The 72,089-nt window shown below is 37.1% G+C and overlaps 1 protein-coding gene across 1 annotated transcript; it reads left to right on the forward strand.

Annotated features, from left to right (window-relative positions):
• Nucleotides 1-3,227: 3,227 nt before the first annotated feature.
• On the forward strand, nucleotides 3,228-29,260 carry SLC6A15 (solute carrier family 6 member 15; the record flags this gene model as incomplete). The annotated part of the gene is made up of 11 exons (XM_084276655.1): nucleotides 3,228-3,516; nucleotides 12,551-12,708; nucleotides 13,167-13,293; nucleotides 15,465-15,646; nucleotides 17,087-17,197; nucleotides 20,715-20,956; nucleotides 21,054-21,246; nucleotides 22,321-22,513; nucleotides 24,657-24,816; nucleotides 27,459-27,621; nucleotides 28,889-29,260. 11 exons carry the CDS (start codon nucleotides 3,228-3,230, stop codon nucleotides 29,258-29,260), a joined length of 2,190 nt encoding a protein of 729 aa, XP_084132781.1.
• Between the last annotated feature and the right edge of the window lie 42,829 nt (nucleotides 29,261-72,089).

A 72,089-nucleotide genomic window follows, 5' to 3' on the forward strand; every position in this document is an offset into this window, starting at 1 on the left:
CAAAGCCCTAAAACCCACCAACCCCCAGACCAACATCTTTTAATAAGGCTGTTATATTTTAGACATTTCACTTTTAATCTGGAGTACTCGTAATAATATAGCAAGAGTTAGTATAAAATGATCCCGGTAATGGCTGAGTCTGTGTTACTAGATTCTGCAGTTCATTAGTAAATGCAATGAGTCGTTTGTTACTCCGCTTGGGCGGAGTGGTTTGGTGTCTGCCTTCTGTGCGGGTGTGATTTGGATCAAGGAGAGAGGCTTCTGTGTGTGCCCTCAAGCATGTTCGGGGAGTGCCAAGCGCAGGACGGCGGGGTCCTTGCGCAAGCTGGTTGGGACCACGTTTTGAACGCTTGTGCCAGATGGTGGTGTCTGGTGAGGTAGGACTCCTCCTCGCTTGGTTCAGTGCTGACCCCCTTAGTATGGAGGACAAGTTGTTAAATCTGACATTCGGACATTACCTGTGGGTTTGTGATGTATTCTGAAGGACTATCCTGCATCCTTGAAGCAGCCTGGCCAATGATACACACTCAGTGAGAAAACCAGTGCTATTAGACCAAGCACCAGTCTGCTGAGTGTGCCTCCCACGTTTTCTCAAGCCCTGCAAATACTGCAAGCCTAAAGAGTGATAGCACTACTGATAGCATCCTACTTAATGGAAAGTTATTGAAAGGGAAAATAATAGGATACTGTGCTAGGAATAAAAGCATCAGGCCCAGTTTATTCTGAAATGTAGTAATGTGATGGTTAATGCGTGACGGGACAGAATGATGCAATTTCTGTTGGAATTGACTCATCTGTGAGAGATCCATATAAATCATATTGCTGCCCTGCAAGTTACTTTATCTATAGATAGGACCTTTTTAAACATTTTACTAAATACTGATAGATAGTTTGTGCCTTTTTGACTGTAGATATCTTCTGTTTATTACAGTTAGAGAAGGATTTCAGACCTACAGACAAATACTGATGAAGTTTCGCTTGTGCAGCTGTTGTATTAAATACAGAGAGACAATTGTTTCATTTTAACATACTCCCTAAACTTAGTACTAATTACTGTAACTGAGAAGTTGCTCTAATTTGCATCAGTGGAGAAAAAGAAATGTTTGAAATGTGACTGAAAGTAGTGGTTGAAGTACCAGACACTTTGTTTATAGACAACAGAGCTCTATTAGGAGTGCTTAAATCCTTCCACTTAATGTATTTTTGGTGTTTGCATTCTGGTTCTACCTAGATATCTCACTCCAAGAGCTACTGAACCATACATTGAGTAGAAGAGGAAGTCCTTCGAAGAGTTTACAACCTAAAAGACAAAAGAGATAAAAGGAGGCCTGAGAAGACTTTAATTTAGTGCATATACAAGATATACAGTAAAGGGTTTTCTCTGTTGTCTGAACAACTCGCATTACACTGTTCTGTGTGTAGCTCATAAACGTAATTTTTTGTAAGACCTGGTATCAGACAAACCAAAGCCTGATACTAGTTCTACCACATGCCAGAAGGAGGGTTTACAGGACCCTGCATCCTTCCAGTGTCAGCGGTGAGCATGAAGCAGATCACAAGCCAGTAGGCTCTACTGCACTTAAAAAACTTGGGCTAGATGCCAAGCTTGAGCTGAGAGGAGGCAGGAACAGGAGGGAGAGGAAAAAGTGAGAAAGGCAGTGATGGGAGTCTAGGGAATGAATGAGAAGAGGTTAGAATGGAGTTCAGTAGGCAAATGGAGTGAAGTTTTACTTCCACATCCTTGGAAACTTGAAAAAGGTAACTGTTCTGTGGGCCACAAGGCTGGTGGTAGTACTTGAAGTTTTAGTTCTGTTGTTGTGAAGTCTCATCTTGAGAAGATGTGGAAAGGGTTCGAGTGGGTTACTGTCTTCCCTTCTGCTTTGTGACGGAAGCAGCATTGAGGTGCTTGATCTCTCAATTATTGATAGTCTGGTAATACCTTCCAGTTCCAGCACACATGCGAGTTTATCAGAACATGGTACAGCATTTATCCTATGGACCAGATGTTGCAGCAAGTCCACAAATAAAAGCTGAATGGTCAAGTGTATCCGGGAGTAATTTCTGATTCTCATCAGTTAGCAGTTCTTGATTATCGACTCCTTGTGTATTCCCTTTTTTAGGGTTTTCATGAAGCTTAACACATAATCTAAATCCTTTTAAGACTCTTAATTGGGCAGATGGCTTTGCACATGCTAGTTTTGTCCCATGTGATTAGTGAAGAATTTCTCAACAAAAATTCCTCCCCAAAATCTTACAGTTACCTTCAATAAGGCAGCTGCAAGCAAGTCAGTGTGTCTTTTTAAATGATTCATTGTCGTAAAAGAAAAACACGTATTCAAAGGGAGGCATTTTGTGTCTGCACATACACGTTTGAAACAGCAGGCTTTTTAAATGGATTTGGTTACGGCTTTTCAGATGTTTCAGATCTCTTTAATTATTTCCTAATTCCAAGAAACTACCTAAACCATCAATGCTCCTAAGAGATGAGCATCTCTCCTTCAAAAATATGGTTGCTGTTATATATTCGTTGATGAAGAATACAGGAAAATAAGACACCTCTTTGCTTTTGAAGCACTAGGTGCATCCTATATATCAAAACTTTAGCTCCCGGGTGGCTTTCTGAAATGTTTTGAAGACCTTATTCTACTTAGTTTAAAACATATTTTTAGTATGCTGTTTTGTCAGGAAGCAATGGAATTGGGCTCCTGAATTTTATGTGAAGTGCATATCCCATTATGCCTGATAAGGAGAATCTTGTATTGCTCTCAAAATAGGAGCAATTAGCCTATCAGTCTTTAGGAAGTAAACCAAAACAAAACCCTCAGCAAGTGAACGAAATGTATTCTACATAAATATTTAAGATCAAACAGTGGGCTTAATTCCTACAATTTGGAAGTGGCTTAATATCCCCTTCTTCTCTTTTTCTTCTCTTGTCAAATCATGGGGATAAGCAGAAATGGGTGAACCAAAGCATATGATTTCTAAATTAAGTTTCTTCTGCATAATAGTATAATTTCCCTTTTTATTTTCTTCACAGATACTTTCAGTAGAAAAAACATTCAGAAACAGAAGTCCTTACTCTTGATTCACTGGTATCAGACTCTTCAGGCATCATCTTCAGTCTATTTCTTCAGTATTTTTGGCCAAGCAGAGGGAGAGCTTTCTTCAGCACTTGCCCACCTGTGTCAGCTGAACTTTATTTCCTTACTGTTTTTCTAACATTACAAATGCCTAAGAACAGCAAGGTAGTGAAAAGAGAACTAGATGATGAGGTCATTGAGTCAGTTAAGGACCTTCTCTCTAATGAAGACTCTTCGGATGATGCCTTTAAGAAGAGTGAACTTATGGTTGATGATCAGGAAGAAAAAGATGTAGATGTCGAAGAAGGCTCAGATGTAGAAGATGAAAGACCTGCTTGGAACAGCAAACTCCAATATATACTGGCACAAGTTGGATTTTCTGTGGGATTGGGGAATGTGTGGCGATTCCCATATCTGTGTCAGAAAAATGGTGGAGGTAAGTCTTGTGATAGCTGGTTGTGGCTAAATAATGAAGCTAACCTTTCAGACTTCAAGGTTAGCAGAGATATCCACAGTAAAACCTGTTCCAGCGTGTCAGGTTTTTCTTTTAATTTCTGCCAGTGCCTGTGAGGAAAATCCCATATCCTCTTTATTCAGAGAGACATAGCTGTTAATATAAGTAGCAGATTATTCTAAGATTCCATTTCCTCATTTTAGGGGAGAAAGTTCTTTATATGACCTTAACTAGTGGTCAGAGTAATGGGCTGAGCAAAACATGTGTTTATGGAGTGGTTGCATTATTTAGAACCTGGCTACTGTGCTAAAGTGTTCTTCATAGTACTTGGACAATAAATCAAGGCATTAACTCTACATCCACTTTGAAGACCGAAGCAGTATTTGGTCTCCAGGATTTAGTGGTATTAAGCTTCACACCTTTACTTTTTAATTTCTTTTAGATCCTAGGCCATTTGATTACAATTTACTTTCTGCAAAAACAAGAAGGTATGGTGGGAGTGAAAAGGATTTTTTCACTCGCCTTGAATAATTTAAATCATTACATCCATTTTGTTCCCTCATATAATTAAGTATTTTCCTAAAAAACAAGTTACCTTTCACTTATGACAATGACATCAAGCTGTTTGTTATCTGTCCATCTATGGTCTTGAATATGGTATGAAATACGAGGCTGGAGACATTCCTTCTGCGAACGCAGCATTAGTGTTTTATCCTATTCTGTACCATATCCTACCATATTACATTAATGCACATCCTATTGTATCTAATTGCTTAGCTGAATTCAAAACAAATCTGTCACTTCATATGATACAAAAAGTCAATCTGTAGTAGAGAATAAAGTACATCATTTTATTCATGCTGGATCTTAAAAGTTGAATGACAAATCTGATGAATATAGAAATGAGCCTATAGAATATAATCAGAGTGAAATTTTGTAACTCATTTGTTTTCTTTCAGTTCAAACAATAAAAATGGAGCTTATACTTTCAAATATTTCATCTCCAGGATAAAGTCTAAATTCTTTTATATCTAGTTACTGTCAGATTTTTTTTTTCATTGTCATTTAACTTGCTTTTTTTCTCCTTTATTCTGGAAAGCCATTAAATGGTTGGTTTAATGATTTGTGGGTAATCTAAAATTTTCTTCATCTGTAACTTAAGTATTAAACTAAGAAAACACATTGAATGTAGTTTCTCAAAGATCACAGCTTTTCAGTGGGTATAAATCTCATCTAGTCATCTAGACACGATATTGAATGAATCACCTATCACTAGTTGTTGAAAAAATTGTTAAAAATTAAAAAACCCACAATTATTTAAAAAGTGTAGCTATTAAAATGTTTATATTCTGTATCATTTCATTGGCATCAAGGTGTAGTCTCAAGGGTAATGCAGTACCACAGCTTGTTATGTGTAGTTGTGTCCCTTTTGAGAGTCTGCGTTTAATGTAGTTGTTTAATGATTTTGCAAGTCCATTGGATTCTCATTCAAACCACCAGAAATGATCTGATGGTACACTCCTTGGGCTCTTGGTTTCACAGAATCATTAAGGTTGGAAAAGACCTTCAAGATCATGTAGCCCAACTATCCCCCCCACCACTTATATTACTAACTAAACCATGTCCCAAAGTACTTCATCCAACATTTCCTTTAACACCCTGAGGGAGAGTAACTCTACCACCTCCTTGGGCAACCCATTCCAATGCCTAATCACTCTTTCTGAGAAGAAATCTCTCCTAATTTCTAACCTGAACCTCCCCTGGTGCAACTTGCAGCCACTCCCTCTTGTCCTGTTGCTACTTATCTCTGAGAAGAGGCTGACCCCCAACTCATCACAGCCTCCTTTCAGGTAGTTGTAGAGAGCAATAAGGTCTCCCCTGAGCTTTCTCTTCTCCAGACTAAACAGTCCCAGTTCTCTCAGCCGCTCCTCATCAGACTTGTGTTTCATAGTATCAGGCACTTTTAAAGTTACTCTGCCAGTGAGTGTAAATTTAATTCAGATCAAATAGAAATGTATTTCATTAATAATTTCTCATTTAGGAAAAAAACCCAAAACAACCCACATCCAACCTTCAGGGATTATGGTGCTTCATTGATCAAACTTGACAAAATAAATATGGAGTTATTCCATGTTGAAATGTTTTCTGCCATGCTGTGATTGCAGCAACTTGGATGTCTAACGTAGCCTGCGTAGACATAATGCTTTCTGCACATGGCTGAGACAAGCATGTATGTTGCTTTTAACAATAATTTTGCATGATTTTAACTAATTGCAACCTTCAGAACAACAAAGAAAATCAAGTGTTCATCGGAGCTAAAGCTTTCTTGGTTTTCAGGTTAACCATAACGCAAGATGGAGAAGGTGACAAAAAACAGAGATGTGTGAACTACATTGGTGCCTGTGCATACCCCTGTGCAGATCAACAGATAACTTTCACAAGTGTGTAAAAGAATAGGGGGATGGGAGGAAAAAGGATAGGGGGATGGGAGGAAAGTTCAAATACATGGTAAAAAAAACCCTACACACGTTTTGTATGAGGTTCTAGTTTCCTGCTACAAATATTACTTTAGGTAAAATTAGAGTGGTTTTATGCAACCCATTCTAAATATCAGTGTCAGAACTATTCTATAGTGTTTTGTTGAAAAACCTTCACTCCGAATACCTGTCGAAGTCTCTGAGTACAAGGTAAACAGCATTTCTGTGGGCTTTTGTTAGAACTGTTCCAGTGAAGTGTATGGCTGGGTCTCCACCTTCAACTTTGTCCAAACATTTTTCATCTTCTTCCCTGCATTTAAAAATTTTGTATCTGGCAATTACTGTCAGATGAGGGGAATATATTGAAAAGTGCCAAACCAATAAATATACTTAAAATTTAAACCAAAAAGGGGTAAAAAACATAGTTACTCATTAGGGTTTTTTCACAGGTTTCTTCTGATGTTAGACATTCCAAAGCCACAAGTAAAAACAAAAAAAGGGCACATTCTAACCACATAATCTTTAATTTTGCCTTTAAAAAAAAAAAAACCAAACAACTGTGATGAGAACAACAAAGCTAACAAAATAAATACAGGAAAGACAAGGAGAAGTTAGCCCACATAGATGTATATTACTGGAGGATTTTGTGGAGGAAAAATATTGGGTGTTTACTGCCCAGTTTTCTAGACAGATTGGGTTTGTTTATGGCTGTGGCATGTGGTCTACCAACAGTCCTGACTTTAGAGCTCTGTACTGCTTCAGTGAGGTGTCTGATACCATCTTTAAAGGTAATGTGTAGAGTTACACTGCTTGGACGCCCATAGGTATCTTTCTGATCTCTGTTTCTTGCTCTGGTCTATACTACTGAAACAACTTCACTTTATTTCTTGTGATCCCTTGAACATTTTTTTCTGTTGCTTCAATTCATATAAATTTACAAGTATTTAGAGTAATATCTGCTATTTTTTTAATGCTCAACTGTGTTAAAGCTAGACTGGGTGACACTTGGCTGGCCTTTATACTTGGCTCTTTCCCAGAAAGAGTTTGTCATGAGAAGTGAGAGAAGAAGCTAGTACGCAGCTGGGGTGAACCTTGATCCACACTGGGGATGTTGCTGTAATGCAGGAAGCATCAAGAGAAAAAAGAGGCAGAGAGGAGATGGAGAGTACTCCAGAGTGGTCATTTTCTTGACTTGGGATGAGAGGGATGGTCCAGAGGAGTTTTAGGCTCTGTGAACAAGGAGATGAAGGTGTTACGTAAAGTTTTGAGGAACTGACTGTAGATATCTCTGCCTCATTCACCTTTGTCCTCACCGCTGGTCCTCTTTACCCCAGTAGGCAATGTCCATTCCCTACTAAGTGCTCATCTGGTACTGAAAGCACCTCTTGTACTTTTATCAGCCTAACTGATAAAAAACCTGTTTCTTCCTTGATGCTTCACAAGGGTGATTTCTGTTTGAGCTGGGTGAGCTCTTTTTAGCTTTAGAGGTTTCTTATATTTATCATTTTTACACTATATAGTTTATTTATTACTCCTTTACTATAGGAAGACGAATATATATGTTTGTTCAGATGGGCACAGTTCCTATATAAGAATTTCATAACCTATGTTAGCACAGCTTCCTATGATTGATAGCCTTAAAAATAAACCACTCTCGTCTACCCAGTCTTGCTGGGAGTCTCATCAGCAGTGTCAAATGACTTTTATTTTCCTGCTGCTCATTGCTATCATCTGGTAAATAGCTTGCACAGCTTTCACTTTTTACACACAAAGGAAATATTTAAAGTTTGTTCTGTTTGTTTTTTCTTTTCCTTTAGGATTAGCAAAAGTCAAAAAGTAATTTCACATATTCCAAGTAACTAAAAGCAAACTAAATTAGCTGTTTTTCTAGAACAAGTGATATGTGAGTGTTGCTATGAAAACAGGTGAACTCATCTAAGAGATACTTCTAGTGTTGTAGGTGGTTTTGGGAGTCTATAAAAGTACTGCACATTCAAAGATATTTTTTGTTGCATTTTCATGAGCATTAACTTATTACTATTTTTCAAGGCCATCTTTTTAATATCTTTGTGATGTAAAAATTCAAGAGAACCAGTAAACCGCAATAAACAGATAAAAGCTGTGAGCAGCACAGGGAAATCTGTAGTAGATTATTTTATGTTTTGAAAAGATTTACATGGGTAGAGTCACATAATGAGTTTTTTACAGTTAAATAGTCTGGATTTTATAGTGATACACCAGCAAATTGAATAGTTAAATTCTGTGGTCTTATAAAAAGCACAGCAGCTATTTCTGAGAACTGCTGAAGAAACAATGTGAGACTGAATAGTCATTAGAAGCTGCAGTCTGATTGTCTAATACAAGCAGAAGGGGAGCAAGGCAAGTATTCCCTTGTATTCCAATGCTGAGTATGGATTAATTGGCTTCATTATTTAGTTTTTGATCAATAATATATAATCAGTGCCTTGAATTTACTGATGATTTCAAGATTATTTTGTGAGTTCTGATTTAAAGTGTTTTATCGGACTCAAAAATTTGTTGTACTTCAGTATGCTAAAAATGTCTTTGTTTTTATTTTGGAAGTGTAATTCCTCATTAAAGCTTACTGTCTTAAGGGGATTTTTACCCTTTAAATGCAGTTTTGGGAACAGGCATACCCAAACACACTTAAACTGTGAAAGACTAGTGACACTATGCTATCAGTACGATAGATTGCAAACCTACAGATAAAACATAAAAACTTAAATCAGTGTTTTCCTGATTAAAAATGGTATATATTTTGTAATGGTAAATCAATTCACTTATAGAAGCTTAGTAGATTGTAAGCCTATGGTGTTTTGTTGACCATTTGTCATAATTTAGAAAGTACTAACTTTTGATATTGAAAATAAGTTGATCTTCATCTGAGTATCAGGTTGTCGCTACCTTTCTATTTAGTAAGTGACCAGTAAGTAATAAGAACTGGGATGTCTCCTCAAGGCAGGGGTAAAGCTCCCCGTTGTTGAATAAGAATTAAATGAAGGACCAGACACTTAATTAAAACCTAGCAAAGCAGCATTTGAAACAAATCTGGAAAGTTATTAGATTTTTCAGGTTACATCAAAAATAACTAGGAGAAGAAAAGTTCTGCAATATCAAGATGGTAATAGTTATGTCATTTTGTATTATTGCTTCTGAAATTATTTTCCAACTCTTCAATCACTATGTATCATGTAATTTTGGGGTTTTTTTTCCCCTTGAGAATTTATAAGAACTTAAATCAAAGCCAATGTTAATATATTCCATTTATATCACTAATGTTGCCAAATGTAGTACATATTGTAATACCAAGAGAGAGAATTTACCAGTCATCCCATTATGGTGCTTGGTTAAATTAAAAAAAAAAAAAATAGATCAGGAATTAAAGCAATGCTGTGCACAGTATTCAGTTCCTGAAATCCTTTGTATCTTTGTTATTCATTCTGGTGAAGAATATTTTTTCAGGGGTTTTTTTTCCATATGAAGTTGAGTTTTTTTAATATGAAAGCCAGAGTTTAAGGCCAAAATATGCAAGCCAGTGACTCTACAGTAGAATTATTTTGAAAATGTGGAAAGGAGACCTGGGGATCCCAAACCACATAGAATTGTAATATACAGAAGGCTGCTTAGCTGGCAGATCTAGCAGACAACATAACTAATTGTAGGATGCTGTTCAAGGCCAGCATGTATAGTTTATTGTTCAAATAAAAATGATCCTTATTCAATATTGTTAACTCCAAGGAGACATGTTTTTTCACACACTGGCAAATAAGAGACATGCTGAGCTGTTTCCATAGTGATTCTGATTTACGATGAAGATGACTTACAGTTCTTTAAAATATGTCTAGCTTCAAGGGAAGGCTGAAACAAAATACTTTTCAAAGATACTATGGTTTCATGTTGACTTTAGGGCACAGAAGCCTTTTGCAAGTGTGACCTACAGTTGTATAATCCAGCTCTGTCCAAACTATATTGCACTGAAACTCATGTGTGCACTGTTTCCATGATGTCCTTCTTTTGGGGAGGTGAACAGGATGGGAAAGGATCTCAACAGGTTTAAGCAATCAGGGGACCAGTGCTTCGGGTGCTCTCCATGAGCCCTGCAGTGTAGAGGTGAATTCTGCTGGCTGCCCACACTGAATTACAGGGTTGTGTCATGTGTAATGTGATGTGGATTTAACACCACATTTAACTCATTTAGTTGAATCTAACTGATAAATCTTGCAACTTACATTGATACTGCACCGTAAAACACCCACGTCAGCCCAGTCTTTAAACATGTGCTTAACTTTGCAGCCTTGTGATTAAGGTTGTGGACTGGGACACTGAAGAGCTGGGTTCAGTTCCTGCTCTAATAGAGTCATCCAGTGGGATACAGGGTAAGTCACTTAGGCCCCAATTTTTTTGAGCTGTTTAGGCTTGTCTCTGCTCAGCTATGCAACATCTGTCTAATTAAGACCTCAGGTATGATTTACAGTAGTGTTACTTATTTAAAAAACTGTGCACTGTTGGCTCTCAATTGACTATATGACAAAATTTTTAAGGATAGTGATGCCAAAGCTTCTCATTTGCAGTGTGAATTTACAGTATGTTTCTGTCTCACAGATCTTTTGAGAGAATGCTGATGATAAATCAAGGGTATTTAATAGTATTACTCTTAAGACATATAATTCCCCTCATTTTTGAATGTGGTCGTTACTCTGTTCCTCAGTTTACCTCATGTTTCTTTTCCCCTGTCTCTGTTGTCTCTTCTCATAGTAGAAAGCAAGTCCCTTGCATTCTTTACTGAATGGGAATGTCGCTGCTACCTCAGTGGAAATAATACTTATGTAGACAGTCTATACTGTGCTGACATTGGTAGACAGACCATGATGTTAGCTCCATGAGGGAGTACTGTAACCTCAAACCCAGTACCTTGTTCAGCTCCTTGCATAGGTTTTGACCAAATGCTGCTTGAGCAGTATCATTATGTATCATATTATCATGCCATGGAAATACAATGCAATGCAAGTCTTTTTTCCCTACTTTTCTTAGACTCAGGACTATAGTTACTCTGCGCTTAGGATCTTTGTAAGATCTTTATAGTGGAAGGTGATGTCCAATATATGTGTATTTAATGAAGTGCGAAATAGCTAGTGAACCTAAACAGAAGTGGATGATACCAGAAAACGAGTGGCCTCCTGCACCGTTTAACTTTTCTAAAATAAATTATATTACATGAGGTAGGCTAGCTACTAAGGATATGACAATCAATTATGATAAACTCCTAGAAAAGCCCTAGAAGGTTGATGCTGGATGAAGAAAGTTAAAGTAGGACTTAGCTGGAGCTGAGGATAAATTCCAAATTGCTTTCTGAACTTTGCCTAGCTTCTCTCTCATCATAGAGATGAATGGACTGATTATACAACTTAATAGCTCTGAGTCTAAGCCTCTGAAGTTTTTAGATCTTTGCTTTGTAGCTTGCTCCAACACGCCACAGTTTGCATCCCTCAAGTGATTTTCTTTAGCATTACAGCAGTTGCAATCAAAAGCCAGGTGGCCAGCGCAGTACTCTCCATTGCAGCCTAAGAGCCATGGATTTGAAAATTAGGTGCCACATTGCTAATTGCTGATGCCTAAATGTTTTGTTAGCTTTATTCCTAAATACTTGGCAAGAGCATGGAGGAAGTTTGGCTCTGAACTTGTCAGTGCAGTTAGGTATGGATATATTTGCTTGCAATTAGTTTTACTGATGCAAATGGGGATGCATCCTCAAGTTACAATTTTATGTGACCATTTCCAGGGAATAAGACCTTGAAAAAAGTAATTGTTTTAACATCATGTGTGTCAAACAGCGAAGTAACAGTTACATTTTAAAATGTCTACAGTGTGTGAGTATTGCAAGAGCTGGATCAGCGATACTCCATTTCATATCCACCTCATGTCTCTAGTCTCTGTCTGGAGCCTGGTAGAAATGGACTGATTGAGTTTTCTTGCTTAGCTGGATAGAAACATTATTCTGCACATTGTGAAATCACCTTTCTGAGCATCTGAGGTGCACATGGAGAAATCAACAAGACTGTCTCCTGAAACTGCTAAAGATAGATGAAATTCAGAATGTTGTATGCACAGTATGTTCTGTATTTTCTTTATAAATTCAGTCTTGCTGCTCCGTTACAAGTCAAGATGCAGAGGGGTTTTTTAAAAGAAATCTTCAGCATGTGATTGCATCACTGTATCTCTAAAAAAAGTTGAATCAAATGCCCAAAACTTCACACAAGCAAACAGCTAGATTAGATAACAACTCACTTTCAGTAAGATTTGCCTCAAAATGTTGCAGTGCTTTAGAGAGTCAATGTCTGGCTTTTCTTATAAGACTATGGCCAAGGTTCAGGTAAAATTAGTCTTTGCATGTGACCAAAAAAGCAATGCAGAGAGCGACACTAATTAGAACTTGAAGCTATTAGATGGTTTCACATCTGTTGTGTCACGTTCTGACTCTTCTTCCTCTCTCTCTGATTTATACTTTGCTCCTTTCATAGGTGCCTATCTTGTGCCATACTTAATACTGCTACTGATAATAGGGATTCCGCTATTTTTCTTGGAGCTTGCTGTGGGGCAGAGGATCCGACGAGGGAGTATCGGTGTGTGGAATTACATCAGCCCCAAACTTGGAGGAATTGGATTTGCAAGCTGTGTGGTAAGTTTTTAACATCAATAGTGTGGTTTGTTTTCAGTCTGTATAATTCAGCCTTGCTGTCCTGCTGCAGGAAGGGGCCGCTGATTTGTAGCTGTGCTTCAAGGTCTGTATATCTGTAAAATGTAGATATGTCTGTAAAAAGAGTCAACTGTTTTTTGTGATTCTTTTGACATTAGGAACTAGGTAACAAAGTGATCTTCTGGAGGAAAAAAAGCAGGTAGAAATATAGGTGTTACAGGATAAGTACACAGTAAAGTGATAATTTAGAAAATGTTAGGTACTTTAATGGGGCAAGCAATTCAGTTCTTATTCTGAGTTATTTTTGTTAAAATTAGGTTCAGTGGCTGATGTGCAGAAATATACTGTAGGGTGGTTTTTTGTTTGGTTTTTTTTGGGGGATTGCTTTTTTTTTTAAAGTTAACAAATGTAACTTTTTGGCTGTGTCTCTTTTCTTATAGGTATGTTTCTTTGTGGCCCTCTACTACAATGTTATTATTGGATGGAGCCTGTTTTACTTCTCCCAGTCGTTTCAGCATCCATTACCGTGGGACCAGTGTCCCTTAGTTAAAAATACATCTCATACCTGTAAGTTTATATTAATGCTATTAAAAATCATATGAAATATGCAGATGTTGAGATTTTCAAGCAAAAAGAAGAAAAAAATGCAATTTAGTGCTATTTGCAGGAAAAAATGTTGTGTGCAGAGCTGGTTTTGCATCTTAATAAGATGTCACATTATAATAAAAAAATACAACAGACAAACCTAAGATAAATATACTGTATTTGGAAAGAAACATCACTGTCAACAACATTTTGAAAGAGAGTGCTATTTAGTGTGATGAAGAAAAAAAAATCTTTTTTTTTCTTTTAATTTTGAAACTTTAATGATTTCTTGAAGAAAAACAAAGGTGTAAGAAGGATATTTCTACATTTCAATTAGTAGGATACTTCCTGGCAACAAAGCAAGAAGTGTTGCATTACTAACAAGGCAGAAAATGGAAAGTTGTAAACATCAATGAAATCCATGTGATAAAAGCATTGTTGGTTTTGTAACCAGTAGAAGTTAGATAATTGGTTAAGGGTTTGTTGCTGTACTGAGATGGTCTCAAACTGATGAATTATACAACAGCATGGTTATCTCATAATAATTACATACTTCAGATTATTCTTGCTCTTGAAATGTGAAATATTTCTTTTCATTACTTATTATTTCAGATCTTAGATTTTCTTTGATTACCTTTGATGTTTTGTGGTTTTTTTACCCCCTTAGTGAAGGACATAACCAGAGACATTTGACAAATCATACAACATTATTATAGTGTCTTTGCCAGGGTTGCTGGCTTTAGTTGTTTGAGATACTCAGTATATGTGAATGTTGGCGCACACTCAAATTGACTGCGTTTCACAAGCTATTGTCCATTGGTTGAGCCACAGTGTTTGTCTGTTTATGTACTTTTACCATGCCTTAATATTAAGATAAAGTGTGTCAGCCTAACTTAAGCAGAGGTCATTTGAACTCAGAAACGTATTGTATTAGATAACATCTAAATTTTTTTGCAGTTTATTTCAGTGAAGATCTGACACCTGTGTTAGGTTTCCTAGAACTAGCATACTTTTTAACTTTTCCTTAATTAAGCTTGACTTTGGACCTAGGTAAGAGGTATGGTTGGTTATCAGATACAAATTTTATAACAATATTCATATTTTCTTTGAATAATTATTTCTGTTTATACTTGTTATATGTATTGCCAGGCAGAATTTCTTCTACAGAAACTGTTCAGTAATGTGAGTGAAGCAGAATTATACTATTATAATAAAAAAATCACTTCTGGAATATATATGACTTACATTTAAAATAGATATTTAGGAGCCATTCTTTTTCTTTTTTTCATCAATTTAGTATCATTATGTTATTATCATTTATAATAGTAATTGTCTGTTGATTGGAGTGTCATATCAAAGCAGACAGAATTGAGAACTTCCATACATTTTCAAAATTAATTCAAGTCACTCTTTAATTTCAGAGAGATACTTTTCATACTATGTAAGTCACAATATCATATGTAGATAATCTAATCATAGATTAGAATGGTTTGGGTTGAAAGGGACCTCAAAGGCCATCTAGTTCCAAACCCCCTGCCATGGGCAGGGACACCCTTCACTCGAATAGGTTTCCCAGGGCCCCATTCAGCCTGGCCTTGAACACTGCCAGGGAGGGGGTGTCCACAGCTTCTCTGGGCAGCCTGTGCCACTGTCTCACCACCCTCACAGCAAACAAGTTATTCCTGAAATCTAATCTAAATCTGCCCTCTTTCAGTTTAAAGCCATTACCCCTTGTCCTATCGCTCCATGCCCTTGTAAATAGTCCCTCTGCAGATTTCTCATCGGCTGCTTCAGGTACTAGAAGGCTGCAACAAGGTGTCCCCTGCAGCCCAGGACACAGTAATTGTGCTTGGGATTGCCTTGACCCATATGCAAGACCTTGCATTTGGCTTTATTGAACTGATTGTACGTGTGATAACTGTGTGATAAATGGAATGCATGTCTTCATCTAGGCCTGTCTACTAATCAAGCCTCAGTGAAAAGTAAGTTTTTGTCTTTCAGATAATGATTTAAAACTCTTTGCGAGTTTAGTTCCTCAGTAAATGATGACGGCAGAATTGTAGATTTTAAGAATTTATAGAATATTGTTATGAAATGTTGTGATAATACTTATGTCCTGAAACCGTTCTTTGCTTGCTAACATATCTTGACAGTTGTGGAGCCAGAGTGTGAAAAAAGTTCTGCAACCACGTATTACTGGTACAGAGAGGCGCTGAACATTTCCAGCTCTCTGTCAGAGAGTGGGGGTTTGAATTGGAAGATGACTATCTGCTTGCTGGCTGCCTGGGTCATGGTATGCCTAGCCATGATCAAAGGCATTCAGTCTTCAGGCAAAGTGAGTATACTGTTTACCTAAGTGGCAGTGTTTTACTTTGAAACATTTAATGACATTTTTGTTCACCACACCCTCTGTTTCTCATGAAATCTGTAGGAGCAGGTTAAAAGCAGTGACTCACCCCAGTATTTGTATAGTCTCAACTAGAGGAATGTTAGCAGTTAAGCATTAAAATTGTAGCAATTTAAGTGGGAATTGTAGTAATTTCATGGGAATTGAGATCTGAAGAAGAAGCATTTCTGTTCTCATCAGTGTAACTGTTGCAAGTAACTGTACCTTTACTGAATTGTTAGTGCATTGTAACTGTGTGGTTTTAATGTCTAGAGGATTAGGTTTCCATGTATACTCACAGCATGATTGCAGTGCACCGAGGTCCCCAAAGGTCCTTGGCATTTTACTTTTTGTCATTACTGTCATTGGTATCTATGCTTCTGTCATTCACACAGCTGCTTTTCAGGATTCTGGATTGTTTCTTTTGATTAGTGACTAATCATCCCTTTGCATCTGAGTACCATCACCTCCGTCTTCTTTACTCTCCTTTCCATGCAGCTAGCCAGATTGTCTGGTGAATGGTTTGCTCGCTCTTTTCATCTCAGTGGGACTTCCAGATAAAAACCAATCTGTTCTAACAGCAAAATTCTTTGCTATTAGAACGTTTGGCACTGAGGTGGAAATTCCTGTGACCTCTTTAGTGTATTAAAGAAACAGCTAGCAAGTTTAGTGAGAGAATAATTTCACTAAACTTTAAAGTGCAGAATAGATTTGTTTTCATTTAGGTTGGAGAATGAAAGTTTGTATTTGACTACTAATTTTCTGTCTAGTCTTTGTAGCTACATGAGTCAATCAGAGTGTCAGAAAGGTATTCTGTTACGTAAGTGTTTAAGGGATAGAGAAGTGTTGGTCCAGTAGTCAGTGGAAAAGTATTTTCTAGTTTTTATGACTCAAACCTGCTAGATCTTAAAATAATTTCTGTAGATCGGGGAATATCCCCATCTTTTCTTCTGTTTTGTCAGAAAGAATTACTTAGTGGTTACATACTTTCCACTGACTCTTATTTTCTTTCCCTCTGAAGACAGGATGATTCTCTGTTGATGCTGCATGTCTTTACCATGCCATGTACTTGAAGCACAGTGTTTCTAAACCAGTCTACTTCTGGCTTTCTTGATGTCATCTCATCAAATGCATAATGAATATCCCCGGAAGCTCAGCAGTTTATCATTAGTCAACGCAATGACAACTGTATTCTTTTAATACAGTACAGAATTTATTTTACAATCATGTGATTTTGCTTTTTTCTGCAGAAACAGTGGGAATGGGAAACATTCTGTGTATTTCTTAGAGTGTATGCTTATCGATTCAGGTTTATACTGAGTAACAAATGAAGCTTTTGAAAATAAAGTCCATGAGTGTAATTTTTAATTCCTTTTTAATGTTTTTCAGATCATGTATTTTAGTTCCCTTTTTCCTTATGTGGTACTTTTGTGCTTTCTGATCAGAGGACTGCTCCTTAATGGCTCAGTGGATGGAATTCGTCACATGTTCACACCTAAGGTATGTGCTTAATTTCTGTTAGCAGTGTATTAAAGTTTCAGTGGCAATTCGACCATTTATTAATTTAAGCTTAAGTTTTCATAGAACATTTGACATTTCCCCATTTGCTTAAATTGCAAATTTTTGCTGACCTCAGTGGCAACAATATCAAGCCCTGTGGTCCAAAATTTAAGTGTTCCATGGGTCTTTGTAGAGTTACCTCCCTTAGCTGATGAGTTCCCAGAGTTAGATGCCATTAGAAAGCTAAGAAACTGGAGCTATTTCCAGGATTTAGGATGTTTAGAGAGCTTCAAATACTGAAAAGAGAAGTAAATCTTAAGTCTTGCTATTCTCTAGGGTTGAAATGCCTAGTTCTGGGACATCACAGTGAAATGTCTTACTTTGAATGCTGTCACAGATACACATAATTAACTTGTCCTGTTCGAAAGGGGGCAAACTTGTCTTTTTTTAGAAATAAATTTGTGCTGCTTGCGTAGTACCCTAAAAGCACAGGAGACCTGTCTTTAATGCTCTGCCCATCTTGTAAAAGTAGTGTAGTCACCACTTGGCTTTCCTTACCGTGTCCTGTATGGCTGTCATGCCAAGACAGCAGCAGGTCTAAACATAACACTTTTTTAACTGGGAATATGTATTACAGAATTTGAGATTTTGTAACTGTGGAGGTGAGAAGGGATGTTACGAATCACTGTATATAGCCTGAAGGTCTGAATTCTACTCACACCCATCTCAAATGCTTGTAACTGTATCTATGCTACAGAAACAGTATCATGTTGGGGATAATGTGCTTCACTGTATTATGAAATGGACTTTTCAACAGGTGTGTTTCATAATACAGTTCAGCAGAACGGGACTGATGTTTCAAAAATGAAGGCTAAATAGTAAGATCATTAAAATCAATGCACAGAGTGGCTAGTGCCAGATGAGAAGAGGTGGTGTCAGTTGATTTGATTTCCAGGTGGTTTGAGTCTGTGGAGAGCTGTCATTCTATAAAAATGGCCTTTGTTAGCTACCACACTGTTATTTCTTCCACCGAGATACGCAGTCGTGCTCTGCTTCAGTCGCTGCCAGTGCTCGATTCGTGGTTGTGCGGGAGGGAACCTGCAGTCCTCTTGGGGAAAATTTCGTCAGTTTGAGGAACAGAAATGCAGTGCTCACTGAGGAAGGGGAAGTCTATTGCAGACACAGAATACAGACTTGTTGAAGTTATAATTCAGTTTTTCAACCCCAGCATTAATCCTTCAACTGTACAAGTACCACTAGATATTGAGGGAAAGTAAACACTGAAACTCCCCTGGAATACCAGAACCTCTTCACTATTTCATCTCTCATGAGGTAGACCTAAAATAAATTGCAGCTGATGCTTACTTTATAGTTACGTTAGACCTTAATCAGTTGTTTCAGGTGTTCAAATTAACAATCTTGAAAGAAAAAAATGTTTTTAATTTTTTCTGCTGGTTTCCAGTTCCATATCTCAAAATCTAAGTTGTAGCTTAAATTTGGGGTTAGGAGGCCTATATGTCACATACACTATATATGAATACAAACCTTCAAAGGTATTTTCATTCTAAGTTCTGGTTGTTTCTGTACTTGAGCACTAATGTGGGCTGTAGGTTTGTATGAAGCTATCTGAAGGAGTTCAGATTCTCCCACCTGTTCTTCCTGTTCGCTCCACTGTGCTATCAGTTTGTTTGGACAGGCAGATATCAAAAAGAATTGCTACACTGATACAGGTTGAAAATAGTCCAAATAGATTGGCAGGAGCAGGGGAAGAAGAAACATCTTTTCAGTCTTGATTAATTCAGCAAACGGCCACATTTTGACCACAATCACAAGACAGAAGGGTTGTGTGAGCATGGCAGAGGAGCAGCACATGTTGGCCCTGTTGTGAGGCCACAGCGCTAACAGAGAAGGGGAGAATTTCTCTCATTGCCTTGGTTGATGAACAAAGCAGAAATTCTAAACAACCTTAATGAAAACCCAAAAGAAGGGTATATGAAAAGGCGCTGAAGTCACTTACTGCAGTGCAGCCGTAGGACTGTGTGTAGCTTAAATACCGAGCCCCCACAATTTCAGAAAATGCAGCCCTGTACTAGCTACCGTGAAGAAAATTAACCCAATCCCAGCCAAAACCACCTCAAACAGCACATCAGTTACAAGTTGATTTTGGAATGCTAGGCAATGTGTATGTGAGAACACACTACCTTGGATGATGCCCTATGATAGATTGCAAGGAGTGAGAAGCGTTCTGATAGCTAAACCATTAGCATTTGGTAAAATTAAAATTGTTCCTCGAGCTCCCTCTAGTGGAATATTTCCAGCATGACATGCAGGCAGGTTGAACTACGTGCAGTAGCTACTTGTGCATTGTAACAAAATTATAACAAAAATTAGAAGAGAGGAACAAGTTAATTATCAGCACCCTTTTTCTTTAAAATATGTTGGATTTTAGCGATATGTAAAATAATAAAGGAAGTATCTGATACCTATCTATAATAAATGTTACACCTTTATGGGAAACTGAGAAATTTAAAAAAAATGGTACCTAACAGTAGAAGACAATATTTCTCCCCTCAGAATAGGACAATCTGATTCAGGCATCATTCTGATGCTTTTTAGTTTTACTCTTTTCAGTAAGCTTAGGATAAGCCCAAACTCACCAGAAACCCCCAACGTGTTCACAGAAGTAAGGTCTTTCACTGTAAAATGAACAGAGGCCCTGAATCAACTTGAGAAAATCCAGCTTTTAAATTTCACATATACATCTATTTTATGATTTGGTATCTAGAAGGATCTGTGACAGATGATGACTCATAAATTTTAACAACTATTTTTTGAAGTGTGGTCCCCTGAAAGATCAGTGCAGTTCACTGTGTTGATAAAAGGCCTAGTTGTACCTTGAATACATGACCCATTTAATTTAGGGTAAGTTTGAGGTATCTAGTTTAAGGAAGGTTTGACATATAGGCTATAGAGATTGGGGTAGCTGGTGTTTATTCCATAAGTTGTATTTTGCTTTGCATATTTGCATGTAATAAAATTTCATATAAGAATGTTTATCTCATAGTCACTCTTTAAGTAACAACAACTTTCAAGATTGGTGATCATTCAAAAAAAATTCAAAAAAGTCTTTAAAAAAAAAGTAAATACTTTAAACTCTTACCCCCCCAAATAAAAAAAAAAAAAGAAAAAAGAAGGATGTTCTGTCTTACTTCACAGTTTAACTAGCTGCTAGTTCAGTAATGATAGTGCTCCAGAAGTGTCTCATGTTAAGAACATACTCTGTTTCTCCTTAAGGATTATTTAAAATAAAAATTAAAAAAAATATTCTGGATTATATATTTGCTCAATTTTAGGTGTCACATTCGGCTTTCATTGTATCATAAAGAAAATGCAGTTGTAGTGGAGTATTAGTAGCATTTTGTGATATAGGTTGTCTTCCTGTTTTTTTTTCTGTTGTCTTTTCATATAATAGAAATGCATTTTATAGCTGACATATATTATATCTAATTTCAAACAGCTTGAAATAATGCTGGAGCCCAAGGTCTGGAGAGAAGCTGCTACTCAGGTGTTCTTTGCCTTAGGGCTTGGATTTGGTGGAGTCATTGCCTTTTCAAGCTACAACAAGAGAGACAACAACTGCCATTTTGATGCTGTACTGGTGTCCTTCATCAATTTTTTCACTTCTGTGCTGGCAACTTTGGTGGTGTTTGCAGTTCTGGGCTTCAAAGCCAATATCATAAATGAAAAATGTGTTATCCAGTATGAATATCCATTTCTTTTTAATTTTTTTTTATGGTATATTTCATTTCTGAATTAACACAGATCATTGATTTCCATGTTTTATTGTGTTTTACAGAAACTCAGAGAAGATTTTAAAACTTTTGAAAGTAGGCAATCTGAGCCAGGATATGATCCCACATCATATCAATTTCTCAAGCATTACAGCAGACGATTACAATTTAGTTTATGACATTATTCAGAAAGTTAAAGAAGAAGAGTTCGATTCTCTCGGTCTGAAATCTTGTCAGATTGAAGATGAGCTTAACAAGGTGAGAGTAATAAGTCGCTCTTAGATTCAGAGGTTATGAATAGATGAATATTTGTAAGCCTGAAATAAACTGAAGCATACTTACAGAGAGTATTGATGCAGTGTACCTATCAGCAGCACAGCTATAGAGTTACACATAAAAACACGGTTCTGTGCAGGGGCACATTCCAGCTCACCTGAAGACTTGGGCCTGCTGTCTTGTTATAGTCTTCACTGTCTTGTGATTTTCGGATCATTATATTGTTCTCCTCAAGAGGTTTTAAAGTTCTGTGGGCTTTTAGAATGTTTATTATGTTTCTTAAACTCCTCTGATATTTCCAAATACTAAGCAGAAGTGTATGTATTCAACATACATGCCTGTGCGAGCATATTTACATGTGTGACCTGTTTTAGGGAACCTGCTTTGGCAGGGGGGTTGGACTTGATGATCTTTGGAGGTCCCTTCCAACCTCTACAGTTCTGTGAATCTCAAACCGATAACTTCTAATGTTAAGATACAGTTATTAAATACTACTTCACTAGAAAGCAAAAATACTATTGTTATAGGATTGCTTAATGAATATCATCCTGATTTGAAATCTTTACAGTAACCCCAGGTTTGTAAAAGAAAGATTTTTCTAGGTTTTTCAGAGGGACCTCCAGTTTTAGACATCGACCTCTAGGTAGTTGCACCAGTATCTGAAGCTAAAATGTCAAATCTGTGACTTAGACATTTAAAGTTCCTGCCATTTAAATTTGAAACAAATAGGTATAGAAATGAAATCCTTTATTTACTGGAGTGAACAGAGTGGTTTTTGTAGCAGTCTTGTTTCATATCTGTCATGCAGAACTATCAGTGAAGGAGAGGATGAAGCGAGTTGTTAATATCAATGAACTTGCACATTCTCAACCAAATCCAACACTCCAGTAAATGGTATTAATTAAGTTTACAGGTTTGGAAGAATCTCCTATTAGATAGCAGCTTCCTGCTCTAACTTCAAGATTTAATCAGTGACACTGCATGAACATAAAGTCAGACTGTTAAAGTAAAAAAAAATACTGTCCATGACTATAATGTGGATTTTTCTTCTCACAGGCAGTTCAAGGAACTGGTTTAGCTTTTATCGCCTTTACAGAAGCAATGACCCACTTCCCTGCTTCTCCATTCTGGTCAGTGATGTTCTTCCTCATGTTAGTAAATTTGGGGCTTGGAAGTATGTTTGGAACCATTGAAGGCATCATCACACCTATTGTTGATACCTTCAAAATCAGGAAAGAAATTCTTACTGGTGAGTTGCACAAACTTTCTTTTCTCACTACGGTAGAAAACGAAATTTTTTTTTTGAGAGTATGAAGTCCCATTTTCAATGCTGACATTTTAGGGAGCAGTAAATCACTGTATTCCAGACCATACTTCCATGCACAGGCACATCTGTATCTGCAGGTTAAATCTTTTCATGAATGCTACAAGAGAAGGAACATCCTTCTCCCATTAATCTCCCATTAATCCTTAATCCCATTAAATTTTAATGGAGGATTTCTATTACAGGTTCCTGTATTATCAGTCCTTTTGAGCTCTTGTAGAATACTTTCTATTCAAGCCTGTGTCAAAGATCAGAGAAACTAATGAGAAGGAAAGAATGGGAATACATTACAAATGACTAAAAAACATTCTTAAGTAGGCTAAATGAAATCTTAATGTATGATAAGATGTTTAGTGTGTTAAAAATCAGTACAGTTACTTTCTAGAGGAATGTGTTTTTCCCTGTTGAATGTGGAAAGGGTCTTAAATAAGTTGTCTAGGTGTGGTGTTTTTATTTAAATGACCAAAGGTATTTGAGGTGTAGCCTGTTCGTGTAGCTCTGATGATCTCGTAGCAGTTTCTCTTTTTGAGATAGAACATAAGCATAAAAGGTGAAAGTTAGGTTTCTGAAAGCGTTCAGGACAGCTGCAAGGGACTTGATGTATTGTGCACAAATTTGGGTTTTGTTTCAATCCTGTGACAGGCATAGGGAAAAAAAAAGCTGATTTAACATTACATAACTCTATGAAGGAAGTATTAATCCTTTTTATAAGAGTTAACCCCTGATGCAGCAGAGTACTGCTTTTTCCTGACTGTACTCCTTACCCCAATTAGGTAATAAGTAATATTTAAAAGAAAACGTTTTTATTTACTTTGTTAGGTCTAAGAATAAAAGTATTCATAAAGAAAATTATTTTTTCAGAAGTTCTTACCTATCAAGCACTTTTTAAAAAATTATTATTCAGCTCTAAAATTCATAGTGAATAACCAGTGAGACATTTAGAGATGAGCTGCTTCTCCTAAGTATATATAGTCATTACTCTGGAGTAGTGGAGCATTTTACAAGTAATTCCTTGTTACTGTGTTTGACAAAAAACCTATTAAGATAAAGGAATATGCAGGAACTGCCTTTCTCTGGTAGTTTTTTGAGTGGTATGCATGCATGATTTTTTGCTAAACTCAGTTGTACTCAAAGTGTGGTGCTTTTATAATTAACTTGTAAAATTGAAATACTTGGGTTATGCTTCATGCAGTATCGGTGGGATTTAGCAAGGATTATGCCTGCACTACACTTTGTGCTTAAAACCTACAAATCTTCAACTTCTGCAGAAGTGTGAGAACATTTGCAACTTTTTGCACTGTAGTTCCAGCTCAGCCCCTCTTTAGTTCAGGGAAACCAGCTCATATGTGTAAAGTTATTTTGTGTTCAAGTATTTCCAAGTCAGAGTATGCATGTGTATGTGCCAAGTTATGAGGAGTATACCTACCAGAGCCTTCACTGACACCTAGGGATGAGTATTTTTGGGGTGTGATATGTTAAGATGCAATGAAACAACGTCCGAATGAGAAAGATTTCTAAATGCACATGCACACGGTTCTGATGTCTTATTCTGTTCCTCAGGGCCAGAAACAAAACTCAGTGTAAAAAATGAGACTGGGGTGGAGGAGATTTTATCTGTTCTTTTAGTTTTGTTATCTTGCATTAGGAGCCTTTTTATTTTTTAGAATCATAGTCTGAAACTTTGGTCTTTTTCAGTTCTAAATTCCCAAAAGCGATCTAGTGAACAAATAACTTGACATATGATAATTTGACACCAATTCAGTTTATTTTAGCCTTGCATTCACATTCAGTTAAATGTTTAATGAAAAATAGTCACCTGACTATTAATCACTCAGGACTGCTCTAATGGGGCAATTCCAGTAACTACTAATTTCTTAACTTTTCTTTATGCAAGATATAGGTAGGATTTCTTCTGCTCTTAAGATTGAGACCCCAGAGAAAGAAAAATGTTACCAACTTTGACTGTATGGAATCAAGTGTCTCTTTGCTTCTGTGAACTCCCTTTATTTCCTTTCTGTCTATGGAACTTTGTTGTAATTACAGCTCTCTTTTCTACCTTTTATTCCAGTGATCTGCTGCTTGGTAGCGTTTTTTATTGGCCTGATCTTTGTGCAGCGTTCTGGAAATTATTTTGTGACGATGTTTGATGACTACTCAGCTACTCTGCCCCTGCTTATTGTGGTCATTTTAGAGAACATTGCAGTCACCCGAATTTATGGAATAGACAAGTAAGTGAAGGAAATGTATTTTCCTGTCCATATTAACAGTAATACTCACAATAATTAGTAATACTTGAATTATATTACACAAAGTATTTGTGATGTACACATAAATACAAGTAAGTAGAAAATGAGGGTTAATCTGGGTATAAATATAGTCTGCTTTTAAGAACAGGTTTGGAGCAAGATAGACTACGTCCAGACTGTGTAGTGAAACCCAAAGAGCAATTGTAACAGATCCAAAGAAAGGAGAATGTAGTAAAATAGGCAAAGTTGGAGAGTAAGGAAGGAGGCTGGATATGCAAGCATGAGGAAATTATATAGAAATAAGACAGCAAGAGGAAGATTTTCAACCATGGTCTAAGCATCAAATAAAGATGAGTATTCTGAACAGATCAGTATTTCAGGCAGCCTTAGAGTATGAACTCTAAACAACAGTTACAGTAAGAAACATTCCATTTATGACTATTTTTAATTTGTGTTGTTGTAGCAGTTAATTGTTTTATGTATTAATCATGAGAGAGGAAATAATAACATAGAATAGGGTCAAAACTAACTTGCAAGCAGCACAGTTGACAATGAAGTTGTGACATTCTGTCAGTGATGGCTCAAGAGAAAAGACCATCAAGACCCTCTAATTGATTTCTGTTTCAAGACATTAAAAACCCAAAATGTTTTTTTAAGGAATAGAAGAACTTGTATGAAAAAATAACTCATGCCATCCACAGATAAAACCGAGTATGCTATGCTGGCATGTTGAAGTATTTAAACATCTGTGATTCCTTTGCATGTACAAAGGGTGACATAAAATGGTTGGGTTTTCATTTGACTTTTCACTTGTTCAATCTTGACTAATCAGCCAGTCCCTCTCCATAATGAAGTAAAACTATAATAGGAAAATTTAATTTTATGGTTTCCAGACATTGTTTCTGGTCTACGCAAGTACTGCTTCATCTACTTACTCACTAAGGAGGAATTCCCACTTGGACCACATGTATAATCCTATAATTGATCACATAGACATGAAAAAACCCCCAAGGAGATGATTTTACACATGCAAATAAAAGATGAAATGTATGACCTGGTATCAGGTTGCTAATGTCCTATCAGGGAGAGTTCCACTGTGAAGGGAGGTAAACATGCCAAAAGTCAGCAAATTACCTGTGAGGAAGTTTAGGAACAGCTAAAATATGGTAATATTTTGCTTCTGAATCAGAGTAAAGTTGGTTCATGTTTTCAGAAGGGGTTTAGGCAGAGTATAGTGAAAGTTAACAGCCAAATTTCTCATTCATAATGCCACCTGAACCTCCTCTGGAAGATACCTCATAATTCTTCTGACGTATATTTCTCCCAAATATTCTTCTTCGGGAACCTGTTGTTCTTGTTAGCAAAAACTGCCAGAATCAACAACCTTAGGTAGTCATTGGCTGTGATAGCACGTAGGGGGCATACTCAGGGATGAAGATCCATGTAGATGTCTTATTAGCTATATTGTCTTCTATCAGATAGATGTTTTGGGGTGGTTTTTTTTTTTTTTTTTTTGGTTGTTTGGGGTTTTTTTTGAAAGGGATCACAGCGAAAGGATAGAAAAAAGGCAACATAGGAGTTCCTGTAGTCAAGATGGAAAACCTGCTATGCTGGAATCAGTGCTAAAGGAGCTTGGTAGCTTTTAAAAGAGGATAAATAGGATGGAAATGATGAGACTTTAAAGGAAAAAGAATAGATTTATTTCTAACTGGAAGAACTAGAGATCACAGAAAAAGAAAAAAGATGTCTATAGAGGGCACAAATACTTTGTAAATCAAGCTTCTTTTTTAAGAGAGTCATTTCATTGCATTGTAAACAAAGGATAGAAAACCCCAAACTGCACAGTTGGAAAAAACTTTTGAGAGTTTGTATGACACTAGCTTCACATGTGTAAATGCTTTGAAAATGTATTTATTGCTATAAGTGCTTTTTTGAGACGCACATTTCAAAAGGAATTGGGAACACAAGGGAGTTAAAACAGAATCCGTTCCTGTGCACACTCCAAAAGAATTAACTCTAAAAATACTCTTTCTCTTTCTACTGGGTCTGGAACCACATACTCCTCCATCAACAATACAAAAATAGGAGTTTTGTTAATATCATAACTTGCAATTCTGAGACACGAGGAGGCAGATTTAAAACTTCACAAAGTTTTATTTCAGCAACTTCTCTGATCCAAACCATAGCTTATGTGTAAAGTTTAATCTTTACACTGCAGCACACATGTGGGTTTGAAATAAATCTTGCAGAATCTCCAAGATGTGCTGGTTTTATATGCTTTCAAAACTAATGGCACATGCCTCAGTAAACAACCCAGTAGACAATATAAAAAGATGTAAAAAAAAAATGTTAGAAAAGAGAGGTGAGTTCAAATATCTTTCCAGCATGGTCCAGCAAGCAGTTTTCTAAGTCACTGCACTGCGTAGTGATTCCTTCTGTTCATCTATTCCGAACTGTTAACATAAGCTCTATTTTTCAGCCCATCAGGTAACCTAAATTGTAGCTGTATATATGTATGTGCATTTTTCAGTGTGTGTGTTCCCTCAAATTAGGTGCTCTGTATCGATTATAGTACTTGAAATCTCAGTGTATGTGCTAACAATAACCTTTTCTTCCCTTCACAGATTTATGGAGGATCTGAAGGATATGCTTGGTTTTTCTCCAAGTCAGTATTATTACTACATGTGGAAGTATGTTTCACCTTTAGTATTGTTATGTTTGCTGGTTGCTAGCATTGTCCAAATGGGATTGAGTCCTCCTGGCTACAATGCTTGGATTGAAGATACGGTATGTATATCACAGGTGCCATCACCATCGTAATGATCATTCCTGAAATATTTCAGAAGTAGTGAAAAGACAAAGAAATTGCAATTAGAAATTAAAAATCAGTATAGATAATGGCAAGGTTTTTTTTATCTCAAGTGTTGTTAATGTAAACCCAACCAATCTTTAGAGTAGTTCTGCTTTACAATATAACAGCTTGACATGAACACTTATGCTTTTTGTGACTTTTAGTTTGTTGAAGTTAAGAAGAAATTCTGAAGGGTGGCAGAGGTTATTCCCTTGCATTAAGGTTTATTTCACTGCAGAAAATAGTCGTATGATAACGCTGAATGAATAATTTCAGACATCACTTCAATTTTTTATGTGGAATTAAATGTTGAGATTAGCTATGTCATGGATTTTCCTTTCTGGGAACACATACCACACTGTACGTAACAGCTACATTAAAAGCTTTCTCTGATAAGAATGTTTGATTTGTAAAAAGCTTCGTGTAGCTCCAAAAAGAGAGTCGGTGAAGGTGACTCCTCTAAGAGTTTGGCTAGCTTGTAGGCTTGTCAGCACTCAGCCGTTTCTACAGGCTTGTCATACAAAATACAGGGAGAGTAAAAGGTCAGAGAAATGAATCTCAGGGACCCTTCTGAATGGATAATTGTCCAAATTAGCCAGTTTTACAATAGGTTGACACCTGCCTCTAACCAGACAACCAGTGCTGCTTTCTTGGGATTTTTTGAAAAGCGCGCTTCTTAAATTGGATTCCCACCTTCAAAAGTTAGAAAGAGAAATATTTTGGAATAACAAACATGCTGTTCCTTTCTGTTTATAACATTAAATGTTAATTGAGCTAATGTTAGCTGGTGATTTATGGATGCAGTAGAGGTATGGGGTGCAGTCACTGCTCCAGAAAATGTTATCATTTACATGAAGTTTGTGCAAAGTGGAGCAGTTCTCTGTCTAGACCAGCTATTTTACCACACAACAGCTACAGACAAACATAGCAGAAAGCCTAAGGTGAAAATCTTGATCTGGGTTCTGCTAGAGTGCTCTGAGCACCTCAGAAATTGGGGGACAATGTTGTGGTCCTACTTACTGGCAGTAAGATAGCAATCCTACATCTCCATGACTGAGATATCTGTAGTGGTGCTCACATTGTAGGTGCACAGTCACAGAAAGATGAAGACGTTTTTGAAAACTGCAAGCCTGGGTGAGGATTGCAGCTTTGCTCTTTTTTGAAGTAAAGATGTATTAACAGTTTTTCTCTTGGCTTGCCTAGGCTATGGAAGAATTTCACAGCTATCCAACATGGGGAATGATTGTCTGTATATCTCTGATGGTGTTGGCCATACTGCCAGTCCCCATAGTCTTCATGGTGCGCCGTTGCAACCTTATCGATGACAGCTCTGGTAGTTTGGCATCTGTGTCCTACAAAAGAGGCCGGATAATAAAGGAACCTGTTAATCTGGAAGGAGATAATACGAGTCTGATTCATGGGAAGAGTCCAAGTGAAGTGCCATCTCCAAATTTTGGCAAAAACATATATCGAAAACAGACTGGATCACCGACTCTGGACACTGCTCCTAATGGACGTTATGGGATTGGGTACCTGATGGCAGATATGCCGGATATGCCGGAGTCTGACTTGTAACTGCAGAAAAATAATACACTCATTGTTTCTCCTTTCTCACTGATCATGTCTCTCCTACAAGAAGTGGTCAGCTTCATTCCTAGGGTGCAATCTCAGGTGCTCCATAGTGACAGTCCTTAAAATGTCATGACTGTACGTACAGGTTAGAGAAAACTCCCTTTGGATTAGTTCTGTGGGTTTGCGTTTGCACTGATGGGAACACACTCAAAATGAATGGCAGCCTACATCTGCCAGCATAGCCAAGCATTTGATTTTCCAAATTAATTTCCAAATTTAAAGCTTTCTATCTCTGACGACCAGGTCTCACTCAAATGATAAGAGTATTTCTGAGGTAATGTCACAGAAAATCCAGTTTTTCTGCTTTCAGGTTAACTCCCCAGTATTCAAAGTGAGCTCAGAAGTAGCTCACCAAACCTGTGTTTGTGAAAACATTTGTATATACCTTATGTAGATATGCTGTACTTATTTTGTTAGCACTGATAATTACTTAGGCTATTATCTGAGTAAAAAACAAACCTGCAAACTATTTTCTTATATAATAGTTGTATAGAGCAATAGTATTAGAAAATCAAGGAGTAGACTTACGGGAAGGCGAGGAAAGATTCCCTGTTCACTGGGGACTGCATAAACTGTGGTTGTATATTTTGTGTAAAATATTTGCTTTTTTCAGTGTGAAAACAATGTAAGAGTGAGTCACTCCAAGGATCTTAAGGATTGTGCAGATTCTGCATTTTTTTCTATGCTGTGTGCCTAAAAAAAGACCTTGATATTTATTGTGGTTACAAGATTACATATATATTATATTTATATAATATACTTGTAATGTAAATATGTATATTATTCTGTATGTAATCGTTTCAAAAGTTGAAGCAAGATGGCTTTTTTTAATTAGTCTCCTTCAGTTTTGCTTCTGTTTTATGCAGATAATTTTTTTCAGTCAGTAATTGTTAAGAACTGTATGTCATTACATTTTAACCTATGAATAAAGAGATTGACAAGGTATTTCAGTGTGATTTCCTAGTACGCTTACCATAACTGTGCATTTATAGTAACTTGTTTTTTATAAAATGAGTTTTCTCACTTTTATTCTTCTGATTCTCTCCCCCATCCCACCAGGCAGGAGAGTGAGTGAGCAGCTATGTGTTGCTCAGTTGCTGGCTGTGGTTAAACCATGGCCTGCTTTTCCCTCAGCTGGACCATCTAAAGGTATCTTTAGCAGCTGAATAGAGATGCTAAAGTAAGCTAAAAACAAATGAAAGAGCTAAATCAGTCATCATAGTAAAACTGTTGGACAAGATCATTTACTGTGAATGCAGTACTTGATGTAGCGCTGTAAAACTGGCGTGATACTCTGTAAGCTCCTACATGATTTACTGTTACCTTAAAGAACTTTAAGTGTAAGTTCTGACTACTAACTCTAATGACAAAGGGCAGAACCTACATGCGTTGTGCCAGCATCAGACAAACATTAATCAAAGGAAAATGCAAGTCTCAGAATCATAACCAGAGATGGATGTCTCACCATCCTACTCTCCATTACTTCAGTTTACCCCTGTTCCACAGGCCAGAGACTGAACTGGGGCTCTTCCATGGCTCTGACCATCATTCCTTGTCCATTTTCTGCCCTTTGATGCAGGAAGAAACATTGTGAAGGCTTATTTGGGATGCTGGTGGCCCAAGAGGTAAGTGCCTTCTGCTTGTCCACATGGGAGCAACAGTGTTCTAACATATTGTAGCTGTGTGCTTCAAGGGTACAGCTTTGAGCATGTCAGTGTGGAAAAGCTATGCCAAACAAAAGAAAAGAAACAAAATCCATCAAAATATCTTAGAAACTTGAAAAAATTCTTTAGGGATAAGCCTGTAGTCTTTGGAAGGATACTCAGAGATAATTTTCCACTCTTTAACCTGTGAGTTTTTGAAGTTATTTCCAATCATTGAAAGTTCAACTAGTAGCATTAGTTGAGAAAAAAGCTACATTTAGTTACCAGGCTTATCTTAACACTTGTTAGTTGTGCACATTGAATAAAGTAGACCTCTAAAATGTCTAATGGGAGAGAGCTGGTGCAATTTAAGCAGATTGTGTGTACACTGCTGGCCAGTTGACAATATTACAAGGAGTATAAGGGCTCAGCATTAGAGACACTGAGGAAGTGTGTGCTGTGGCAGAGCAGCAGCAGCAGATTTCTGCCATCTTGTCAGGCTTCTGAAGTAATTTGACTGCTCAGCGTAGTTGTCATGCAGCCCCTCTGCCCAGTCCTCAAGAGCGCAGAAGTCAGTTGTTACAGACTCCTTGCCTGTAGTGACAGGCGCTTTTAGTTATATAGACTCTAGTTTTAAATGGGAAGCGATGTGCCCAGATGTCTGCTGCTACCCAAGGCTTGTTAAAAAGGATGTGAGCGAGAGCTTGCGATCAAAGTGCAATAGCTGCTTCCACTTAAAACATCACAAAGGGGACTAATGCCACTGCAGCAGGCTGCTGAAGATTACTCTGCTGGGGAATGTATGCCTTGTTTCTGCCCTTTTGCCTGTCTACTTAAACACTTAATGAGCATTTAGATTTTCCACTCATTTAAAACACTGCTTCTTAATCAGTTTCTTCCTAATAGCTCCACTTAGCACATCTCACCTCTGCTCCATGAAATCTTTCAGGCTTGAAAAAGCCCAGAATGCATGTCCCGTCTACTGCTGGATGTTTGGTTCATAGTTTGTTCCCAACTGTGATTGAACACCCTGAAGGGCAGAAGTTCCTTTAACCTGGTTTAATCTGATAGGCTAAGAATGAAAGTGCTGTCTCTCCTGCCTGAAAAAGCAAGGCTGGTCGAAAAAATACCTAGATGCAGAGGTTTCAAAGCATTAAAAATAATTACTATAAAGTATAACATCCAATAATTACTAATAAGTATAACATCCAAGTCCTCAGCTATGACTGAAACAAATGCTGAATTAAAGTATGCACAGTTGCTGTTAAAACCAAGGAAATTCACATCATTTTCATATTTCAACTTTGGGAGCAAGGTGCTACTGGCTGTCTTTACTTATGGATGAAAAGGAGTAAAAGAATAGAGGTTAGAGGAGAGAGGTTTCAGATGTTTATCTACTTAAAAGCCAGAATATCTGTGTGTCATGTCAGTCATAACCACAATTAATTTGCTTTTTTCTTAAAGGAAAATATCATTGCAGAAGGCAGTCATGCTTAAAATTAAAGAAAATCCTATTTGTGTCTTACACAATCAGAAATAGCCTAAGAACAAAATCATCCATGTGGAAAGTGAAAATACATTTCCAATATAATTTATTGCAGAAGGCCTAAGGTTTCTGAAACCAATATGCTTTGTGAGATCTGATTTCCCCAAAGAAAGATAACATAATCAGTCAGCATCTGTATGGCACAAACTAAGGCCATGACATTACCTCCATACTCTTCAACAGAGGTTCTCATAGTCAAAATGCAGGACGGATTAAACAGTCCTGTTGCCTCTTTTTAGTTTTTCTGATGTAACCAGAATTTTATCGATGCTGTATAGAGTATCACACAGAGAAGAAAAAGAACAGCGAGAGAGAGAGAGACAGAGAGAGAGAGAGAGAGAGAGAGAGAGGTGAGAACAAACATAACCCTGTTCTCTGGGAGCAGCAGATGTTAGCTGATGAATCCTCATGCTGGGATAAGGGGAAAAGCACTTCTGTCCCACTAGGGAGGAATCAGTTATGTTTGTGATAGAAATAGCCGAGGAAAGAAGGATGAATTTGCCAGGGGTTTAGATACTCTGAAAAACGTGTATTGACCACCATGAAAGACTACCTTTCCCTGTTCAGCTGAGATACAGCGTAACCAAAAAACAGCTTCCTACTGCTAAATCTTTTAGAAATTAGGAGAAATGTAGTTATTCCAGTTTTTAAAAATGCAGAAAATTTAATATAAACATTTAAATGCCTAATTAGATTCTGTGGTTTGGGGAAAAAAGCAGAGGAAATCGAAATAAAAGATGTGATTTACAGCCTTTGCCACTGGATGGTGCTCATAGTTCACGTGTGCTGGTAAAACAGCATGTTCTGGAGTTTTTAGGAAGGGAGACTGCTGTATTTTTATTTTCTACCGAGGGAGACAACTATTCAGAATGATCATTTTCTTGCTAAAACTCAGAACTTTACTAATCTTCTGTACTTTCAACTGCTTTTGTCAATATTTGATTTTTTTATATCCAAGAAAGAAAGAAAGATGCAACAAATCTTTAACGATAGTAAAAGCAACACCACCACATTGTCAGTATCCCAGTGCGGAGCAATATGCTTTTGTGTCGTGAGAACAAGCAGCAGCTTCTCGATTCGCTATTTTTGTATTGGTGATTTTCTAACTTGCCTTTACAAATCTCCTCTTACTTGCCATTCTCATTTCTGAAATGAGCAAAGCAATTAGTTGGAGAATTAGTTAGTGGAATAAGAGAATCTCAGGCTATAATATTACTGCTAACACTAATACCAGTATTAAAGACCTCAATGTTTCTTGCTGCCATCATCATTAAGTGCTGAAAGTTGCAAGGAGGTAGATGAGGGCTGGGGAGGCAGCAGGGAGTGCTGAGAAGGGATAATGGAGGAGCAACTCAAACCTGCAACTCAAACCTGAGACTGCTTCTGAAGAAAGCAACTACTGTGCTATCTGATAGTGTTTTAAAAGTGTTACGGTTACTAAAGCGTGGCTTGGGCACCTGTTTAACCCTTTTGGTAAAGAGGGTGTTAAAACATTGCTCACTCAGTCTGATAGGAGCATTATGTCTTTCTTCTGCACTGTCTTCATCAGTGCCAAGTACTAAATGAGTGAAAATGTTAACTGTTGTCTCAAATAGTCATCAATAAATGCCTTTGTTGTTGATTGTTTCCCAACAAAGCACAGAGTGGCAGTCCAAGCTCCCATGCCATAGTCCTTAAATCAGGGGTTAATATAAATAATTTATTCAGTGAAAAAAATAGTTGTAAGCATTCTTCCTTTTTGTTTAGTCCTATACCTTTTGAGATGTCCTCTGGATGTCTCATGTCCAATCCAAACTCAACAGGTGGAAAAGGAAGAAAACGTTTTCCCTCACAAGAAGTTCAAAGAGATACACTCTCTTGACCAAAAGAAGTAGAACTGATTAACAAAAAGAAAAATGGTAAGGAAAGAAAAAACAAATTTTCTTTAAAGCAAGTCTGGTTGATTTTCAGATTTTTGATTTAAGCAAAAAGGAAATACATGCAAAGGAAGAGTCAGGCTTGCAATCCAAAGAATAAGGAATTAAGAAAAATGTTGAAAGAGTGGTGGAAGAGGGTGGAACTGAAGTGGAGCTCATTAAAAGAAGTAAGGAGGAAAAAGATACTGTGGAAATAAGGCTCACTCAATGAATGACAAAGTGTAAATTGAATAGGTAGCAGGTGACCGGAAAGATAAAGAGGTATGGAAAAAAAAGAGGACTTCAGAAAGAAAACAGGTTTTGATGTGAAGTATGGTGTAATCAAGCCTTTAGAAGAAACAGCCTATGGTTAGGTATAGCTGTTAGAGAGATGTATGAATCAAAGGTCGTTGAAGTTTTGTTAGCATAGGAGGAGAGGGAGAGGGAGAGAGAAAGAATGAAGCAGGACAAGAGAATGCTGGGCGGTGAAGAAAGACTTGGGCTGTGTCAGAATCAATTTCCCTTTAAGTACTCAAGTGCCTTTGACATAAAGAAAAGGTTGGTTATTTTTCATAAAGTGTTTTGAGATGGTCTGGGGCGGGGGGAAGATGTTAAAGAAATGCAGCATTCCAAAATTATTTTATTTAAGCTGTCTGATTTGAAGACAAAACTATCAGGGTAAAATAACAGGTAAACTTTGACATTAATTTAAGGTTTAAGGAGAAAAATAGTTACTTAAAAGCACAGAAACCCTAATGTATGAGGATACAAAGTGAAGAAAAATGAGAGCTTATGTCTAAAAGCTCTAAGTCGGAGACCACTGTGTTACTGTGATTTAACATTGTAGTAAATCTCCTGAGCATTTGCCTAGCGTCAAGGATATGAATAGCCCGAGTCATTACTCACAGGCTTGAAATTAGCCAAAACCTCAAAGCGCCTAAATGATATGCATTTTACTCCTGGTCCCTGGAACGGAAACCAGATACCCAGCCTCCCATATGCAATGCATCTGGACAGTGATGTGTTCCAAAATTATAGATCTAAAAATGGGCAACATTTGGTGTGGCACTTAAGTGTGACAGAAACCCTTGTTCTCCAAAAAAAACCAACTGAGGCACTCTGGAGAAACTGCCAAATCAGATAGGTGAGACACTGACATCTGTGGGTCCTTCCAGAAATTGAGTGCTGAGCTCTGTTCAAGTATCAAATATTTCATTTGAATGAAAAAGGGTTCAATAGCATGGGTGGTGTGTTTGATAAAGGTGTTACAAATGTTCTGCTCTCTGGTAGGCAGCAAACACATCAAACTGTTTACCTGGCATAAAAAATGAAGTGCAAACATATTGTAAACCATATATGTACACATTACCTGTACCTATACATACATGAATACATGAACATAAGCATATAGCTACAATTCAACTGGCTTCCAAATAGAAGAGCAGAAGCGGCACTTAAGGATATGTCTTTACTCCTCAAGATTTATTTTCTAATAAGTTTAAGATTGTTCCATAAAGAGTCTTACAAGAGGACAATGGCTAAAGGTAAGGTCACTAGATAAAGAGCTTCTCAATTAGGGAAATAAGAGGGTTCTTGAGACACTTAAAAATTTCATATGAAACTATAAAATCTTCCCCAGACCTCAGATCCTCTAGGGTCAGATTCACAAATCTCCATATGCCCCAAAGATGCCCCAGTACATGGTCAGTCTCTTGAACATCTTGATTCACATGTCGCCATAAGCTTCCTTTTGATTTTGATTTCTCTCCACTGCCCCAGGACTTCTCAGATGGTCCCTGTTTTCACCAAAGCAGCCTAACTTTTTATCACACACATACAAATTACATTCTAATTATCTGGATTGGATTTTTTTAATTGCCTTTGTGGTTTGAATGCAGAGAAGCTGAGTCTGTATTGCTATGCTAGACAGAAAACACTTAGACTGCACAGGTCAGAAGGAGTCTTGTCCAGATCTCACTCCAACTGTGTGTACATGTTGCATCTCCCTCTACTGGCTCTGTGTCCTGGTTTCAGCTGAGATCGTTTCCTTCATAGTAGCTAATATGGGGTCATGTTTTGGATTTGTGCTGAAAATAGTATTGATAATATAAAGATGTTTTTGCTATTGCTGTGTCGTGCAGCAATAGTGACTGGATAGCCTGAATTTTGGCCTAGTAGGAACAATTCCCAGATCCATGATATCATTAAGAAGCCTGTATCATGTGTACGTGAACTTTCAAGGTATGTATTGAATCCATAAAGCACATTCATATTAAAGCAAGGTAACAGTCTTCTAGAAGAAATTGTGAAGGACATGTTAGTGCCTTATCGTGTCTTTAATGTGAATACAATAATATGCCACCCCCTTAGTTTTTAACTCTGCCTGCTTGCTGCTGCTGAATTGATTCAGTAGTGTTTGAGTGTGCTGCTGACCTCTCATCACCACAGTCACAATACTGGTTGGCTAGTTCTATTCTACAAAAGATCATTATTTTGCTATGGGAACCCATTTCTTCAGAGACAATGCAAATGTGTCTAAGCCAGGTCTGAGATTTGACTCCTAGCACATTTACAGGCATACCTCAAGTTTTGAGTGCTGCCCAGGCACAATACTTGAGAAACTCATTATGTGGTGTAACAGCTTTTAAGACTGTCTTTGCAAATGGAGGAAAATTCATAATGAAAATGTAACACTTCAGTGTCCTTGCTGGCTTTATACAAAATTATTTATATGCTGTACAACATGTAGAAGACCTCACTTGAAGACACAATGTTAGGAATAAAACTAGAAAGGTTTGCAGCTATGCTAGTTGAGTTTCTCCAGATGGAATATTTGAAGAAAAATGTCAACAAGTATCACATTGTTCTCAGAGGCATAAGCATACCCTGTCTCAGCAGCTTCAGGAGGAGCTACTGGGCAGAAACTTAAACCTTTTATCATCATAGAATAAATCAGCTCCTAAGGAATATGTTATCTGTGGAAAATAGGCAAAAAGAGAGACACTCACTGAGATCATGGTATGGTCATCACTTTAGACAAGAAGTTAAGTTAAAAGCTACTTAGGTAAACATTCAGGTGACTGGCCAACGTCAACTAATGGAAGGAGAACTGTGGAGTAAATCTGTGGAAAAGGAAATGCAGAGGGGAAAATAATTTCCAAACAGTAATATCTTAATGTTATGCACCTTAAAAGATTTGTTTTATTTTGATTAATAATGAGAAAAAATTTCCAATGTTTCTAACTTTTTTGAGCATCAGGAATGAAGGGTATTTTTAAGCATTGCTCACTTGGAATAAGAAAAGTGTAACAGAGAAGTCAAAAATTGTCTTTGTGCTCTGCCTCTGTAAACTCTCATGCGTACTACATATATGTTGCACAGTGCATGCTTCAGAACCCTCATTTGCAGCTTCACAGAAGACAAACCGATCCAGACAGCTATTTATCTATCCTGCTGGCATGTCCCAGGAGCCTGGCTAGGATATAAGCTCCACTGTGGAAAGCAGTATAAACCCAGAAAAACCCCTTGCCCCATTGCCATGGTTTGGCCCTGGAAGGAGGCCAGATGCCCACCAAAGTCACTCTATCACTCCCCTTTTCAGCTGGACAGGGGAGAAACTTTATATTGAGAGGCTTAGGAGTGCAAAGAGATCAGTCCCTTCTCTCAATCTGTCTACTAGCAAAAGGCTGTAGCTCACAGTGCACGATCTGGCCTGGCAGTCAGTGGTATAGGTAAACAGATGCAGTGGGAGATGCTTACTCTTCTCTCAAAATAGTGTTTTACTGATCAAGGAGAAATGAGTACTCAGTTTTAGTGAGGCTTGGATGTAACTTGGATGCAATTCTCTATTACAAATAGAACAAATGCCAGGGGAACCTCATCTGGTCTCAAAGATTTTGAACATTCTTACAGTTGCCTCATGACAGAAGTAACTTGTGGTGTAGCACCACTCTGTGCACCTCCCTAACCCCAGCAGATTTATGACAATTGTTGAAAAAGGGAGAGAAATTCAAATGAGATACTAAATTAGATGCTCAGTTATATTACTCTTCCTTTTCTTTTTTAACAGACAAAGTACAGGAGTAAACCCATCCAAAATTGGGAAAATAAGTCCTCTATTCAGTTTTTTAATTGTTTCTATGATGTTAAGAAGGTGAGTCGGGTGGTGCATAATAAACCAAATGAATTAACCCTGCATTTTTTTAACTGCAGGTCTTAAGGGAAACGTGTCTTGAACTCATATAGCTGCATTATCAACAGTATTAGAAAGAATTCATCTGTCCTAGCAAGTGCTTCCTTTCTGCATGGAGGAGTCAGTTCTACTCATTGATAGGTGCTATTAGGACTAAATCATCCTATTTGTAAAAAAACCACTTTGTCAAGACTGTATGTTATGTTGTGTTATGTGTTATGTGTTATGTTATGTTATGTTATGTTATGTTATGTTATGTTATGTTATGTTATGTTATGTTACGTTATGTTAGAGGGAAGACGACCATGACTTGTAGGTGGCTGTATATGTGGTATTTCCCTACCTTCAACTCCTCATCTCTAACTTTATTAAAAGGAGATGGGAAAAAAAGCAGGTTTGGGAATTGATTCCAATGAAGCCAGACTTGTTACCAAAGCTGAAATTGTCAACTCTCTGATGAGTCCTTCATGCTTGGTAAAGTTTTAAAAACCTCTAAGCCACGGGGGTGAGGATTCTTCTAGTGCAGGTAGAATCCAATTTCCATGAGAGACACCTCCTTCCCAGCAAGTACACTAGTCCTGGTAAGGGTTGGGTACCAGCCTAGAGGAAGGCAGGGCACTGTCAGCAACTGGCAATACAGGAGTAAGTGTTTTGAGAGCTGCTGGAAACAACTGTGCAGTGTGAACAGAGTTGCACAACCTACACTGGACTACCCTGTTTGTTGAAATTGGGTCGATGCTGACTCTCTAGTAGTTTAAGCCTGGGAGCATGAAATAATAGTTTAGATAATTTTAGCCCCCTTCCAGAATTGTGGGGCCTGCAATGCACGTTTTGATTTTGGTTGCATTATTATTATTAACCTTAAATCTGTACTTGCACAAAGCTCCCATGAAATAGGATATGTCATCTACATTTTTACAGGGAATGCAAGGACTAGAAAGATCACAAATTAAGTTTGTGACAGATCTAGGTTCAGACATCAGATTGTACTCATTGGAAAGGAGAGGAAGGAGCAGGCACTTTCCTTGTGAAGCCAAATAAAGAAATGTGTCCTTAATTTAAATTATGTTTTGTTGAGGTTAGATGATGCTGGACACTGATGCAAATTCACATGGCTAGTGCAGAGCTGGCTAGTACTAGAGCCCTTGGCCAACTTGCTTACCTTAGGCTTTCTCCTGTACTTGTTACTAATTTTTTTTGAACTAATAGCAAGAGCAGGCAATCACCTAATTTAATTGAGGATTTTAATTATTGCTTTTGCTTCTAAGGTGGAAAAAATCCCCAAATTCAGGATTTTTGCTTTAAAAGCAGAAAATTCAAATGCATGTTGACATTTCCTGGTGGTGTGTACTTATGTATAGCATCTGGCTGTCCTTCAGAGTATGAGATCGTGCACAGCAGATGCTGTACAAACAATGCACATGAAAAGCTGTGATATAAGGTGAATGAATGTCTGAACAGCTGACCACCAAGAATGCTGTTACAGACATTCAGTGCAAGCTCAAAGCCTGTTTTGCATATGCAACAAGTATCTACAAAGTGCTATAAATAACTGACAGGAGAGAATTCCGTAAGGTTCAGAACAGAACTATGCACCAGGGAATATTAATTCTAAACCTAACTTTGACACAGGTTTCTTGTGTGATATCATAGAAATCATCTCTCTTCATGTTATTTACTCCATAAACTATGAATATGTTGCAAACCATCTTAACATTCCCATAACACTAAATTTTTCACTGATTTGTTGAAGACAGTCAAAATAGGATGCTATTCTTTTTCTAGTTAATAAAAGTTTACTACCTTTTAGCATTAAAAGTTTCTTCTCAAGAAGACATAAGGGACCCCAGCTGCAGTCAAGTGAAGGAAAGCTTTAGCAGATCAGCAGTGATACAGTACTAGATCTGCTGTCAGTGTTTCACTCAGGCAGCTCTGCAGGCAGTAGTGTGGCTTTTCCTTTCCACGGAAAACATTCACCACTATCTAAATTAGCCAAAACACAGAATTTTTGTATCATGGCATCTCACGTAATGCTCAGGTTGTTTGTATCATAAGCTGGGTATGCTGAGGACCACTTGGAGAGATTAATATGTGTTCTTTCTTTCTCTGAAGAAAACTGGCTTTGTACTTTTGTAATTAGGTGGGGGTTTTTGGGTTTTTGGTTTTCTTTTTTTAACCAGTCTATGCCTGGTCAGGAGAGAAATCCTCTTTAGAAGGGCAGAAGTCATTGATGTAGTATTCTAATTTTCTACCAATACTACTACATTGGGTGTGGAACAGTACAACTGTGAACCCAATCGCTTTAATAACAGTAATAATGTCCTGATCTGCAGACTAATAAAATTATGCCACTTCATAAGCAGAAGGAAAATCAGGTAAATTTTATGGTTTTAGTCAAAAGCTTGCTCATATTTTCAAAACAAAGTAGTAAAATAACAGCTGACATGGTGATATATGGTAACAGAAGTACATTTTCATTTCTTGTAGATGGGTCCTTCATTGCATACTGCTGAAGTGCTTCTGGTTCAAAGGTTTGCTGATAAGAGAACTGATTCCAGTCTGTGCAACACACCTGGCAAAACTCTGCATAGCTCTTGGGAAATAGATTAATGGAGACAGAAGTATGGAGAGGTTCAGAGACAGACAGATTAGCCAGTCCCCATGAAAACCATTTCTCTCAATGACAGAGATGCCTCGGAATGGTCTATGACACTGATCTGTTTTCTCTGCTATGGTAGCACAGAGCATTATATTCTGGGTAGATAGTCCGTCCATTTCATTCTCTCAAGTGTAGTCATAAGCGTGCATCCAGCCCATTCAGTACAGTCTGGTGCATAATATTTCAGTTTTATGGAAACAGGCTTGAGGTAATCGAGTACAAAGTGGGTTAGACAGAATGATCCATAGTGCTGCCCCATACAGAACAGGAACCTGAAAAAACATTCATCAGGGACATTAGCTAGATCTCTTCTCAAGCAGCTTAGCACCACAATTTGGCACTCTTACTCCAAGTTTGATTTAGTCATCATCACAGAGAGTGAAGGGAATGCAGGCTGCTTTCATTCAGAGGACCACAGAACTCAAAGAAAGGTTTATGTTCAGGTTTCAAGGTGGGGGTTGGGATTTTGCAATCATTTTGCAAAGATGACAAACTGAAGTTGATAGCTGCTTGTAAATTCTTTGTGCAAGAAAGATGCTTCCTTGGTACTGAAATTTTCTTGAAAATATCCCATTTCTTCCAGCTATTTCTGGTAAAAGTCATTCAAAGAAACATCACATTTTGCGACCTTGTACTAAGGCCTGATTTTATTTGTAGTGGCAGGATATATTCCTTTTATTTCTTTTTAGAAAAACTTTACCATGTGTAGACTGTTGCAAGCAGTTTTGGTTGATTTTGTATTCAGTGAAATAGTATCTCTGTAATTAATGTATATTCAGATGTTGAGACCTCAGCTGGAGTAGCTCTTCTTAGACAACTGCAGGGCATATCAGGCCCGATTTTCTGAGTAGGACTATTATATCATGGGGAACTGCAAGGACTCAGCTCCTCACAAAACTAAAGCCGTTGTTTTCTCCACAGTGTTGCGTCCAATAATCATATTTAGAAGCTGGCAGGTTATATGGTCATAAAAATGAGGCTATTTTTGGCAGCTGGGATGTTTTGATGCTCGTGGGAATGAGGTGTTTTGTTGATAGTTTTCCTCAACCCACTAAAGAAACTGCTGGTGATGGGTAGGTCAGCCAATTGGAGACACTTGCCAGACCTGCAGATTTCGTGAGGCTAAATTTCATTTGAAATTAAGTTTTCCCTGTCCTCATAAAATGTGTTTGTTCTTCAGAATGATTTCATTCTAACTGATAGGCTTGGACTTCAAATAAAAGCATCAGTGTATTAGTAATATCCTCGCAGATAACTTGTCAAATGACCACCCACGCAAAGTAATAGGAGTCAGAAGTCATGGCTCAAATTCATCACAAGCCACGGAAGATAGTGCAGGTTGCCATTTCTGCTGCCTGTGTGTTTTAATAGTTTCTTTGATTCAGACTTCTGAGCTTTGGAAAGATTCAGCTCATGGACAAAAAAGACACAGTACAGCACAATCATGAAACTGCTGAAAATGTCCAGTACTGCTGGCTAAATATGTTAATCAGAAAAAAATAACATGTAGTGCTGTGGTGTGTCATTCTGTTTAGTACCATGGGGCTACAGAAAATCCTCAAAATGCATAAAAACCCAGTTAGCAATGGATCTTCAGATTATTTTCTCCATATTTAGAAAATAAATTTAATTTTAGGATATGAAAGGAGACACATTTCTGAAGGCAGACAACACCCTCAACCTTGAGAACTTTGCAGGTATTTATTTCAATGCACAAGCACAAAGCAGAAAGAGATTTCATTCTCTCTGCTGCTGCTGCTGCAAAGAAAGGCACACTTAAAAGCTGGTCACATTTTACTACGAGCAAAGCTCAATTTTCCTAAATCAACTGTATGGTCTGTTTGGCAACTTTTCCAGGGAAATAGCTGGTTTTGTGGAGGGAGATGAATGACTTGATATAAAATTGATCTGTTCTGTTTTCGTACTTGGAAAGTACGAAAATCTGCATTTTAAGCAGGGGCCAAATATTAAATAATTTGAAGCAAACACATTCACTGCTTCATATTTTCTTAAAAGCACCCAATGTGAACCCCAGTGTATCTTTTTGTATTTCACAAGTAGTCATGTACTTTACCCCAGTGACTCCCAGAGACAAAACCTACCAATCAGTGCAAACACACATGTAAGACTTTTTATTTTTTGGATGGGGAAAAGATATTGAAAATCAATCAATGTATTATATGAATGCTAAAAGATCTCATGATGATGTAGGATTCTGTTTGGTGAATGTGCTCTACAGTGTAAACATTGTCTAGAAGTGGGATATAATATTTGAATGTGAAGGCTGCCGGTCAACCTATTGTTGCACAAGGGAAACATCAGCTCCACTGATGGGGATTGGTGGCAGGTTAGTTAAGCAGAAGAACTAGTGGGTCCTACAAGAAGAGGGAGAACCAAGTGATAAAATTACACCAGACGCTCCCTGTATTTGAGTCTACATTGCTGTGGTTTAGCACTACGCCTCTTCCATGGAGCCAAGGAGAAAATGAAAAAAGGGTTAAGGTTTCTGTACTGTACATCTTAGTTTAGCAGAGCAAGACATCCTGGTCAGCATCCAGTTCTGCCTATTCTTAAGAGACCATCCAAAATCCATTTAACAAAGGCTTTAGGAACGTTTGAGCTGTCATTCTCAATTCTGAGAAAGGAGAACAGTTCCAGGAAACCTCTATTCCAGTGTGGAGGTAAAAAATTAACTGCCTGGAAATGCCATCCAGAAAAGGAAAGTTCACAGTTGGCTAGACCATGTAGACTGCTAATGCTTCAGGGAAGAAAGAGAGGGAAAGAATTGAACTAGAACTGCTTGAAAATGGACTTGATACCAAGTAACTTGGACTCTTAAATCTAACCAGCCCTCAAATGAAATGGGAAAAACTCTCATTTCTACTTTTCAGACCAGGAACTGTGGAGAAGGAGGGTGAACTTCAGACACTGCTTTTCCATAGGGCACAGTGTCCTTAAAAGAAATGGTAATAATAGTGATCAACTTGATCAGCCCTGTGACAGCATAGCTCTTATGTGCACAGGTACTATGTGAAAAGTTTGGCCTTCCTGTGGCAGCTTTCCTTCCTATTCCTTGTGTGCAAAAGCAAGCTTTGAGGGAAGTGCACTGAAACTGTTAGCTATAAAGCTGGAAATTATATTCAAGCATAGTAAGAACCACTTAAGGTAGTATCTGGAACAATGACTAATCAGTCATTAATCACTTTCATTTTCTGGAGCACAACATTACATATAACAGCATATGGTTACTGTAGTGAAAGACGTAGACTGGAAAGAAGAAAACATGTGCATGGTGCCAGCCATACCAGTGTATTATGGTTATTTCCTTAATTGTAAATTGGCTTCAGGGTGAACGGTAGACACCTTATTTTTTGCTGGTTTCTGCTGCTGCTGTCAGCAACTGCATAAAATTCTTCTTCTTGTTGTCTAAAAGATCAGGGAGAAAGAGTGGGCTAGTTATTCAGAGCCGGACAATGAGCAATTTCTTCTCTAGGTACTCAAAGCACTCTGTAGACATCTCCAAAAATCAGTTGAAGTTTCAGCCTGAATGGAGGCACATTGCTATCTATAGTCATAACAAACTACCTGGGACTACATATACACAGTATGGTTGGTGCTAAGTGCATCGTTTTGCCCTTTTTAAGAGCTGTTTCCCCAGAAAACCTCACTTGAATTACAAAAATTGAAGATATCAGAAATCTGGACATGTTGAAATGCTAGTGATCCTGCTTTTAAGTTAGCTTTTTCAGTTAGTATCCTGAACCATCTCATTCCTTACTTTCCTTGCCATTTGTACACATTTAATAAACACTTCCATTACATCATAATTATGGTTCAGACACGAAAAGTATATAGCTACATTCGACTACCTCAATACAAGAGACTCTCTGCCTTGTGGAATTGTTGATTTTCTCCAGAATCTTTCTAGTTTGTCTTTCCTACAAGATAATGCCTGGATGCATTAAAAGGAAATCACTAGTCATACACAGAATCTACACATTTTGTTTGGATGGAGACTTCAAATTATAAAACAAATCTGTATTTGTCTTTTTCCCCTCTGCAAGCACGTTGCTGTAAATTTGTACCCAAATTTTCTCAGTCATCTTGGCAATTGCTTTTCCAACCTATCATTCACATTTAATATTCATCTTAAGAATCAGTATAAATTTCAAGTCTACAAGGACTGCTTGCAGAAGCTGCAGACTTTAAAGTGGTAACTGATGTATCCAGCCTACAACTTCTGAGACAGAGAATTTTTTAGAAAATGGTTTAGCCTTTATTTAAAAGCTGCAGATGATGTAGAATTCATTGCCTTGCTAGCAAAGCTATTTCAATGGTTAGCTACTCTGTGTTAAAAAATGTATTCCTCGATATTTGTCTGAATTTGTCTTTTATTAGCCTCCAGACATTGCATGCTGTGAAGTTTCTGCCTATTAGATTAAGGATGCTTCTACTTTAAGAAATTTATTCCACACTTACCTACAGAGTGTAATAAAATCATCTTTATTTTTCTCTTGAATAAACACCAGATGTGGACATCATCATCAAGTAATGATTTCATAAATGCCATACAGAGAGAGGCAGTAGGAAATCACAGTATCTACTCTTGCACCTTCCAATCCTTATGTTCTGCTTACACATAAGAGATTCACCGTGACATTCCCAAAAATTGCATTTGCCAGAAGGCAATTTCAACTGATTATCCTTCAGCTGATTATCTCACGATCTTTTTCTTAGTCACTACTTTTTAAAAATCACCCTTCAGATTGTATAGCTTATCATCTTTGCTTTTATCTGCACAGACTTTTCATAGAAGTGCATCAATGAGGGTAATGATAAGACCTAATTTTTCATTATTTAATACCGCAGCAAGTAGACCTTGGCTGGCTGTCAGGTGGCCCTCCGTTCTGCTCCTCATAGAACAAGGGGACAATGCAAGATGAAAAAGTGAGTAGGTTGAGTGAGGAAGATTTCTCACTAATTAGCATCACATGCAAAATAGATTCAACTTGAGGAAGACGAATTCAGTTCATTGCAAATCAAAAATAGACTAGGACAGTGAGAAACATAACCAAAACTAAGCACACCTTCCCATCACCACCCCTTCTTTCCAGACGCAATTGCTATTCTCACTTGTCTATTTCTTTCTCCAAACTGTGCCGGGGGATCATGAATGGGGGTAGTGATCACTTCATAACACTTCAGGTCTCCTGCTCCTTCCTCCTAATGTTTCTCTCCTGCTCCACTGTGGGGTCACTCCCATGAGATATAGTCTTCCATTAACTTAACATGGAAACTTCCCACACGGTATCGTTCTTCCAGAACTGCTCCAATGTGGGTCTCCCACAGGCTGTAGCTCAGGTCACATCCTGCTGCAACATCGGGTTCTCCACAGGCTGCAGAATGCATATCTGCTCAAATGGACTGTGGGAGAGCAGCCTGCCTCAACATGGTCTTCTCCACAGGCTGTAGGGGAACCTCTGCTGTGGCACCTGGAGCACCTCCTCCCTCTCCATCTTCACTGGCTGTGGTGTCTGCACAGCTGTTTCTCTTGTGTTTTCCTCACTCCTTTCTCCTAGCTGCTACATAGAATCAAAATGCTTTGGGTTGGAAGAGACCTTCAAGATCATTAAGTTCCAACCACCCTGCCATAGGTAGGGACCACCTCTCACTAGACCAGGCTGCTCAGGGTCCCATCCAACCTGACCTTGATCACCTCCAGGGAGGGAGCATCCACTACCTCCCTGGGCAACCTGTCCCAGTGCCCTCATAGTGAAAAAATTTTTCCTAATATCCAATCTAAACCTAGCCCCTTCAAATTTAAAACCGTTACCCCTTGTCCTATCACTACTTGTGCTTCTAAAAAGGGCATCTTTCACATCTTTCACTCTTTCTTAAATCTGCTTTCCCAGAGGCACCCTGACCTTGGCTGTAGGGCTCAGGTCTGCTCTTGGGGGGTTTGTTTGATCCAGCTTGAATCAGCTGTGTCAAGCACGGGGCATCCCTGGCCTCTCCTTACAGGTCCCTCTCTGCCCGTGCCTGAGTGCCTGCACCTCATACATCCACCCCTCAAATCTGTTAAACACATATTTAAGAATTATCATTAGAGTATACATTCATGACAAGCTTCACTTTCATCAATGAGTTCCCCACACCAAAGTCAGACTAACATCATCACTGCCCCAACAAAAGCAGACAATACACACACTCCACCCTTTGTCCCTTCACCATAATGCAAAGACAAAAAATTCCCCATAAACATTATACTTTCTGGAAATGCCCAGAACAAGGTTTGCTTGTCACCTCTCCCAATTACTGTTCTTACCATAACCTGATCTCACAGCAGCCACTGCTGCCAAAACCCTGCCTTGCAAATCCAGCACAAACGCTCTTTCCTTTTTTCGGTGTCATGTAGAAATGTAATGATGAACAATTTTCATGTTTCCTCTCATTTCACTAATAAACATACCCAAAATCATTAGCCACGTACATCTTAACAAGATATCTTTGCATCTTTTCTTCTTTGTTTTTCACTGTCCCCTCAGATTAATGACAAATGCATGTTATGTTTACATCTGCTCATTTTTCTGAGGTAACTAACAAATGTGTTTAAAACTTCCAAATCACACACTGGCTTTGTGACAAGCAGAAGTTAATCTTCTTTCTAGAACTTCAATACCTTTTCTCATAAACCTTTGACAGTATTCCCTCAGACACTTTTTGTCCAACATAATAACATTTGATATAGATGATTTAACTTGCTGTGAATAAGAAAACACAGTACCAAAAATTATGCTAATGCACAGGGTCGTATTTAACTGGCAGACTTATTAAGAATTTAAAACTTTGTGCAAAACCCCTCTCTGGCCCTGTTAGTCTGGACAGAAGAGAAATGAATGTATTTTTATCTTCCCCCTTACACCCCCAAGTTACAAAGTTTTTCAGGAACTGTGTTCGAGGCAGTGGAGGTTGCATAGTGTCCACAGCAAACATTCCTGTCTACAGTGAAGGATCCGAGTTAGGGACACAGAATCCTTGTCGGAACAGGTCAGAACCCAGCAGTGTTGCCACTGTTAAAATAATAAGTGCACAGCAAAAAGAAATCCAGAAAAAGTTGACTATTCCTGCCACCTAGTTGGGTATCTTGCGGAATATAACCTGTAGGATTTTGCCCAGGAATCTGCAGATACCCATCCTTCCCTTCCTTCCTTGTAAGAATATTCTCTTAGCCTGTTACTGTATCAATGCTTTTATTGCTGTGACAAACCTATGACCTTGTAAGTGACCCCTGTGTTTCATGAAGGGTTTGCAATTCCACTGTAGGATCTCCTTAAAGTTTATCTTTTTCAACAAAATGAAAGATCACCATTTTTATCTATCATGAGTCTTTGTGACAGCTGAATTCCAAGAAAGAAGATGTCTCTCAGTTATGAAAAATCTACCCGAATCATCAGACGACTTTTATTTCTCTTATTATTTTGCACAGTGCCAGCCTGGAATCCAGTGTTGTGCATTTAAGGATACAGTCATTAAGAACAGCATCCTTTCTGTTTTATTTATATGAAGTTAGAAATTTTTCCATAGTATGGAGAGTAGCTATCATCTGTTCCATGTCGGATTAAGTAATCTTTCCTATTTAAGGATATCTACTCACGTAACGGCTTGTTCCATACATTTCAGAGTTTTCAAAGGAAACACATGTTCACTGTTATTGTCATCAGAACTAGTTTTAAAAGGTTCTTTAAAACCTTTGGGGTTGCTTCTATAATCGTAACCAAAGTTAATACTCTTTGAAATAAAATACTCTATTTAAAAAGAGAATGGTATATTATTATTTGAATAGTAGGAAATACAATACTCGTTAATAAGATTTTATGTCTTGAAAGTCTCTTTGTCACACACATACTTACTGTAAATGTGGATCAGAATCACTTCATACTTTATTCTTATAGGTATTTTAAGAAATTGAAAGTGACATGGTATTTTAATTTCAGAAGTGTTGCTTTTCTTTAGTTATGATCTATACATTATAACCTGAAAATTAAAGCTATTTATTGTTGAGATACTTAATATAGGCAACAGATTCAAGGCAATACTATGAATAAATAGTCATTGGTAAATGTAAAGCTTTAAATCCAGAATAAGTAAAAATATCTGAAACATACTCTGGCAGCCTTATTTTGCCAGACTCACACTCAGTTTCTTATTTTTCACTGGTTTCGAATTGGAGATAATGGACAGTTTAAGTGAAAAGAAAGGGCATTTAAGAACAGATGCATGTCTCTCAGTCTTTGATGATTAGGTAAAAGTCTAATTTTCCTCCCTATGAACCCTTGGAATGATATGGTCTTCAGAGCTCTCTGAATTACTGAAAACAGAAAAAGAACAGAATCCTACCTCAGGTAGCATGTAACAGTATATAAAGTAAAGATGAAATTGATCCTCCCATTTGGTCAGTTAAGGAATGATGTGATTTAATTTGCAGCTTCAATAGGTCTTCAGGAAAGTTGCTGAAACTTTCATCTTTCTCATTTTCCCTTCTACTTAGTGAGCATAATACTAATTTTCTCCTTTGCTTTGAAAACACATGCAAAGGAAACATCAGCTCCTATATGAACAAACTCCAATGCACAGGCATAGCCGCTTGACAGACAAGAGGGGTCTCTGCAGGTGGTTGCCCTAAAAAGGTGAAAATCAAAGGCATTACAAGATATTAAGGAAGAGGATACCCTCTTATCTGAAAATGGGTTTGAAATAGTACAGTCTGGGGTTCTGGGTACATATTTTCAAATGTAATGCCAGTAACAATAAAAAAAGACATCTGTGGTTTTAGTGTGACTTTCTTCAACTTCTATGTTGAGAAACTGTGAGGAGAAAAAAACAACTTAACTGTGCTGCAAATAAAAAAAAAAAAGACAGCTTTGCTCTTTGCCTATGAAAGAGAAACGTTTCCCATTTTGATTTGTACATTTATAATGAAGGTCAGAACTCTTCCACTGGGGCAGGTTTTAGAAATTAATAAACTCAAGTCTCTTGCAGCTTTTCATGCCATATTATTTTTGCACTTTGAATTAAATTCTAATTTTATTTATTTGGGAGTTTATATTTCAGTCACCAGTATTAATTTTTATTGTGTAGTTTTTTTTAAATTTTTAAGTCTTCAGTTGTTCTTTTTTAAATAATAATATGTCCAACCACTTTACTTTTAATTATATTTCCAGTTTTAACTACACATCATTTCACTTAGGTCAACTTTCTTTTACATTTCAGATTCCTTTGAAGGGCCTTTAGTTCTCAAGTAAATCTGCCTCCTTTTATTTCCTCCTTCCCTTGTAAATTCTGCTCAATTTATTCTAGCCAGTCTGGTTCTGATTTATGTTTCATTTATTTACATTTCATTATTTTCACCTTTTAAACTTTTTTCACCCTCTGATTTCTCATTTTCCAATTCTTTTAAATTGGTTGCAAGTACCTCCCCCCACCTATTAAAAAACCTTTTTTATATTACATTATATTTTTCCCCCATGCTGGAAGAATTCTTCCTTCAAATAGTTTTTTCTTATTTTTGAACACAGTTTGTTGGGTTTTTTTAGCCTCTCTGCTTAGTGCTTTCAAAAAGGGTCAAAACCCGATGCTCTTTAAAACATGGTTTGTGATTTTCCTATTAGGTTTAGCACCTAAGATGATGTCTAGCTTTTCTGTAACTAACACTTTGAAATAGTTTAGGATTTTATTGATGTCTGATTTTAAAAAAAGAAAAAAGAGAGGGTGGGAACATATCAATCTCAATCTGGCATGTTTCTTCTCACCATTTTACTGTGTTAAAAATGAAAAAGGAAATGAGGATCTGTCTTGCTCTGTATTAAGATTGGCCCCAACATGGAAAGAGAAAAAAGGCCTTGTTAAGAAGGGAGAGGACTGATAAAAATCATGACGGAATATTGAAAATAACATTAAAGTCCACATTTTGGCTCTAGTACCTTTTTTCAAGCTATTAAAACTAGACAAAGAAGTAACCTTGTTCTCTGCTACATTTAACACTTTTTGGAAAAGACCTCTGGACTAAGACAAAAGTCTTATCTTCTATTTCTGTTTTCGAAATTTTTTTACTATTTCAAGACTGTATTTTATTCACCATTTCTGAAGTCTAATTGGCTTTTCTACACATACAATACTATATTTCCTTTTAGATTTCAGTTTCACACCATTTGAAAAAGGAGATGACATTTAAAATTGAACCTGGAAATGTAACTGTGAATACACATTGTGCAGAATGGGGCAGGGGACAGTGTTCAAAGCAAAGATCCCCATTTCTTTTACAGGACATGAAACTGATTATTGCTTTTCTTATGTTACAATTACACTATGACATCTGGAGTATGCAAAATCTTTGACAGGAAATTCCCATTGCTGTCTACATTCTGTTTATTTCAGCTTGGCTTGTACGGTCAGAATACCTCTCTGGTGCAAAACAGGTGAATTACTTAAGAGTTTTCACATCATAAGGCTAGTGCACAGTTGTTCCCCTAACTATGGCATGAATTAAAGCTACATTGGCTGCATACGGCAACATGGTTTATCCAGCCCTCATGCCATGAGGCAAAAATGGATGAATATGTCTTGTTAGCCACTCATTATGTTCATGTCTTTCACAGCCCTCTGTAATATAGTACATTGCTTTATAGAGGATGACTCCACATTAATTCCCTGTTCATGCCATAAAGCAGAGATGAAATCTGCCTCACGTTGTTACAATTTGAACAGAAGGGCGTGCCTAGACCACACAGTAAAATGCTTCTCAAGGTCAAAACTGGAAATATTATTTCCTTTATTGTGGGATTTAATACTTGCACTTTTATAAACTGAGAAATATTTCCTTTTTTCATGTTTAATTAAGAAGAGTCTAAATTATATTACTTCATTTATAGAAGCAAAATACAGGCTTAAGTCATATTGTTGTGCAGGCTTTAGATAATTACAGAACCTAAAAACTCAAAACCATCTTTGCTTTCTAAAGCATTCTAGTATGAAATTTAAGACAAAATGAAGCATCAAACTGATGGTTGTGTGTAATCAAAACTTTCATTACAATGGCTTGCTTTTTCTTTTTTTCTTCTTTGAAGCTAGATTTTCCCTGAATGTTTCAGCTGCAGGGAAATAAGGAGAAAGGTTCCAAGGCTCTTTAATAATTCAGAATAGAATTGCAGAACACGAAAACTTATTATCCTGGCCACCACTGTCATTAAATACTTCTCAAAACTATGTTTGATGGCAGAGAAATTAATAAGCAGTGCTCCTTTGGGTGGACAATGTAAATCATGCAGTATTTGGCTTATTATTGATGCTAAGAAATACTTTCAAACAATATTTTTTCAATAATAAAATTAGTTTTCAATTAAATGAAAAGAGTGCATAGTTTCCTCAAAACCTCTTCTGACAAACACCCGAGTTTGGCAAGGGTGCTGACTCTTTAGCCAACACATACATTTTGGAAGTTTGTGAACAAAAATGTCCAGGTTTAAGTTTCTTAAAGTACAAAAATCATCAGTGTTTGGGTTTTTAGGTTTGGGAAAAAAAAATCCATTAAAATGTAGAGGAAAGGGGAAAATACACTTATGAGGGATCTCCATCTTTACTTGCCAATTAACTTTAGTACTTTGCAAGAGGTTGAGTTTATAAAGGTCTGCATGAAATGAAATTATACTCTGTAGACTACCATTTGAACTTGTTGAATGTCTCAGTTGTTTTAAATGAAATCCTGAGACCTGAACGTTTTTCTTACTGATTCACATTATTAGGATTAATAAATATTTTGAATTTATTGACCTGCCTAAATTATTAACAATAATTAAAATATGCATTATTCTGCTGATATACATGAATTCTACCTTAAGAGAATAAATCATCACACAAGCAATTCCTTTCCTTTAGTATTATTAGACTTGCAGCAAATTCAGATGAGCAAGTTAGCTTCAAGAATGAGGACTTGCACAGGTCTGAGCTCCCATGCCAGCATAGATGCTAAATAAATAAATCAATATTTGCTTTCACACTAAGAAATATAGTTCATAAAGTTATTTAATAGCCATTCCTTTAAAAAATGCAACTTAATAAAAAATGCCAGTTAATCAATTTGCTCCTCTATTTCTTCAGACAGAAACATGTGCAATTACATGGGTAGCACAAAGGAATTATATTTATATTCCTGACGGCATCTATGTGAGGTTAAGGAGTAAAATTGTAGTTGGCTCATCCATGTACCTTTCAGTAGTATCTGTGCACTGAACAGAAAAAATAGTATTAAAATCAAACAGATATGTAAACAGCTGTTCTCACTGTCAACACCTGCAAATATAAAGTCACCCCCAAAATTTCTTCAAGATCAGGAAGGCACAAAAGACACTGAGAAAAAAAATAATACTTAGAAAATGAAATGTCTATAGTTTTTCAGACTCAAAATTCTACTTGTAACCACTCATTTCCTTCAGCTAGCTTAGGGCAATAGAATCCAAATAAAAAAAATGTATAAATCTGATATATTACATAAGAGCTCTGGATGAAAACTCCTTGGTTTATGTTTCTATATATTACATACCCACACATGTATAGCTATACAGACAGAAAGATAAACAGAAACATAAGGTAGAGACATTCAGTGAGGGAGTATTCTAACATCATAGCAAGAGAGAGCTCAATGGAAAAAGGCAGTAAAAATACTAAAGAAAAAAATATCTGGATAACATGAAAACTTGAATTTGAAGTTTACTAAGGAGTTCCAGCAAAGACGGGAAACTAACTGTAATATATTCCTGCAGAACAGTATTGCCCATTCCTTTTGCTGGGTGCTCTGGATTTCATCTGCACTAAAAATTTGGAAAAATCAGTTTTCGCTTGAGGGCAGGGTCCCAAGGGACAAAGTGATACAGGAAGTACTGTTAATTTTCTTCTTTGAACAACATCCCATTGTGCCAGAAATATAATATTACAGCTTCATATAAAAAAGAAAAAATGTTTGGGGTTTTTTTTTTTTTTTTTCCAGAAAGACTTTTCTTTTTTTCTGCTTGCTGGTGATGTAACTCTTATTAAAAAGGGCATAAGTGTCTGCTCTGCTCTGAGGAAAGCATAGCTGCTAGTTTGTGTTATTTATTAAACAAATTTCCTGATTCAGATTCAGATTCTTAAATACTTCAAGATGTATTCAAGTCACCATGAAGTAATTCCACAGTGTTATAACTCCACTGATTTCGAGGGAGTAAATCACCAGTGCTATGCTAACATTGTCTTTGAGCAGCTGTCTAAAAGCTGTCTTGAAATCTCTGTACCTGACCATGCCCCACACAGGTTACAGAGGGCGTACTACCAGGATACTCACTGGAGCCCAGTCTTTACAGTGGTTGCAAGCTTGTGTTAGGACTACATAACTGGTCTTAATCATACGATTAAGAGGGCAAGGTACTAACGTGGTTTTGGATAGAGGATGGATGCCTTCTCAGCTCTAGCATCAGATGTCTTGACAAGTTTATAAAAGGAGTGTGTAACATCTGGACTTGATAAGGCACATTTACACATAGGAATAGTACCATACATGGATTACAGTGAGACAAATGAATGCTGTTGCTGAGGGTGCAAGAGCACACTGTAATAATGGTGTTGTGGACAAGTTTTTACAGTGAACTCTTTGAATCCAAGCAGATGAAACAACTGACACAGCATCAATCCATGACTTTTCTAGTGTCAACAAAAAAAAAACCCAGAAAGATGTCAGTTCTGGAGGATTCTTACACTCCTTCCTTCCAAGGCCTAGATACAGCATATCCATGAAATCATCTGTGGGAACTATCTGTGGGACTACTGTTGGATCCCTCCAAAGTCAGCCTAAAAGACAGTTGTTTACAAGTAAACAATCCATTGGAGGTTTAGTGAAGAAGGAAAACAGGAGTGTCAGAGCTTACCCCTGATAAAGATTCAGATGACAAAACCAGAAATTATCATCTGTACCAGTCACAGCAAACATGTCCATAATAGCCCCCATGTCTGCCTCTGACCATTAGCCAGCTCCCAGTGGTTGAAACAAATTGATTTAAATCAACATTCACTATTTTCTCAGTGACATCCAAACAGCTTTGTATACAGAAGAGAAGCATGGCAATATGACTTTATGCTAAGCAATTGTATCTCAATTGCCATGTTCAAACTAACACTACTGGAATCTCACATCATTTCTGCTAGGATCAAGAGAGTTTGCCCTGTCTTGAGCTTGATTCTCTTTGCCACTTTCAAAGGAGACTGCATATTTACACCATTCTCCATATCTCATATAAAGATTGAAAGTAGACTCAGGGCATTAATGTACCTTTTATTTAACTGCTTCTTGCAAGAAAGACACTATCTCTAGACTTACAAGAGGAAGATTTCTATTCAAACAATATTTTACACCCCCAGACTCCTTAGTCTCACCTTCACCTACCTGCTCTTCCTACATAGTTATCTAGCCATAATTGAAAAATATGCTACTACATACAGGCCTGCCAATCCTATTCATCTAGAGCACTGAAATTTGCATTATTCTCATTCATTCTAGGCTGTCTTCTCTTCCAGGCTAACAAATAAACATCTACTTCAGCAAGGAGCGAAGGCTAAAAATTCTTAACAGAAAAAGTAAACCTGCAAATTTAATTGAACAGCATTACCTAATTAACAAAAATATGTCTTTTAGGTCTTTGTGTACATGGGAGCATCCCTGCAAGAACCTATGAAGCGGGCACCTTTGATTACAATTTTCAGCAGTTGTGCAAGACCCAGCCTCTGAATTACCTGGTGCTGACACAGTGATTCATCATATTAGATAAACTTAATAGTAAAACAAAGACAAGATTTATTTAGGAAGAGAAGTCTTCAGATCTTTACCTCTGTGCCTGACAAGATCATGGAGCAGATCCTCCTGGAAACTATGTTAATACACATAAAAAACAAGGAGGTGATTGATGACAGCCAACATGGCTTCACTAAGGGCAAATCATGCCTGACAAATGTAATGGCCTTTAACAACAAGGTCACAGAGTTGGTGAATAAGGGAAGAGACACTGATGTAATCTACCTGTACTTGTGCAAAGCATTTGACACTGTCGTGCACAACACCTCTGATTCTAAATTAGAGAGGCATGGATTTAATGGATGGATGACTTGGTGGATAAGGAATCATCTAGTTGATTGCACACAAAAAGTTTTGGTTAAAGGCTTGATGTTCAGCTGGAGACCAGTGACAAGTGGCATTCCTCAGGGGTTGATGCTGTTTAACCTCTTTGTTGGTGACATTGACAGCAAGTTTGTCGACACACCAAGCTGTGTGGCGCAGTTGACATATTGGAGGGAAGGGATGCTGTCCAGGGAGACTTTGACAAGCTTTGCAAACCATCTGAAGTTCAATAAGGCCAAGTGCAAGGTCTTGCACATGTGTCTGGGCAACCCCTTAGAGAAGCCTTCCAGTACCTAAAGAGGGCCTAAAGGAATTATGTAAAGGGACTCCTTAACAGGGAGCGTAGTGATAGAACAAGGGGTAATGGATTTAAACTGAAAGAAAGTAGGCTTAGATTATATATAAAGAAGAAATTTTTTATGATGAGGGTAACACTGGAAGAAGTTACCCAAAGAATTTGTCCTCACCCCAAGGGGTATCCCTCCCCATGGCAAGAGGTTCAAACTAGATGATCTTTGAGGTCTCTTCCAATCCAAACCATTCTTTTAGTCTATGATCAGAAGCAAAAGATCACAAATCAAACTAATATAAAATGCAAGTCTTTCTTAAATGTAACAACCAGATGCAGATGCCTCTGGTATTTTTAAGCTTGCCTCCTTGAGACACTTTAGAAAACCAGACCTGCCTAAATGCCTCTATTAATTCTGAAGACAAAACTTGCTAGGAGCTGTGGGGTTGTTGGACCGATTACTGGGCATCCTTTTCTGTGTTGTCCATAATCTCCTTTTTAATCTTTAACCTGGTTTCATGTATAATACATGCATGTTTGAATATTGACGTCTGTATCTTCTGGTTACTTTCTAGATTTTATGTTTTGGATATAAATTCAGATTCCTTTGATTACTCAACTGTGGTGAAAAATGGCTATATTTTTACCAGCTGTAAAGTCTATATAACTACAAGTACTTTTAATTTTCCTGAGAGAGGGTTATTGTTTTGGGTTTTTTGTATGAACTGCTGGCTGACTACTTCCTGCCAAGCTGGAATAGTTTAATTATACCTCTAAGCCCTGTTAGAGCTGCTATTAACATATATTAAATATTTTATGTAAATAATTTACTCATGTATGTATCCAAAGTTATGATATCTGTTTTTGACTTTCTTCTGAAAAAGCTTTACTACAGAGGCTTTTAATGTTATTAACCGACATGGTAACCAAACACTTTTTTCAGGCTACTTCACTGGACTGACATCTCCAGAATTCTCTTTCTATTTAACCTCATGAAGTTCAACAAAGCCATATGTATATGCATTGAGGCAATCCCCAATGTCATTACTCTGGGTAATGAACTGATTGAAAGAAGCTTTGCAGAGAAGGACTTGGAGATACTGGTAGATGAAAAATTGGGCATAAACCACCAATGCTGACTTGCATCCCAGAAAGCCAACTGTTATCTTGGGCTACATCAAGTCTTGCCAACAGACTGAGTGAGGTAATTCTGCCCCTCTACTCTGCTCTCGTGAGACCCCACCTGAAGTACATTGGGTGGTTGGTCCAGAAGAGGGCCATAAAGATGTTCAGAGGGCTGGAGCAGCTGAGAGCGTTGAGGTTGTTCACCTTGGGAAAAGGGGGCTCCAAGGAGACCTACTGTGGCCTTTCAATATATTTGGACCTACAAAACCAGAAATTTATTCTTGTCCACTTGACAAATTAACAACCAGCATGTCAGGAAAAAAAAAAATAATTAAAAGAAATCAGTCCTCACTCTCATATTTCAGTTTTAGTAAGATATCCTTTTAGTCCATTTACACTTACCTTAAAGACATATCTTTTAATTTATTTATTTACTTTAGAGGTTTCAAAGTTTTTTTCTTCCAATGTTATGTTATACTTAAACAATATTATTGTGAGTAAGAAGGACCACACCATATATTTGGTGACAAGAATTTATTGTTACTACTATTATTATTTTAGTAATATCACAGAATCACAGAATCACAGAATTGTAGGGGTTAGAAGGGACCTTGAGAGATCATAGGTTCCAAACCCCCTGGCAGAGCAGGCTCCCTAGCACATATTGCACAGATAGGCGTTCAGATGAGTCTTGAATAACTCCAGAGAAGGAGACTTCACCACCTCCCTGGGCAGCCTGTCCCAGGGCTCTGTCACCCTCACTGTGAAAAAGTTCTTCCACATGTTGGTGCGGAACTTCCTGTGCTCCAACTTGCAGCCATTGCCCCTTGTCCTGTCTCCACAGAGCACTGAAAAGGGGCTGGCTGATTACCCCAGCATTCCATGCTTATGATACTTATAGACATTAATTAGATCCCCCCTTAGTCTTCTCTTCTCAACACTGAACAGCCCCAGCTTATTCAGCCTCTCCTCATAGGGGAGATGCTCCAGGCCCTTAATCATCTTTGTAGCCCTTCTTTGGAGTCTCTCAAGGAGATCCCTGTCCTTTTTATACCAGGGAGCCCAGAACTGGACACAATACTCCAGGTGGGAAATGAATAGAATAGAATAGAATAGAATAGAATAGAATAGAATAGAATAGAATAGAATAGAATAGAATAGAATAGAAGAAATACCAAACAACCTTCAATAAGAGTAGGGTTAGAACTATGATATATAAAAAATGCATTTCTAGCTTCTACCCTTTTTCTCCAGTGCTTTGCTCACCTGATTTGCCTCCTCATGTAATAGAAATGGAGGGGACAATGCAACAATGATGTGTCCTCATCCTGAGCTCTTTGCTTAGGAGGAATAAGATATGGTTTGAATTTATTTGTTTATTTATGTTTCAAAACACATTTTGATGCTTTCTCTTTGGCTTACAGATAAAGTTTGAAATCTGCACAATAGCCTTCCCTAGCCTTATTTGATGAAAAGGGTGACCACCTGTTGCACAGGGATTGTCAATTCTTGTCAGACCTTTATCATATTGCTTAAAACTGGCTAGGCAATAGTGACCTGGAAGCTGAACAGTTGTTAAAATGACATAAACCCAAGCCAGGCCAAGGCAAGCCTGGGCAAGTCTTGAGACCCCGCACTCTCAGTCTGGAGAACATTTGTGGCCTTTTATTACATGGGACAAAATTATATGTAATGGGCTCTATCTACACTGCTATCCCCTTTTAGCCTTGGTTGCTCAGTTCCTATTGCATGTTATCATGAAGAGAAGTGCTTGTCTATATGTTAGTCATTTGCCTAGCAGCAACCATTAAATGCCAGTTGCAACAAAAAAAATCAATGATTTCTTCACTCTTTCACAATGATTCTCATTAAGGTGACTTCTAACATACCTTGTTTCTTATTGGAGTTAAAGGCATTTTAGATAGCTTGTGTCTCTTCTCTTCTGAAGCCCCTGTGGTTTCTCATGGAGAAAACAGGTGTCTGGAACATGCATATGACTAAATTGGTTAGCCTTTGTCTGGCAGATGTGAATAGCAAAGGTGATTAGTCATGCATCCAGGCTATGTTGTGTGAGCTGTCAAGCATGTGTGATGCTCCAGAGGGTGAAGACAGGGAATCCGCAGATTTGTAAGCTTCTCTCCCCTTATTTTTCTTATCCACAAAGACAGGCAATGCACTCTTCAAAAGTCTGAATTAAATGAAACCTTACTTTGCTGTTCTTGAACTGTTATTCTCCCAGGAGAGTATAACCTCTGTTTTGCTTGGTTTCAATTCTTTTACAACAAAGATAAAACATACACATCCTTTTTTCTGTGAACTGGTGGTCTGAAATGGTAAAAGAAGAAAGAAAATGGTAGAATCAGCTCAGGACAGGATGTTTATCAACGTCAACTCAGAGTGAAAACATGTAGTTGAAAAGCAATTAAATTATATTCAATCTGAAGATACACAGTCTCCTTGCAAGTGAAAAATATAAGCAATCCTTTGCAATATTAGGATAAAACATATATAAAAAAGAGAAAAGTTAGTTCTTGGAAAATGTCTTATTCAAGACCAGTATCATCATATTGGTGATTGCAAACATCCTTAATTCTTACTCATCCGAGGAAAGATAAAATGTAATTATTGTTATACTCTGAAAAATACGTTGGAAAAATGTGTTTGTATTATGTATTTGGGAATATATTTATAGCCAAATACATGTTTTTGTGGGTTTTTATGTTCCATTTGATAAAGCAAAAAGTCTTGTTAAAACACAGGCAGTGTTACTTCTTTATTGACCTTGATTTTATTTTTAATATTTTATGGAGGATTGTACTTAGGTGAATCTGCATATTTCCTTGTTAAACTCAAATTCTTGTACGGACAAAAGTTGAACTGCCTTTCATATGAAGCCAAGAATGTAATTGCTTGCCAAATAGTATTATTAAATTGTGAAATTAAAATTCAAAAAATAACAATTGCTATTGTCCAGTAATAGAATGCACTTAGGAATAAATTTAAGGCCGAGATCCATAAATATCCCAGTATCTGCTGTGAAGGTTACAGTAAGTGGCCCATGACATATTCTTTGCTAGGAGTACTATGATGCTAGTTGGGATTTCATTTTTTCATCTTTGATCTGCTTGGGTGTATTTTTATATTTCCTAAAACAGTCTGATTACATGCTTTCCCTTAATTGATTCATAGGTAAAGTTTGACCTTCTTTGACTATTAGTTTAAATTGAACAATAATCTCCCTTAACCTAAATTAACACAAAAAAGCTATTGTCTCTTGATTTGTTAGACTTTTGTCATGGTATTCACAGGGCTAAACTAAAACAGAATAATAGCAATTGATCACTAGACAGTTGTCGAAATTATCTCAGTCCAAGACAAGTCCAGATAAATTCAGGGCCTCACAACCTCAAGACATCTGTCAGGTCAATTGGTCTTTTACTAGTTGAGAAAGAAATCATATTTCCTTGTATATAACCTTTTCAAAAAGACTCTATACATGTAAAATGACCAAAAATCTATGTGCTTGCTACAAAGAGAAGGAAAGGTTTATCAAAAGGTACAACTACTTTTTCTTATATGCTGAAAAGATAAGCCAGTCTCTCTGGTAAACAAACCATTAAAAAAAGGATGTGAGCCATAATGTAATACTTAAGCACAGATCCAGTTTAGGGGCTACTGTCAGTCATATATATTTATTTGATGGCATTGATTGCTGCTGTGTGATAGCTAAGTGAAAGAACCTGAAGAGCTTCCTTTATTAATCTCAGAATTTCTTTGGGCATTTTTGAAAGTTAAGTTTCACTTTGTTAATCTGTAGGTTTATTGTTAGAAATTTTGTCAGAAAATTTAGCACAAAAATGACTCAGTAAATTCTATGCTTGAAATAAAACAGCAAAGCATGAATGAATGAAGACAAAGTATGCTTCTGTCTTTTTATCACATTTATACTAGCAACATAGGATTTTTTCAAAATGAAGTTACAGGCAGCATTACTTGGTCTGTACTGAAGATATCTCTCTCTGTGTCCCTGAGAGGTGATTTGAGAAAACTATTCTTGAAGTATTTCTTGCACTATTTTATGGGAAGATTACAGCAATTAATGTTCCGAGTTCCCATAATTTTGGAAGATGGTGTTTTTAACAACATTGGAGTCCATACTTTGTTTTTTCTACCGATCTAAGGAATGGAAACAAGTGCTGTTTTCTTTACAATTGTTTCCAGCAAAGTTTTAGTGCATCATTTGGCTTCTATAAACAACCGGTTATAATGCCTTCAAGAACAGAAAAAAAACATTTCCTGGAATGGGTGGTTGTACAGCAAGATGGGTCTTATTAGCATTGTTTACACAGTAAGCAGGTATTCTGTGTGAAAGGATGGACTAAGAAATAAAAGTAACATGGTCCTGAGCAGTGAGTTTGGAAGGGTAACACTAAAGTCTTTATCAGCAGATTTGCTGTGGAGCTTGTGAGTGATATAGACAATATACACCAATACAACTGAGGAAGCAGTAAAGGTGCTCTGTGTAGGCACAGTGTACTATTGCTCTACTCTGTGTGCATAGAGAAAGGCCGACTGAGAGGAAGTGATAAAAAAATTGGGATCAGGGTGACTTATAAATGATTCTGTATTTTAATAGGCCGGTTTATAATTAAAGACACCTGTAGTGCAGAGAACATCCTAGATAAGTACAGATTTATAGACAGATTAACAATTACTAGTATGAAACTGGGATATCCTTAAAAGTTGTCATCTAGCTTGAAGGCAACCCCTTTGTAAGCACAGCTACTATTGAAGATTTCATTTGGTTCCAAAAACCAATGAGATAAAAATTATGAAAGATAAAACAATCACAGACTATTAATTCCAAAGGTATGTGCAACAAATCACCAGAAACTAGAACATTATCAGAAAAGTGTCAATATATCCCTTTATTGTCCTTCTTTAGGACTGACCTCCACAGAAGGGTTCTTAGGTGTATGGTCTGAACCATTACAGATGTTTTATATTCTTATGATTACTAAGATGGCATTAAAAAAATTCAGAGGAGACATAGTAACCACTATCCAGTTATCATCCATGAATCCAATGGGAGATACTTTTCCTGAGTAAGTTTCACAATATGACATTTCCTACCTGTGGGAGATGGATCTGCTCAAGAAATGGCAGGAAAATCATGTTTAGCAAAGAAGAAATCTCTTCTAAAAAGGACTGGAAAGAACTAATTTTATTGTTCCATTGTGGAAAGAGATGTCAGTTCCTGAAATTTTCCTGAGACATCATAGAAGTGAACCTGGAATAGTATCTCGTTCCAAAATTCTGGATGATATGAAAGACTTTAAATTGCCTATGAACTTAAGATATTACAGAAATATGTAGATTCAGTTAGTAAGGTAAATCAGGGATTGTGTAGCTGAGGGGATTTAAATGCATATATCAAGCAGTAGGTGACAGTAAAAAATGTCACAGTATGTTCATTTGGAGATAAGAGCAGTTTTGGCTCCAGAACTGGATTATGATGGTGGAAAAAATACAATTTTTTCTTCCCCTTTTGCTAGAAGTGCTATTCATATAAACCTGAAAATTCAACACTTTTATTCAGAAACCAAACTATCTTTATTAGGAACATTGTCTTATGTAATGAACCAGGAAGTGATGCATATGCGAATGAATAAAGATAAACTAACCACCTTTGGTTGATGTAAAGTAAATATACTATGAATTCTTTCTTTGCAACTTCTCTTTTTAGATCATAATGGAAGAGCAGTTGCAAAGGAAGAATTTCTGGTGTATTCTGAGAAGCTGATGATATTGCAGGTCTAAGTCAGCAGTCTGCTCTAATAGATTGCCCTCAAAACCACCCACAACTCAGAAAATAGGGTTTACAACAGTTAAAACTCCATTATTAATCTTTTCTCTATGAATTTTACTATAACTGGCAATTAGAATTTTCAAACCTTAATTATACAATAAATTCTTATCTCTGTTTTTAAAATTCATCCCATTCTGTCTACTTAAAGATGTTGAATGAAACATATACGTTGTTTATATCAACCTGGACATCTCTGTGTTGTTCCTTTCCAGTCAAGTGCAGTATGTGATGAGCCAGATCAACACAGACTCTTTAGTTCCCTAGACCAATGGAAGTCATGTAGCCTTTTTTCCCTCTTTTCAAACTCTTTAAAAAAAATAATCTGTGGGAAGAAATTTAGAATTGGGATGAAGTAGGTTGGACAGGAATTTAACTGCAGCCTGTTTGGGTTGGAGCTATTATATATAATATTCCAATAAATGACATGTATTTCTTTAAGAAGCTATTACAATTTACAGAGATATAGGTTAGGCTTCATATAAGCTAAAGGGTCTTTATTGTCTTGCATGAACTTTCACATAAACTAAATGTTTCTCATGAGTCATGAGAAGGCATAAAGATCACTTCCGTACTAAATTTCTAACAGTGGAATACTTTACTAACTTTCATTTGGAAGCAGTAGAGTAAACTCACATTTCTTTCTCTCTTTCTGATGACAGGGGATAAAAGAAAGGAAACATATGGGTATTGTCACTGGTTATCCAAAACTTTGTTTATATCTTATAGTCATATCCTGTCTCTTGGAATGACTTTTCATCATGCATAAGGAAAGGCCAATCTTTTTCAAACCTTAATTATAAAATAAATTCTTATATCCGTTTTAAAAATTCATTCCATTCTGTCCATTCAAAGACAACATTCGTTGTTTATATCAACCAGGGTATCTCATGTTTGACAAGGCCTAGATTGCTGTAAAGATGGACTTTCTACAGTATATCAAATAGCCAATTAATTCAGTGGGAGTATCATAATCATTCTTTTAACGCTTTGCTCACACCTCTATTATAAAAACATTCTTTTTTTTTTTTCCTTCAATTAAAGTGGAACAGTTCTAATAAAGGTATTAACACCATCTTCACACACACAAAAATGACTGGTTAAGGTACTCGAAGAAAGCGAAAGCTAGACCCTTAAATCCTGTTTGATACTTGTGTTTTCTTTTGAGACTCAAATCAATGGTCTGACCAATAGCTGAAGAGTCAATATTCAAACATGATATGGTACTGGCACTGCATCCTTCTCCTCAGTCATATTTTGAAGAAAAGTCATACTCACAACTGCATTTCATTTTCTTGGTTTTTTTTTTTTTCTGTCCCATATTTAAATTCTGGAAGCCTCACATATTAGGCAGTTAAAATGAAAAACTACCTAGAAAATTTTGACTGAGATGAACAACCAGCTACTCAGCTTTGTCAAGACAGTGGCATCAGTACTCACTGAAGCTGAAATTTTTAGTGCCTTCAAAAAAATGAGGTGCTTAAAAAATGTAGTTACTGGAAAAATCATATGCATTGTACCTGTTCATCAGTTTTGAAGGTTGTGGTCCTGCTGAGAATTAGACTTAAGTGGGATTTATCTGCATACTTCGTGTACCTGGAATGTTATCCATCACTTGTCCTTGTTCCCTTCTGATTTAGAAAAGCTGTCCTTCAGCTTTGCAGGGTTCATTGGACAAAGTCTGGTATTTAAACCCTGGAGACTGGGGAGTTAAATGTATGCTAAAAGCCATGACAGATCATACTGTAACAAATGGGGGAGAGGCACTAAAATTAATCATAATAAGGATGAACTCTTTATCAAGTATTCCCAAAGAAGGATTCTGGATTCACAACTACTGCCATGATTCTAAGGAGAAGTAAAAATCATTGCAGCAGAAATTTATGTCTGATATTATGAATTTCAAAAGAATTGGCAAGGAGGAAAGAAGCACTAAGTATTGATTGGAAATACAAGCTATTAATATTTTCCTCTGTGGAGATCACTGAGGAGTCATCATAAATAATTTATTTCAGTCTTCTCTGGAATCTGCTATATCAAATAGCCAACAAAAGACTGAAAACTGACTTTGAAGAAATAATAGCAATAATTTGGTTGTCTGTCACTTTATTTCAATGAGAAATGTAAATCATATATTTGAGAAACTGTGTGATCTTTCGAAGACTGCAGTTTAAAAGCTTTCATGTGCAAAACTATCATGTTGCAAGTGTCACTGATCAAAAATTAAAATCTAAGTAGTGATTTAAATGTTCGCTACTGATTAAAGAGGAAGAGAAATCAAAGTGATGAATGTCTAGTGTACAACAATATCAGTTTGCTTGGTGATGGGTATTCCAATGTTATTTCTGCAAGGTCTAATAAACCCCAAATACTCTTAGAGTAGGAATTTATTTTGAACTAAGCTGATTTACCCATTCACATAGTTTTCATCAAAGTTAATCTGCTAATGAGTTGGGAGTGTTGATTTCTTGAGACAGACAAATATGTTGAGAAAATATAAAATCCAGAACATTATACTCAAAGAAGAGCACATAACCAGTGCAGTAGCTCAGTTTTAATTGAACAATATTTCTCTGCATACAGTTAGATAAATCCTATTGCTTGAAGGCTGCATAAGCATCAACCTGTTTGCAAGTTAATGTGTAGAAAGATGTAGACAGCAATATGAGCAAAAGTACAGAATGATCAGTAAATGCTAGTACCTCCAGAAGTAGTAAAGTACTGCATCTGCAGTGGTACACTTCACATCTAGAAATAAGTTTTCCTTAAGTGGGATAATTTTCTATAAAGAAAGGTGTGTCATTTACAGTTAAATATCAGCAGCTCCATGAAACTGATTATGCCCATTTCAGAAATACTCAGGGAAGACACCATTAGTTTAAGTCATTCCTGGTTGGTTTCTTTTTATGACAGTTTTCATACATCCTCCTTTTTTGTGTCGATAAACAACATGCATCATAGTGTAGCAGGGGAGTCACTTTATTGACCAGATACTTCTTAATCCCTTTATTTAATTGTCCTGGGAGCTGTATACATTATCTGTGACAAATGCCTCTTTATGACTAGCAGAACTGGAACATTTAATGAAAGCTAAATTACTGTGCCTTGGTGTGCTTATGTGCAATTTCCAGTAAAGATAATACAAATGTGACATTACTTGTGACATTATAGAATTTATAAGAAAATAGGGTTAATAATTACAGAAGCAGCAGGAAATATTTACATTGTTTTTAATCCTATATGTCAAAAGAGAGAATGATTAAAAAAGTTTGTTCCACTGGAAATCTCATATATTTCAGGATGTGTTTTTGGCCTATACTTGGATAAGAGACATTTTTGTACAAAAAGAAGAAGTAGGATTTTGAAAGGTCAATGTATTCCATTTCTGTTTACTAAAATTATCTAAAAATATGTAGACAGGTTACTGAATGTTAATCTTACGGGCTCATGGCATTTAAATTTTGGACCTTTATTCCCTGTTATCCATGAACCAGATCTTCCCAGACTGTGTCTTCCATACTAAATTATGCAGACTAATCTCATTCAAGAGAACTAACACATCAGAGAGACAAAAAGTCAAATCCTAGCCACTATAATGTAACAAAAATACCAAGTATGGTTAACAAAGGAATATTTTTTGTTCATTCAGCAAAAAAAGCAAAACAGGTGGGAAGGGTCTAAAGCACCACTGAAATGCAACAATTTTAGCTTTTGTGACACAAAAGATTTTTTTTAATTTATTTTGTTTACTTTTTACAAAATCATGATACACATTAAAAGCATTCAATTTAGATCATTCCAGTCAGAAAAATGGTTCAATGGGTTTCCAGTCATTTTCAAGTGCACCTGGGAAGTCTCATCAGATCATGTCTGGGAGCAGCACAGCTACTGCCCCGCACAGCCCAGCACCTTTGGGTGAAAAGCGCATATCCAAATACCCGAGCTTGCTCACTTAGGGTCATTTGCTATCTGTGTGTACTGTTTCACTATATTGTGCAGGCATATCGTTGCCAGGTAAATCTTTCTAATTAATCTGATCCTTTTTCTTTGAGACCAACTTGAAAGCATATTGTGTCCCAATATCCTTTTGATTAGTTTTCCATATGAGAGCTTATGGCAAAACTACTCTTGCAAAATTCAAGCCTTAAGATTTTTTTTTTCAACAGATTCTAATAAAAACATATTCTACATTTGCTTCACTGATATGCAAAGATCAAAGCACAAGAATTCTAGTACAGCTTTCTGAATTGTAAAGCCTCTACTGGTAGAAGACAGATGAGTAAAAATAGTACTCAAACTTGTAAATCCACCCTCTGATGTCATATGCCCAGGTCCTGAACCAAAACCAGAAAATCAGTATAAGGACTCCCAGTGAATCTGATGAGCTTGGAGGTCCAATTGTAACTAAAATGTGTGTTCTGAGTCACATTAAAGGGAGACATGCTTTTACTGCATCTTGCCCAATAAAAATGCTTTCTGGGATGATGTGGTTTATTTATTTTAGAAAATAGAGACGTCAATATTCTTTCTGGCATTCTAAGACAGAAATTTAGACATGCAGATTCAATTTAAGTATGAGATCAAGTATAGAATACCACTCTAATATTTGAAATAAGTTTATTTGTTTCATTGTATGCCCAGCTGGCTAAGTCTGTATCAGTTTCTGAATATTCAGTGACAAGCATAAAGAAGATACTAGATATCCTTTAAAATTTCAGAATATTTTAAAGAAATATTGGCAAATATATCAATCTTGGGATCAAAGGATGATAGATAAAACTAAAGAGTATGTAATAGAGAAACAGCTTAAGTCCCATATATGTTTTTTATAACTCGATTCATAGTTTTAATACACTGGAAAATTATTCCCACTGTGTGTCCTAATTGTGGCATAGAAGATCTTCTCAAATTTTAATGAGTGCTGTCTGGATAAAAGAAGACATTCAGCTGATACTGTGTGGATTCTTGTTTTACAGTTTAGTGCAAGTGCAAAAATCCCTCACATCCATGAGGAAATTCAGTTTTGTTGTGAAAGAAAAATGGAGAGTGGTGTTCACTTGAGATAGATACACTTAGACAGCTCTATCTGTCTTGAAACCTCTCCCCTATTAGGCTGGTAGGCTTATCTGTTCTCTCTAGATAGTTGTATTTCTGTAACTTTTAAGCATCAAAAACATATAATGGGACAAAAAGTCATCTAGGATAAAACTACAGGCTAAATTTATATTTATTAGGCATTGGTCCAGGAAGTCCTGTTGTCACAAAGACGAACACTGTCACTTTTATGACTAAATTGAAACCTCCTTCCTCAAATGACCATGTTGCAATTTCTTGGGAAGTCATGTAATTCCCCGTGCAGAATGACCTTGGAATTAGTAAAATGTTATGTAATCCTTGCTTCTTTATCCTGTTATGATGAGATATATATGCAAATTATCATGCTGTGTTTTAGACTTTCAGAGCTTGTTGCCACTTCTTCCATATTCTAGGAAGAAAAATCCTTAGATATGTTCATATAGTTTTGTGTGTAGCTGTACATACCTACTTACAGTACATACAGAATCACTGAGTCTTACTTCATCTTCCTGCTAGGTGATATAAGATGTCCAAGGCCATACAAATCAGATAAGATCTGAGGATAGAACCTACGTGTAGCATATCATACATTTTTACAGGGACAAAACCAAGCCTGTCTCCACTCATATGAAAAGACAGGACTTCTTCCCTTTTAGTAACATCAGCATAAAAGCTATGTCATGAAATGTTATGTCTTTGTCTCCAGTCAGTGCAGTCTGAGCCAAGAAGATCCCTAGGGAATTGCACAACTACTTCAGAAATCTGTCTGTTGACAAAAGATTTGTGTGGCCAACTAGTATTGGCACACGTCTATCTAGCAATCAAAACTTGCTTCCAGGCTTAAACAAACAAAAAAAAAGCCTTTGAAGGCAGTGATTACTGGAAAAGCACTATAGACATGTCATTCTTCAGAATGAGATCATGTAATTAGTGTTATTACTTTCCTGTTTAACAAGGATTCATATTTTTAATGGGACCTTTAAGGGACAGTCTATTCTTTCCTCTCAAACATCCAACAATGGGGTCCACTAGAAAAAGAAAAAAGTTTCTTTTGACCTGAATACTGCTGTCCCTGGGAGATGAATGATGCTCCATGGATGATGATTAGACCAGGTGCTCTGAAAAAACAGAGTAAATAGATTGTCTAGTGCTGTAATGATTGTAGTTGAAGGGAATGTATGTTTATATGTGTGTGTGCGTGTAAAGAAAGAGAGAAAAAAAAAAGGTCTCAGAAGGGAAACAGACATCAAATATGTATAAAAAGACAAGCAGGGAGACAGTAAGGAAGCAATGGTTGCCTGGCCAGTGACCAAGTATGGGGAGCATAGACTTATACCAAGCTAATCATTTTCAGACATCTTCTATTCCTAAAAGAGAAGGGTTTTAAGGAGGAATTTGAAGGGGAAATTGGGACGTTTTATGAATGTTTACAGGAAATTACTCCCACGAGTAACAAGCAGTACATACATGTTTAAAAAGTCCACCAACAGTGATGGAAATGGAAGTTTAATGGCCAACTGAAGGAAGACATTGACTTATTAAAATTGAAAAAAAAACCCAGCGGCAAGAGTTTAAAGCTGTGTCTCATTCTAATTTTGTAGGCCAGTGGAATATACTGGAGGCCATAAAGAAGGTGAGGAGAGTGATTAGATCCCGTGACAAAAGTGATCAGTAGGCAGAGGGTTAGCAAAATGATCTTTTGCCAAACCAACCTGCCCAAATATTAGGAAGACAGCAGATTCTGAAATAGCAAAATGTTAGTGAAACACTGAGGTATGTTCTTATGATGTATGCAGTTCTTTTCAGAATGATGTATTACAGTGCAAGAGCAAGGAGGCTCACTCGAGGTTTGTGCCTGTAGTATATTGGCTGTGCCATCTGCTCACCTTCTGTACTGCTCTGTATCCCACAAAGCTCAGTTTTCAATGAAGTATAAGTGTCATGTTGGAATGCACACAAGCACAGCACAATTTCATATCTGGAATTATGTGTAAAACCTGCTCCAAAAGCCCAGTCTCTGTTCCAGTAAATATTTGATACATTTAAGCAGGGACATTTAAGAAGGGACTGGAATGAGGTCTTTCTTCTTCATTTCATCCCTCTTCCTCCCCCCTCCTACCCCAAAGTTTCATTTCAAAACACTTTCCTCACACATATGAACACTGCCCAAACCTTCTGGGAGGATCTGAATTCAGGCCAGAAACATGAGCCAATGTTTCTGAAGCTGGAGGGAGATTCACCCAGTAACACGGGAGCTTCGGGCCCCTTGTTACTTTCTCAAATCCTTGATTTTGTGAACAGAAAGGCAACAGATGGGCTAGTTTGGAAGGACAGTTTGATTGGAAGGTGATACAGTAGAAAACAGCAGCGTGATATTAGGAAGGTGATTGGGGTGATGATAAGAAGAGAATTATTGACTTCCAGGGAAGAAAGATATTGCGTGAAAATTTAAGATTTTTGCCAGGGACCATGATCAGTAACTAAGAAAGGACAGAGGGTGGAAATCAGGGATGACAGAGAACCAGCGTGGGAACTGCTTACACAGTTAGTCATAATATTGTCCTGAATCATGTCACAATCAGAAGGTGACGAAAGACAGCCTTGAAAAGACTGCCAGGCCACCAAAGCTAGATGCCTTTCGTCTGTGCCCCAGTTTCCTCATGCTTATGGATGAGCCTGGTATCTCATGGATGAGTAGATGCTTTACTGAAGCTAGGGCTGTTGCATGAAGTCAGAAATATTAAAGATGCCAAAAAAATCACATGGAGATATCTGCTAGAAAAGGAACCCATAAACTACTAGTACAAAATGTAAAAGGATGAAATGAAAAAAAATCCAAAACTTGTTTAAGTAATTCCAAACAGAAAAATGCAAATATTAGTGATCTTTTATATTATTACCTTCTATACACGACTGTACTTTTGCATTTTTCTTAATTTATTTTTATCCTTGATGCAGGAAAGATGCAGCAGTCTTTGCTCCTAGAGCTATTTTCTGATGATTCAATTCTATAAGAAAACGTTAATGTTCCACAATATAAAAATAAACTGGTTAAATGTATTTGTTTCAAAAAGCTATATGTCAAATCTACCCTATCTCTTATTCTGAGACTTTTACTGAAACACACACTGTTTGTTTTAAATTGCAGTTTAAGATACTATTTATATAGGAATGAAATAAATCCAGTAATTTTATTTTTTCTTTTCAGGGAGAATACCATTTCTGTTACTTGCATGATTACTAGAAGGAGTTTGACAGCAGTTGCCCATTTCCAGTTCAGAAATT

This window comes from Gallinula chloropus (genome assembly GCF_964237585.1).
Source record: "Gallinula chloropus genome assembly, chromosome: 1".
NCBI lineage: Eukaryota > Metazoa > Chordata > Aves > Gruiformes > Rallidae > Gallinula > Gallinula chloropus.